This window comes from Mizuhopecten yessoensis, unplaced genomic scaffold (genome assembly GCF_002113885.1).
Source record: "Mizuhopecten yessoensis strain PY_sf001 unplaced genomic scaffold, ASM211388v2 scaffold716347, whole genome shotgun sequence".
Taxonomy (NCBI): domain Eukaryota; kingdom Metazoa; phylum Mollusca; class Bivalvia; order Pectinida; family Pectinidae; genus Mizuhopecten; species Mizuhopecten yessoensis.
The window spans coordinates 883,384-955,472 of NW_018480071.1; the positions used below are offsets into that span (position 1 = coordinate 883,384).

Below are 72,089 nucleotides of genomic sequence, written 5' to 3' on the forward strand. Positions count from 1 at the left end.
CCATCGTCCTAGTCACTCTCGCGTTTGATTCATCCGGGCGCGTTTTGAGCTCCGCGGTTGTTGTTGTTCTTGGTCATGTCGACACTTCCTCTATATTTCTTGGCGCACTCACTGTAACTGGGGTCGTCGCATTTTGGTGTGATACCATCGCTTCACACCGGTATTAAATAAATCTTATCTCACATTAACAGACGACTTCCCGCGGTGGTGAGATAAGTGTAGTTGGCCTAACATACCATTCCCTCCATTCCCTCATAAATAACTGCACATTTCAGGTCATAGCTGGCTGTGTAGCAGTTGTTCGCTGGGTCCGCTCGGGGTTCCTTTATAACTGTGATGGTGACGTCGTTTTCATTTTCCAAATTTGGTTCCCAGGTGTCGTCCTGGTCGCCATTTCTCGTAGGAAAAACAGTTGACAAACTCCATTTCTCTGTATACATTTATTTATTCATTTCCCCGGGCCGACGTATACTGTACAGATATAGTTCAGGATTCAGAAACACAACGGAACCCCTTCAAATACAATTTGCCAACATTACAAATAGACCAATTCATACAAGATACCATTAGTTATTCTTTATAATAATGAATTCGACGCGTTTCGAACGATAAAATATTAAATTGTAAGAACAACTACTGTTACAAGTATTATTTACCTGATACCGTCATGTTGCCACGCAGCAGGAAATATTGGCCCGTCATGTCAAGTAGCGCTGATCCCCGAAGGTGATAGTGTCAAACGCTCTGGCTAGAATGCAACGCCCACCGCTAAAGTAACTCCTTTTATACGACACTCTACACATTCGCGCATTAATTTCACTCACCGACACGCCCATCGACCCACCCTGGTCAAACTGGACAAACGGGTACCATACAGGTAAACACAATTACGTCACATTTTACAGGTTATACATAGACACCGGGGAAACCCCGCACAATACATTGTAAACAAAGACACTCCATGTAACTAGTACCACACATTAAATGTGACACTACGACACAAAGTAAAGCCAAACCAAACAAAATTACAGTGTTTCAATCATGCCCTTTAAAACAAGGACCCTGCAGGTAGGGCGTAAGAATTGTACCTGCTGCCCCCAATTGCATGATCGTAAGAGGCGACTAAATTTGGGACCTTATCTCTTCTCTCCTTTCTAAATAACTTTCTTCTTCCTAATGTCTCCCTTGACAATGCCTCACTTTTGGCCATTTGTTGAGCGTTCGCCCCTGTGAGGAAGGCTTTGGGTTCTGTCCCCTGGCCGAGACATACCAAAGTCTTTAAAAATGGTAGTTTCTACTCCTGCTTAACGCTCAGCAAATTAGGAGTGGGACGACTGGTTCGCCCGTTGTCAGTATAATGTGACCGGGTGGGGCGTCCTGCTGGGTGTCTTCGGCAGTATGTTTCAGTGAGGTAGCACTATAAAGTCGGCATCAGTTCCGCGCTATTACAAGAAGACAAACACGAACATATCGCAGCCTCCCAAAATACACACACATACACTACACGCATGCATCTTGCACACAGGGGAGGCCGTCCTTAAATGACCTTAGCTGTTAATAGGACGTTAAACAAAATCAAACAAACAAAACAAACAAACTTTAAAACAAAAACATGAAAAGTTTTTTTTTCCAAGTTTGGTTTGGTCCGTCCGTTCGTCAACTTATCCTTTGGTACGCTACTAATCCTGAACGGCAGTTATCGATTTTGACTAAATTTGACCTGGAATATTATTGGGCCATAAGGACCAAATCTTGTATAAATGGCGGGTGTGACCCCTCTTGGTGAATGGTTTGGTTTGATTTAATTTTGTTTAATGTCCTGTTCACAGCTTAGGTCATTTAAGGACGTGCCTCCATGTGTTTAGTGTATGCGTGTGTGTATGCAGGAGTCGGGGTATGTTTGAGTGGCGGGGCCCAATAGGGAAACTTGACGTTTAAATCTTCAAAATCCTTCTCCTTCTGTACTTTTGGAGTTATTTTATCCAAATTTGTCCTGGAAAATCCTTGTGCAAAGGGGACTCAATTTTGATTAAACGGAAAGTGTGGAACCTCTGGGTGTAGTGGGAAGGGGCCCAATACGGGGATTTGAGGTTTTAATCTTGTAAATCTTGCAAAATCCTTCTTCCTTTTAACATTAAGAAGTATATTATCCAAATTTGGCCTGGAACAGTCTTTGGTAAAGGGGAACTAATTGTGTATAAAAGGAGGGTGTTGATTTTTTTCCAAATCTTGCTTGGAACACGGTTGGGCAAGAGGGACACAATTTAAACGGGGAATGTGCACCCTCCCCCTAGGGGCGAGGACCAATAGGGAGAACACAGTAATATATGATCAAAATCCTTCTCCTTGAGTATGATTTGATAGATTTTAAACAAATTTTGTGCAGAGCTTCATTGGGCAAAGGGGACTCAGTTTTGTATAAATAGAGGGTTTCTTTAACTCTTTCCGTACCGCAAATCTGGTCCGGATTCCGTACCGGATGTCCTTACTAGACTCGCCCCCGCGCAAATAACAAAATGGCGGAAAATTCATGTTCTTTTTAGACGAGGTATAATTGCTGCAAGAATTATACTAGTAACCGTGAACAGATATTGTTATTTTTTCAAGTTGTTGTTTATAGTCACACACCTCTTCATTTTCGCAGCATTATGACTAACTGGCAGATCATTATAACGTGAGAAATCGACAACAAACGATACGAAACCTTGTTTGCAAAACTGCGTTGTAGTGGAGGATCCTAATAGAGATTGATTATTGTTTACGAATACGAAGTCGTTAACAAAAATTTCTAATTACAAATAGATTTCATTAGGACTTATATTAAAATATTAATATTTACTTCCATAAGTCTAAAAAAATATTTGGTGATGAATTTACGAGTGTTCAAATCGAATTAAGTTGCCGCCATATTGTTTATATTTGAATCACCAAACGCAAACATCTTGCGGCGGATTCGAAAACAATAGGTCACAAAATATAAATTGTGTACTCTGCCTCTATCAAACTATTTCTTTCAAACTGATGGGTGCTGATGTTATCGACAAAAATTGTATCACGCGATTGTCGTGAGCGATTACCAGCTAAACATAAGACAAGTTACACCAAAGTCTGTTGTCGTGTGTACACAACAACGGGGATGAGACGGCCTATTATTTTGTCGTCTGTACACGACAACGGGGACCAGGAGGACATATTGTTGTCGTGTGTACACGACAACGATACGGAAAGAGTTGAGGGGACAGAAAGAAGAGACCTTATGAGGGACGGATGTTGCTGATAAACAGAGCCAATATTTAGAAATAGTTGTTATATGTAATAAAATAATTTACATTGTTGCTTTATTATGCAGCTTAGCAATACAGGCCTTCTGGGCATCTTGTGTTTAACGTCCAATGAACGAGTAAGGTCATTTAAGGACATGCCTCCATGTAAGTGTGCCGTTAAAGTGCTCATCGAAAGTCTAGCTGTTAAAGGACAATGTCAAGCAAAGCACAAAGCTGTTTGAAGCAAAATTTAATATAAGGTACATTTACTGTTGTAATGACTACATGTATCAACAAAATAAAAGATCAAAGTTACATAGAACAAATGAAGATCTTACGACGGTGGTCGTCAAGATCTCTCTGGTACTTCTTGTTACAAGATTCTTCTAGACTAAATAAGAGTCTGAACATGTATTTGACCATGTTTTATTACTTGCAGATGGTGTTGGTGCCTTAGGCTTTCAGGTACTGTCGTTAGTATTTGAATTGATGACGTTCTTTTCATGTCTTCTCATGCTGAGTAGTGGACTGTTTGAAGGCTCCACTCATGAAGAGTGTTACAATGACGGCAACATGTTCTTCATAATTTTTTACGGAGTTACAGGTAAAACATTATGAACATCAGCTTATTACTTACAGTTTGCGATATTTATATTCACGTGCATTCCCGTTAATTGTACACTGTTTCCACGAAACTCATGAAAAAATGTATGCAAAATTAAATAAAAATGTTATATTAACCTAAATCTCCCACCCCTTTTTTTAAATATACTGCATTGTGTAAAATGTTCTGTATGTTTTGAGATTGGTGACACTAAAATGTATTATTTGAACTTTATTTATAAAAGGATGCATGAACCTGAGCACATGTTTTCTGATCAGGTTAGAGTATCAGGTATCCTCTCTGGATGTGTCGTATTACCTTTGCTTGACGGCCGGCTGCTACACTATGTTCCAAGTAAGAATAATACTAACGTTTCTTATACCCTATCGATGAACCTTGAGACAAACAAGTTAAGGACGGCGAAATGCTACGCAATGCGATGATTTACTATAGGTGTCGACTGTGTTTTACCTGGTTGGGTTTTTGGGTTCATTAGCTCACCTGGCCGTAAGGGATAGTGGGCTTTTGCCGTGGTTCGGTGTCCGCCGTCCGGCCATCAACTTTTCAGTTATTTAGTTAAGAACGGCTGAAAGAATTGTGTCAAAATTTTGTCTAAATATCCTTGATAGAAGGTCTAAAGAGACATATTAAGATACACAATATTGCAATGGGTGCAGCAGATTTATTGTTAAAAAGTGTAAAGATGTAAAAAATACATCAATAGCAAACGAATTATTTATAAAATATATTATATCTTATAATAGAGATTAGTTGAATGTTAATAGTCATAGATTGATTGCACAGAAACTGCTCTATCTACTTTTTCATTACCAACCCAAGCCAAGATCAGTTGACAGAAAACTAAAAATCTGTTAATACGGAGGGCAATATTTTGTACGAGATTGTTCTTAAAGTTCCGGATTTTAATACCCGTCCTGCAGGGGTTAAAGGGTTAACTCAACAAACATGAATAGATTAAAAAGGGCAAATGATGTTACAAAAACGGTTCTTCGACAATGCAAGTCATCAAGGCCAAACGACACTGTAAAACAGTCATTCATACAACTAAAACTAGATAGATCACCATATGTAAATAATTGAGAATTACATCAACAGCAAACGAATTGACAGCAATTAAAATAGTTAAGATCAATTGAGTGTAAATAGACATATATTAATTGCACAGAAACTATATTAAATAATTTTTTCATAAACGGTACAATATTGATAAAATCTCTCACGTATTTGTTTGAAATCAGCACATTCAATCATAAAGTGTTTCACTGTAATTGGTTGATAACATGCATGACAATACATCTGGTCTTTCTTATGTTAAATGTTACCATGTGTGATGTAGGTATGGCATATACGCTGTCGAGAGAGGACAATTTCCTCTCTGCGGTCTGTTCTAATACTTTGCTTCATGTCCTTAAACATTTTTGTCTATGTCTGTTTCAATTTCTATAATATTTATACTTAATGATGTATACGCTTTAATTGTAGTATTTCTGCGCAGTTACATACTGGGTCTGCGGTCCCCCTTCGGATAAAAAATATCAGAAACGTCTTCAACTCGTACAAAACAGCACTGAGGGCAGATACACGATAATCCAGGAGGATGTTTTCTGGCTAAAGAGAAGGAGAATTGTGGTAAAGCATTAAATTAGGGTACAGAACAAGTGATTGATGCATCTGAATAACGCAGAACTGTTATGTTTAATTATATATTGTGAACCACAAACTCGGCCTTCTACTTTCAGATAATTTTCTCGCCTGGTATTAATACAAAACCAGTAACCTTCAAAGTGGACAGAACAAAAAAATATTAAATTCGCTTTCCAAGCCAAATATCACCAGCATGGGCCTTTTGGTTATCAAGAAAACAATTTATGTGCAACGGTAGGAGTAGGACCTGCAACGAACATAAAGCGATATTCAACTACACTTTATATTTGCACTTTCAAATAGTATCAAGTTTTTAATAAATATCTTTTTTCTTATTTCTAAACAACTTTCTTCTTCCTAATGTGTTCCTCGACAATGCGTTCGTCCCTGTAAGGAAGGCTTTGGGTTCTGTTTCCTGGCCGACAAATACCAGAGTCTGTCAAAATGGTAATTGCTACTCCTGCTTCACGTCCGTTGTGAGTATAATGTGACCGGGTGAGTTGTCCTGCTGGGTGTCTTCGGCAGTATGTTTCAGTGAGATAGCACATAAAATCGGCATTAGTTCCGCACTATCACAAGGAGGCAAACACGAACATATCGCACCTCCCAAAACACACACAGGGGAGGCCGTCCTTAAATGACCATAGCTGTGTATAGGACGTTAACAATACTAAACCAAACCAAACAAATCAACACGAAGGCCAAAAGTGAGGCGTTGCCAAGCAAGGCGCTAGGAATTAAAAGGTAGTTAGAAGTAGAAAGATGCACAGAGATCCCAATACTGCAATTAGAAAATAAAATAAAGATCCCAAAAATTGCAATGGGTGCAGCAGATTTATCATGGTCGCCTTTGTGTCCCAAAATCGAGTGCACCAAAGCAAAATCCCAATTCTGCAGTAGGTCTAACATTAGCCGCCTCCTACGATACGTGCAGTTGATTCAATTCCGGTTATGATAATACATGTAACACAATGCTTTTAGCTTTGTGGTTATCAATACTGTGGAAATAAATCCTTCAGTCATTACAAAATGTACAAAAAATCCAATAATTATTATATATTACATGAAAAAAATACATTGATTTGGGCAATATTGAAATAGTTTAGCTCACAAAATTAATGCCTAGGTACACCAATATGTCTTTAATCACTCGCATTTATTTTCCGGTTACCATGGCAACAGAATCACAAGTTTTTTTCTCCGGTCGTACCACTTCAAATGTGATACAGAGGAAAGTTGAGAGCGCTGACTTCAGATAGGCTATTGAAATCATAGCTGATGATGTCTACGAACAGCATGTCCTTCTCTGTTCAGGATTTGTGTAATAATCAAAGAATGATCAATACGTATCTCACGTGCTAGTTATTCTTTAAGTATATATGTATATATATGTAACTGCTGGCATTGGTATTTCATTTAAAATCGTTGCTAGAATTACACTCCCTACTTATTGAGATATGTAGTTCCAGGGTTATTAATGAACCTCACAACAGATTAAGTTTATATCTACTACATCATAGTAGGATAACACATAATTCTGCACCTGATTAAATTTCTGTGGTCATATGTCAAGGTTAAAAAGTCAAATGTCTTGTTAGTAAAAGAGTCTAAAAAGGATATGTAGAAGATATTTCATGGTTTGATTTGTTTTTATAGCGTTTAACATCTTGTCAACAGCATAAGCCAGTTAAGGACGTGCTTCCATGTGTGTCATTTGCGATTATATGCTGGAGGAATTTCATGAACCCTTTAATCTAGTTTATATATATATGTATTTTAATCGAGCTGTAAAATGGAGGAAATGGAGGAAATTGTGATAATCGTTGGTGGATACTTTGGTAAAGGGGAACCAATTTTGTATAAACAGTGGCCCCCCTTGGACCTGAGGGATGGGGCCGAAAGGGGAATAGAGGTAAAACCGTTAAAAAACCTTCTTCTACCATAGGAATTAAGGGATTTTATCCTAATTTAGTCTGGAACATCCGTCGGCAAAAGGGACTCGTAACCAATTTAGTATAAACGGTGGGTATGACCCCCTAGGGGCATAGGGATGGGGCTCTGTTTGAAATTTGTTCTCGCTATATCTCAAGTACTGGATGGATCTTTCTGAAATTTCTTATGTACTTACAGCACCTACAATGAAGTGATATATCTTTACTTCATACCAATTATTGTAAACATATTCAGGTGAGCGATACAGACCCTCTAGGCCTCTTGTTAAGTACTTTCGTATGTCCCTGCCATTGCCGTCCTCACCTGGGCGAATGCTCAACATTCAAACCAAAAGAGAGGTGTTGTCAATCAAGGCGCTAGGAAAAAAGGTAGTTAATAGTAGAAAGAAAGTTAAATATCCCAAATATTGCAATGGGCGCAGCAGATTTATTTTGGTCGCTTTTGTGCCGAAAAAATAGAGGACAACAAAGCAAAAATCCTACATATTGATTTATGAACACACACCACCAACATAAAATTATCTATGCCAATACTACAGAAATGGAAAAGCGTTGCAATTTGTTTTGACAATGTTTGGCACATTTAAATGCTTATCAATAATAGAATTTTATTTAAACTAATAATATATAAGAAGGCAGAACGACCGTTGAAACAAAATGTATCACCCCTCAAGACTTTTTTTACACCGCTTTGGACCAACAAAATTATTCCTACAGAAGGATTTTAAAGAATTTGCTCTATTTGCCCTATTGGGCCGCGCCCCTCCCGTCCAATGACATGGATACCTACCATTGATAAAAACTGATTCCTCTTCACCCCAGGACGCTTCAGTCTAAATTTGGAGAGATTCCTGGCATTCCAACAGAAGAAATGGGAATTTGTTTTAAGAATTTGCTACCGCCTGTCGGCCATCCTGTTCGCATAGATATGCAAAGTTAAAACTAGGGACCAACGGGAATCTACAGGTGAAATTTGAGAAAGATCCATGACGAAGTTCAACTATCAAAATTCAAAATGACCACCTGTTGGCCATCTTGAGTTATGATCAGTCCCAAAATTAAACATGCACAACTTGGGACCTACATATGAAATTTTAAAAGGATGATTGATCCAGTGCTTCTCCAGAAATAAGAGATAACACGAATTGTTTAAGGATAGACGGACGCCAGATGCCAGAGGAATAGCGATTTGATTAGATATAAACCACCATAAAATTCATATTTGATTACATATAATTCTTGATTTTAAAATTGTGAACCATACCGACTTCAACTATAGCCAACAAATATTAATTATCATACAGCATCTTGTTGTATGCAGAACCATTTACTGTATTGCCATGAAAATGAAATTACATCTCCCACAGATATGCACTTTTTGACAAATCAATGGCAAGAGGCCCATGGGGCCTGCATCGCCTGGATATTTCAGTGAGTATGGCAAAAAAATCTAGGTTTTATTACAAATACTTTTCCCACTTTGGGATTAGCCTCTCTGAACCATGTATACCATATACCAGTCAACACCTCTCCTTAACTAACTTTTAGCTTTCTGGTTCCAAAGAAGATTTAAATCAAATCAACTTGAAAAGCATTTAACATAAATAACCAATTGACTTCCTTTATTGGGCTCCGTCCCTCTTATTCTTTTTGAAGCTGGCTCTTCATCTAAAATTTGCAAAACAAATTCCTTTTATAACTATCAATTAAGCCAAACTGGATCAATGCCCAATTCCACATAATCTTGAAGATTTGACTATCAATGTTTATTATGGTAAATACCTAAACATTTTCTTTTTTTGTATCATACCAAAACACTTTATTATATTACGCATGTTTTAAAGTTATGTGCAGCAGTTATAACTCATGAATATGTATTCTGCCAAAGTAATCTTTCCTCTGGAGAACTACTTAAGGTTGAGATTGTGTTATAGACAAAGATATGCAATTATATAAAAACAATAAAATAATCTTAATAGTACAACTATTATACACTTTATTATACCCCATGCAACAAAGTTAGGGGGTATACTGGAATCAGCTTGTCTCTCCGTCTGTCTGTCCGTGGAAAAAACGATTGTTTGGACAACTCCTTCTAATGTAAGGGACAAATTTCAGCGAAAGTGACAACCACCTCAAGTTACGCACCCAGGTATTATATTTTCATTCTGAACCTTTTACTTCAAAGTTATGGCCCGTTGTTGAAAAATTCTTGTCCGGACCTGTCCTCCATAGCTAAGGGGTCAATTTCAACGAAACTTTTCAGATATGATAACTTCCACCTGATGGTGTGCATATAGGCATTATTTTTTTCAATCTGACCCTTTTTTACGAAGAAATGGCCCTTTGTTTAAAAATACTTTTCCTGACAACTACTCCAAAACTATGGAGCGAATTGCAGCGAAGGTTTACAGATATGGTAACTGTCCCCTGACATTGTGCATCCAAATAGTATGTTCTCATTCCGAACATTTAAAAAGGAGTTATGGCCTTTTGTAGAAAAAAAAACTTTGTCTGCCTCATTAACTTCTGGTCCGATGTCAATGAATGTGTACAGATATGGTAATTACCCCCTGATATCGTGCATCAGGATAGTGTTTTTTTCATTTCGACCCCTTTTAAGGAGTTATGGTCCTTTGTTAAAAATCTTTGTCTGGACAACTCTTCCTTAACTACTAGGACGACTTCAGCAAAACTGGTTTATCTGGGCTAACCAGATTTGGTATGGAAGTATGTTTTGGCAGTTACAGTTCTGGTATATATAGGAGCGGGGTATGAGGTCAGGCTTACGGCGCTAGGTATTATTTTATTTTGCCTATTGCCCATTCATTAAACAAAATATGGAGGAATATAACATTATTTTATATCGTTAACTCTAGCCAAATAAAGCAAAGAAAGGTATCCTAGTCTGCTCCCCATACAACATTTTTATTTCAGCACATTTGGGGTTTTTCAGTGACCATGAACGAAGGTTACGGTGATCAACGTTTACAAAATTTAAATCCATTCACATTTACAACCGTCTTGCCAAATATCAACACCCGTGGACTTTTGGTCATGAAGACGCACAAATTAAAGGAAAAGTGAAGCTATGTTTATCTTTTTTTGAATCAAAAGTGTTATATACAAATTTACCGGTGGTCAATTTTCTTGAAATGCCTGATGTTGAAAGATATAATTGGCAGCCAACTTTCAAGTAAGTATGAGAAATAGGCTCGTTTTAGAACTATGTAAATTAACGTGTCGAAAATGGAAATTTTCGCATTAGTAATGAAATTTCACATACTTTTCTGGTAAAATCTTATTAAAAAGAACAATTATTTCTTGAAATAGTTTAATATTCGGTATCAAAGTAACAGTTTAATATGTTGCACACGATGATGATATAATTTCATAGTAATTGTGTCATTTAAATGCTCTAGGAGGAATTGTATAACCGCACCTTTAACACCTACACAGGTGTAAGTCAATAATGTCCTATTTATCCTAAAATTAGTTCTGAAACTAACGGTTCCTGATTTACCTTACCTAATGTTAAATCTCCATAGGGGTTGACCCTACCTTTGGTTCCCCCTCACCCAAGTATGCTTCAGTCCAAATATTGACCAAATCCTTTTATTCCAACAGAAGAAGAAGGGTTTTAAAGATTTTGACATGTTTCCCCTATTTGGCCCAAACCCATAGTGACGTTCCATGTCGAATTTGGTCAGAATTGGCCATGTATCTTTGCAGAAGAAGATTAAAATGCATAATACCTAATTACATAACAAGTACACAATATTGACCCCGCCCTACCACTCGACTCCTTGACCCCAGGGCCATACATTTCATAAATTCAAAAGATGACTAGTTGATGATTATAGTTAAATGTGTCATTACTTTCTGCTACTTGTAAGAGTAGAGAAGAATATTTTTAAAGATGACCCTATTTTTATCTATTTGGCCCCATACATTCTGATCCCCATGTCCTAGTGATGTCAAGTTTGGTCAAAATTGGCTCAGTAATTTTGAAGATTAAAATGTAAGTTGACGGACGACAGACAACAGATGCTGCTGTATGCGATGAGCTCACTTGGCCCTTTGGGCCAGGTTAGCTAGGTGAGCTAAAATCAAAATCGTGTTGAAACTAGAACTTTGTAGAAACGCATATCTCCCCTTCATAGCTTGCAACAGAGATAATCTATTAATGATGAAAGTTGTGCTAAGAGGCAAAATTTGTGATACTCCACTTTTCTGAGATATATGTAAGTATGCCAACTTTTATTAGGGGCAATGTTATTGCATGCAACACTCCAACATCACAGGTAATATATTTGTCCTGAAAGGTAATACAATTGAGAACAATGGTCACCTGATTTTTGAAATATTTCAGTCAATTTTGGCCATCAGCCCCTGGTATTCAGCCGGACAGACATAACTCCTCCAAATGCAGTCCGCTGATAGTGGTCATCGCACTCTACCGAGCCCTTAAGGTATGCAACTCTGTGACCAGGTTTAAAAAAAATCGATTAACATTTGTTGTATTTATTGCACGGAAATGAAACGCGGCATATACTGGTCTTCAATTTGGCCAAACCCTTACGGTATGCAACCCTGTGACCAGGTTTGAAGAACATCGGTTAACATTTGTGGTAGTTATTGCACGGAAACGAAACGTGACAGACAGTCAGACAGACAAACCCAAATTAATATCCCCCGTTTCGGTGAAAGCGGGGGATAATACAGTTTAAAGATAACATTAGATAAGTAAAACAGACATTTACGACTAGAAAGATGTCAGTACTACATAAAGCTACTATACGCTGCTGATCAATTCAGTAAACAAAACTCACATTTAACAAACAAAAGAATGTGAAATTCATCACACTAATGATTGATGATCATAAGGCATTGACTAGGGTGAAAAGGTATGGCCCCAATAAGATTTTTCTGTAATGATCTATATTTCCTAAAAACTAGGTCACAGTGAGACACTAGATTCCTATCAGCAAGTGCCACATCAAGTTTAATGGGGAAATGACAAGATATTGCTAACATCAGCCACGACATCCTCAAGAGTTAAAACGCTGCACAGACGAATTGCAGAGGATCAACAAGAATTACACGCAATTATATATGTCTCGCGTGTCCCCGCTTTTCAATATCATCAGGATTAAACAAATATGTTGTATTAATTATACATATTGTTCTTATAGCCACAATTTACTTTCTGAAGTTTTTATAGAAAAAAACAATACATACACAACCGAAATGTTGGGGTGGATGACTGTAGGACAATACCAATGATGCCACCACAACATAAAGACCTCAGTGACGGTACAATTATTAGCCAAAAATAAGTGTGGAGATGGCCATGCATAGTGAAGTATATTCCACGATTGGTTATGACAGCACAGGTACTTAAAAAGTCCAATTAACAGTAAACTATAGGTGCAAATCAGAATCTGAAATGTGTGTTAGGATGATCAAACATAAGTACATTCCAGGCTTGGTTATGACTGCTTAAATACTTTGAGAGAAATAAAGCTCAACACTGAGCTCAACAGAAAACTTTAACATGACTCAATTCATTAACAAAGTCCATTTAGCAGTAAACTGTAGATGAAAATCAGAATCTGAAATGCCTGTTGGGATGATCATACATAGATATAAATATATGCACTTGGAGAAATATTTAGCTCAATGTGGAGCTAAACGGAAAACTTAAATATGGCCTAATTAATTAAAATGTCCAATTGACAGTATATTTGAGTTTAAAATCGGAATCTGAAATGTGTGTTTAGATGATTATTCCAAGTTTCATTATGATAGCTTGTGTACTTGGAGAGTAATTTAGAGTTAAACAGAAATTTTGACTCCGCCGCAATGAGCGTGAAAGAGGCCTTATACAAAATGTTTGTATGTGCAGGATGAGTGGAGGGTCAAGCTAACCAACATGTACTGTGTCATGCTTGATAGTGAAGACATAGTAGATAGAAGAAGCCCTGTCAGCCGTCAACCATTTAGAAGTGGAGAAATTGGCGTCAATTGACTATTCAGTCCTGTTTTCCTTCACACGTGTTACAACATTTAATGGAAGATGAGTGTTTCCGCTCTAAAGACTATGTGAAACAACATTTCAGTGGGAACATTCTGAAGTTTGTGAAAAAAATAAACATTGATAGACAGAGACTCTTTGTTTGATATGTACACTTAAATCAACCACTAAAATGGCAGATGAAAGAACTTATATCGAGAAAATGGACTCTTTCTTTAATTTTGTGTATGCTTTTTACTTGTAATAAGACATTTTATAGAGGAAGTGAACAGGTGGAAATTTCCAAACGAAATGAGAAACGATTTTATTTCAATTGTATATTGCTCAGAATGGAGAAGTAGGGAACTAAAAAAATGCGGCGCAGAAATATATGCACCTGTTAGAAAGTCGCTTACAGTCTGCAAAAACCTGTAAAACGTTCATTTAAGCGCGCACGTGTAGAAGTTGGAGAAGCGTTCGAGCAATATGACATCGATTTATTGAACATGACGTCACTTTCCAAGCAAAACTCTGGAGTGAAGTACTTGTTGATGGTCATCGATGTGTTCAGTCGCTTTCTCCGGGTCGAACCTATGAAAACAAAACCAGCAAAACATGTATTAGAAGCCTTTAAGAAAATAGTCGAGAGTGGTAGAATCCCCAAAATGAACTAAAAAAAGTTCATTTTAATTGATGTAAAGTATACAATATTAATAAATATTGTCTCGATAACGACATTCATTATTTTACTACACAAAACGAAGTTCACGCCCCCATGGTGGAGCGGGTTAATAGAACATTTAAGACCATGATATTTCGTTTACTAAATTTAGAACCTATAAATACATCGACAAATTACAGAAATTTGTAGATTCGTATAATGCTACACCCCTCAATTCATTAACCACTGAACAGAAATAATTCACTAAACACTAAACAGGAATCATGATATCTGAATCTGCTCTCTGTTTTATTCTCATTCTGATGATATGTATACGGAAATATTTGAGGAAAATTGAACACCATACTACACCTGTTTAAATAGAGCATCAATTTAATCTTAAGAAAAAAGAAATCATGCATATTCATGTTTCCACACCCTAAAATCAGACGGCAAGAGTATAAAAATAAAATGAGAATTAAAAAAAAAATGTTTCTATCGGAAAGCTTACAGTGTGTTTGTACTTTGATACACAGAGATTGACATGTCAGGTATTACAACAGATTGTATCTGCCATACTTCATATCAGTTTCGAGCAGATTATTAGTCAATCATTAAATGTGAGGACCGTATAAAAACCTTTAAGGACTGGCCACAACAAGTGCATCAGACTCAAAACAAGCTTGCTCTTAACGAGTTTTTCTATTCAGGACAAAGTGATAAAGTCACCTGTTTCATTTGCGAAGTACATTTAAGCTCATGAACAGCCTAGGATTGTGTAGAAATCGAACATAAAAGGTGGTCGAAAGATAGCGTATACTTACATATGGTGATACCGTTGAGTTCATGCATATTCATTTTTGAATAACCTCATACCATATTAAGAACATTTTAATGACATAGAAGTAGGCCTTCAGCGATGTTTAAGGTACTCACTGTGATTGTTTGCTGTGTAGATATTACAAGGTACACCATTGCGATAATGAGAAGCTGATCGAGAGAGGTTGGTCGTACGACTGGCATCAAATAAAAACACGAACAAATAATCGAATAAGTGAGGATATTAAAAGAGCTTTGGAAAGAAAAACAACTCTTCTATGACGATTCACTGCTTGATTTGTTTATCATGTTTAAAGAGAACATAGACGTTGATATTTCTGGATAATTCACGATGGAAAATCATATCGAGGAGAAAGCCTATGTTTTGCAAAACATTTGTTTTTACAATTCAAAAGTCCAAACACACATCATTTAAAGTTAAAGTTTAAACGTCGAGGGATAACACCAGATTGGAAGGAAATGTCTTTATTTCACAATATGTGGCTTTCATACTAACAGTAGGTGAATTAAAGATAGCGATGACTTACAATGAACTTGTTAGGTATCATAGGTGTCTAAACAGATGTATTGATCAACCATGAAAAAACTAAGTCATGCTCCAAACGAAACAAAAGCTTATGTTATGACAAAATAATAAAATAATATTTGTAAAGGTTCTCGACGGAATGCATGTTAACCAAAATGTTTTAAAGTTATCAAATCTCTTATTGAAATGAAATATATCACATGTTTTCTGTGGGTAAGTGAGCCCAAAAACGTCATAAGTAGAGTATGCTATTTAACTTTCAAACACAAAGTGATATATATTGTGTCGGATTTTATAATATGAAAGTCTCTTATGCACAAAATATCAATTTAGAAATAGTGCTTACCTTCTGGATTCGATTTGGATTTGATATAGATGACGAAGAAAGTTATTGCTAGCAGAAACACTAATGGTGAGATGACAATCACAATCAGAGTGGTATGGGAAAGTCCGTCGCTGGAAGGAGGTACCCCTGAATCTTTGTCCCTGATTGTTATGGTTTGATAGGATTCAGGCGTTGGAGTTGTCTGTTCATTGCCACTGCTAAAGGTATACATCCCATTGTCGGTTGTTGAGTTAGTCTGCTCGATGTCCGTTGTAGGGGTGTATTGTCCGTTATCGGTTGTTAAGGTAGTCTGCTCGATGTCCGTTGTAGGGGTGTATTGTCCGTTGTCGGTTGTTAAGGTAGTCTGCTCAATGTCCGTTGTAGGGGTGTATTGTCCGTTATCGGTTGTAAAGGTAGTCTGCTCGATGTCCGTTGTAGGGGTGTATTGTCCGTTGTCAGTTGTTAAGGTAGTCTGCTCGATGTCCGCCGTAGGGGTGTATTGTCCGTTGTCGGTTGTTAATGTAGTCTGCTCGATGTCCGTTGTAGGGGTGTATTGTCCGTTGTCGGTTGTTAAGGTAGATTAATATGTGTCACTAAACTGGAAATAATGCATCAATTGAAGAGCGATTGATGACAAGCATATGCCACAACATTTAAACATGTTTGTGTGTACTGACTAAAGTATATTTTAATATTACATCAATTACCATCAACGATGTAGGTAATCTGTTCTCCTTTACTTCTATTATCTTTATTGGTTTTCAATTTCAGTTACCTTTAATTATGGAAAATATAGAACATAACAATAAGATGATAGTTACATGTTAATACAAAAATGTTCACATACATATGTGTGACGCAATATGTAAGCGCGGAAATGTATACTTAAAGTACAAAGGGCTACACGTACCTAGCATTGAATCAAATAAACACATTTGCTCATGTGTCCTGGAATATATTGAAAAATCTAGAAGATTTTATCTAGTAACTATACTATACTACAAATTATCTTAATAGAACTCTGTTGTATTTGGGTAGGATGACACTATTGTGACAGTGATTTTTAAGTGCCTCTACCAAACACTAATCTATAGTACTCTGTTGAAATCTATGATATTCAAATTATCATTTTCTGTGAACATGCATTAATTGGTTCTAGTATTCTCCTATTCATTTGAGCATATATTACATCTATAATACTCTTTATCTCTATATGAATGTATGAAATGTGTGTATTTTCTTCGGCAAAAGGGCTTTAATAGGCAATGTCTGAGCCTAATCCAATCGTATGTTCGATGCAATTAAATTGAATTGAAATGAAATATTAATATTGACGCTTTTATCAGGCCCAATCTCTAGGGACTTGCATTTTGGTTATAGCTTTAAAACTGTTGTGATCCTTTGACCATTACTATATATACATTTGTGAAGCATAAAGAGACTTTATTCTTGGGTTATAACTTTGAAAGGGTTGAGATCCCCACCAAGTAACCATATATACCATTGCTGGGCATTTCGAGATGAACACAATCATATTAGTATTGACTCTTATGTCTGGCCCTTCTATTATCTCTAGACCTTATTTCTGGGCCATAACATTACATTGGTTGAGATCCGAGCCATAGATACCATTGCAAGGCATGAAGATCCAGGTGAGCGAAACAGACCCTCTTGGCCTCTTGTATAATAAATCAAAATCTTACTCATGTTCATTTAATATTGAATTTATTAAACTATTTTTTTAATTTCATATGAAATTCGTTAAATGAACAGCGCGGAGCCGCTCTATCACACGAAGGCAATTACACGAACATACTCAAATTGACGTTTATTTTTTACCTGAAGTTTGCTTGATGTTTTTATTTGTGTATACCATTTTTCTGCCCTTATGTCCTATCCTGTGTTTATGGTCCATTAAGCATTGCATGATGATAATTATAACACGCATGCATACTTTCAAATCACATATCGAGGCACTTCCTCAAATGACCTAAGCTGTTAAAAGGACGTTAAACAAGAAAAACCCAAACCATCCATAATTGTGCATGTTCACTTTTGATATAGCTCGGATAAACAAAATGGCTGTCAGGAGGCAATCTTGGATATTTACTTTGAAGGTTTGTCAATATTTTTTCTCAGGCACTTGAGTTCAAAGTGTATATGTAGGCTCTTCCTCATCTCTTATTGAGCATGTTAAATTTTGAGACGGCTCGGATAAACAAAATGGCCGAAAGGCGTCAACGTAAGATATTGACATTGATGTTTTTTTATAGCTCCGGAAATACTAACATATTCTGTCTCCTGGATACACACACGCAAGCACGCATACATTTTACTCAAGGAGGCACCTCCTTAAATTACCTTAGCTGTTAATAGGACGTTAATCAAAATTAAACAAAACCAAACTGGAAATACTGGAAGGATCGGATCTTTCTGAAACATTACATGTAAGTTCCTCTTGGTCCTGAACTGGACATAAACAAAATGACCGACAGAAGGCCATCATGAAGTACCCCTTGGTCGTTTGTTACAGCGTGTGTTGTTGAGATCCCTCTAGGATCTCTTGGTCCTAGCCCTAAGATGCTTTTTTTTCCTTTTCGCGGCAGATCAGAAAGAATAGTCGACAGGCAGCCCTTTTGGATTTCGACAGTTCCAGGTGTACTCAAATTTTAAGGCGTTATCGAGATCTTCTTATATTCTTTCATGCCTGTATCCAGCAGAAAATATTAAGATAATGGGCGCCAAAATACCTCTAGAAAGAAAAGTATTGAGTATTTAAACATAATTGACCCTTTGTCTTTGATCATCGGGTCATTCGTTGTTATAAACTTTATTTAATTTACAACAATTATGAAACAAGTTATTTCAACTTATATTAATCACTCTTGTTGGCCCGGATATTAGCGCACGGGGGTCGTTATGCTGGAGGAAACCGGAGTACTCAGAAAAAACCCACGTGATCGGGCAGGTTACCCCATACTTTTTTAACGTCCGGTCGGGGAATCGAACCCCGGCGGCCTTGGTGAAAGGCAAGTGCGCTTTCCACTTGGCCACCCGACCACTTCATTCGTTGTTCTATTTGTGTATGTTGATTCATAGCCAATCGACAATTTATGTCAATTAGTACCGCAAACACAGGTTCAGTTTGTAGCACACATTCCAGCATGCGATTGGCAAAATATCATTTTTGTTTACTTTAAATTTTGATTTCTCAGACCCTGAAGAAAACACTAGAACACTGAGTTGTATTTCAATGATTATTTAATAAAAAATACACATATTTAGATATATTACAATGTTTTTAATTATTTTGATTACATAATAACATATAAATAATTTCTTTTCACGGTAAGGCCTAATTTTATCTATATCTCATTAAAAAATAAATATATCAATATACCTTCCGATTTAATCAATTGAATTACATAGTATGTACATTAACAATAGCGATTCAAAACTGCTCTCTACTACCACTATCGATGGGATTTTGAATGCAATATTAAATATGATAATAATAGCTCACAATATATTATATCATAAACTTAGTTGATATACAAAAAATACATGTGATACAACTGGCTCGAACATTACACAATATTGGTAATAGTAATTCGTGATATAAAAACACTTGAATTATGGATTTGTTTATGATAATAATAAGCATGATCATACGTTACTCATGACTGCTTGTATAATTCATAAGGATAATCGCTGGCAGGTTTGTGTTAAAAACAAATTATATATGCAATCCTCCGCTTTCGGCCATTGAATTACAAAATACAAAATGTTCGATCAAATAACAATTTAATTATGAGACGTCATAAAGTAATTTTGATAATATAAGCGTGAATTTTCGATGATCATTTAACAATTAAGTTCAATGTTTCAAACTATCGTTCGAAACCTCAGTTGATTCCGACCTCCAACGCCCATTACCTGTATAGTAGTGGAGGGAACCAAGATCCTTGTCGCTGAAGGACAACCTGTTCAAGTATTGGTTGGAGTCCGCCGTTCGATTTGACCGTATGCTTCCAGGGAACGATATTCGCGGCTGGCTTCCAACTTCGGAGTACAAGTTGGACGGCTTAACATTTAAACTACCTTGCTGATTGGTCACAGACAGTTGGTTAGATTTGTTTGTAGAGTTCATACGTGTTGACGATTGGAATGAAAACTCCTTTGTTTTGTTCGAATTATTTCTTCCGTCACCGAAACTTCCAGCTAGGTTTTTCATTAAAAACTCTGAAAGTAAAAGAAAAACAAATCACACCTATTTTTCTCTTAAATGTAAGAGTACAAGTTCTGTATATGGACATAATTATGCTCGCGGTTTGCAATATGATCGAGGGTGTTGATATAAAATATGTTACTAATTTAATTACTTCACGTACTTTTATCAGTAACGTAATATCTGCTAACCTAATTGCAAGACATTAGAATCTTGTCATTCATGTCCTACCTTTTTCCTTATTTTCGGTTATATTTCCACAGGAACATGTGTTCAGCAAAATTAAGGAGTTTGCGAAGACGTAAAGTTAACCCAAAAAGTAAAAGTCATGATTTTATTTTATAGATTTATTGATCAACCGTGAAAATTATAAATCGGGGTCCAAACGAAACAAAAGGTTACAAAATATTTTATGTTATGGCTTTACCGTAGAATATATATACAAGATGTTCTTCAGAAAATTCATTCAAACATTTTGTTTTTAAAACACTTCGGTGTGTTGTTGTTATTTAGCAAATTTTGAAATCAAATGAAAGTGTTTCTTGGGTGCCGTCGCCATGGTATTTTTGTGACGTAGCACTTTAAAATCTGCATTAAATCCGCGCTATATAAAAACCGTTCTCTAACCGTCCAACAAGATATATTTTACTGGTTTGTGAAAGCTGTTGGTCGTTTTAATAAAATAAGAGTCACCATAGTCAATTGTAATATTCAAATTGACGTTGTCTTTTCCCGCGTTACTTAATTTTACATTTATACATTTATGTTTTGTCGACCATTTGTTTGCTCTAATGACCTATCATAATGACCTTTTCTGTTTTGATGGGCGTAAAGCAAATACACATAGTATTTGTAAAGGTTCTCTACGGAAGACATGTTATCCAAAATGTTTTGAAGTTATCAAATCTTATTGAAATGAAATATATCACAAATGTTTTCTGTGAGTAAGTGAGCCCAAAAACGTCCTAAGTAGAGTATGCTATTTAGCTTACAAACACAAAGTGATATATATGGTGTCGGATTTTATAATGTTAAAGTGTCTTACACATTATGCACAAAATTTAAATTCAGAAATAGTGCTTACCTCCTGGATTCGGGTTAACCGCTCTTTTGGATTTGATATAGATGACGAAGAAAATTATTGCTAGCAGAAACACCAATGGTGTGATGACAATCACAATCAGCGTTGTATGGGAAAGTCCGTCGCTGGAAGGAGGTACCCCTGAATCTTTGTCCCTGATTGTTGTGGTAGACAGCCCATTGTCGGTTGTTGAATTAGTCTGCTCAATGTCCGTTGTAGGGGTGTTTTGTCCATTGTCGGTTGATAAGGTAGATTGTCGGATGATTGGTGTTGTCTGCAATGAGGTAATACAATACGTTTGCTTCAGTGATATTAATATATGTCACCAATACTTGAAATAATAATCAATTGTAGTGCGATTGATAACAAACATATGTTTGTTTGTACTGACTAAGTATCTTACAATTAACGTTATAGGTGATATATTTTCCTTTACTTCTATTATCTATATTGGTTTTCAATTTAAGTTAAATTTAATTTGAAAAATATAGAACATAACAATAAGATGATAGTTACAGGATACATAGATGTTCCATTTAGTAGCAGTTGTTCTGCCACTTGCATATTGAAGCCGTTGAAGGTGAAGTTCAAGCCAGACGCAACATCTTCAGCAAGGGACAATATTGTGGTGTTGGTGGTAATCGGATGTCCGTGCAATACACAGGTAACGATTATACTCCCTGTTTAGATATATAAAATAAAAACAGAAACGTGTTTAAAACAGTTTGATTTTCAGGATACTTCATAATTTTGACGGTATATCTTTGACGTTATTTAAATATAAACAACTAACTATATTTCATTCAAATAAAGGAAAGGATAGCAAAAGAGCCAAGAATGACAATAAACGCAAGGGAGCAAAAAATACATTTTACATGTACTATGATGCGAGTCTTTTTTCCTTCCACCTCCATATTTGCTGGGCTAACAGAAATGTAAATACCGGTGCATAACTCATTTGTTAGCTTTGATTTGTTTTATTTCACCTTAAATGCCTCCCCCATCAAGAGCCAGGGTTAAAGTCAGAACTGAACATTTGATCAGTCAGGAACAAAATTTGAGGACAGACAGAGTGATTACTATAGGGCAACCTTATCTTTTATACGGGGACCTAATGAACAAAGCAGGAACACTGGACTTTCCTTCTTGTAAACCAAGCAAGATTAATTAAAATCTCATGTTCTCATTAACATACAATCTGCAAAGTAATATGTTTTTATATTTTATATTAAGACCGACCTTAAACTTTGAGCCAATGAGCTTCAGCTTTGGTCAGTTAATACTTTGTTTGATTATGACCAACTTTGATTAATAATGTCAACATAGCATGTTAAGCAGTTGAAAGATATAAAATCTGACCTTGACCTTTGATCCGATGACCTTGACCTTGACCTTCGATCAGTGAACTTCTTGTTGTATTTGCTTCATAATGTCATAAGAAAATGTTTACCAGTTAAGAGCAAAATGTTTTAATGTTAAAATCCAAGATGGCTGATTATTCGATAAATTACCTAGCAGAAATAGGATGCATGGGAAAATCATATTGTAAAATTTTAAAATCATACTCCATTTACTTCCATTAATATTGTGCAAAAGTAAAAAAAACGGACAGACAGACGGACGGACAACTGATTACCCAACAAAGACGTCAAGTTGATATCTGAATATAACCATTGCATACCTTCTGTCACCGTCACTGCATCGAATAATACATCCGGGTATTTCTTAGTGAGAAAATCGACCACCATTTCTCCGAATTGATCGCTGCTGTTTCCTACCACTGCGCTGTAGTTTTCTTTGAACACCATTGTCACATTAGTTACAATAGCTTTACTATCGTTCAATAAGTTAAATTGATTGTTATGGAGCATTTGAACCTTCACATTCCCGTAGATGTCATACTCCTCTGGTGATGACGTCACATGAACTGTCAAATAGTAGATACCTATCTGATCAAAGCCCAAAGAATCGAACACACCTTCACCAGTTGTAGGATCAATCTGCACTTCTCTTGAACCTGCTATGACATCTTCGGTGCCTGTTTTATTATTTACATCAACCGTAGCTTTCCATTTATGACCCTGCAATGATATTTGATCAAACAATAATGGATGAACAAGCTTCATTTGATAGTCAATAAATCAATTAGGAGACAATACCATGGGTAATTTCAACATTTGACTAACAAAACAAAAGAAAAACATAGTTACCCTCCAAGATATGTTGCTGATTCGTTCTCCTGTTAAATCGTCTACGAGGTAAACGTGTATTGCTGTGTCGTTTTCGATAAAAAATGCACCTGTAGATACATTAATTACACTTCTTACAGTTAATTTTGCAACAGAAAATAAACTGGATTGAGCTGTCATTGGTTTTTTGCCGACAGGATATGTGTTTTTAAAAGCAATAGAAAACTTTGTGCCGTAGTGCGAAATCCGGAGACCAGTGAAGTTTGCCCAGCCCCCTACTATTTCCGTAGTCGTTCCTCCATAGAGATGAGCTTTAGGCTGGGAGCGTCTTGGTGACAAAGTAGCTGTAACTTTCCAAGGGTCAGCGATTGAGCCAAGTTTTTCTATTTCGTTATCCTGTTGAATGAAAAAAGGTCAAGTGAATAATTTAATATTGTAGAGGGATTTTTTTTCAAATAATTTCACCGCTACTTCACCTTGGTTATAATTGAAATACGACTATCAGGTCAACATACATAAAACAATGGCTAAAACACTCTTAAATAATACCGCAAATGTTGCATTGGGTGTAGAAATTTTGTGTTGCATGCTGTTATGTTCTCAAGAAGAGTGCAATGGTCTATGCAGGTATGGATAGTAGAAGGATTTCCATTTGCAAATTTTATCTATGCATGGTTTACTTTGATTATCTTACCCTCGGAAACCTTACGTACATCAGTCTCAGCATCGACATTATCAATTCAATTACACTATCTTAAAAGTTCATAATTTTTGAAATATGTAATATAAAATTTTACTATGTACAACCTTAATCATTAAACAACGAACAAATACTCTAATTGTACGTATTAAACGTGGTAACGTTTCAAGACCGACTGATCTTTTTATCAAGGTATGACCCATACATATGGAGCTTGACTCAGGGACCAGTCGGTCTTGAAACGTTGCGACGGACACGTTTCTTACATACATTGTTTGTGAATAAAGGAACCTTTATATTCGTCAACATTGTTGATTTTGTTTTATTACGGTACTATCGGTTTTCGATTTAATTAAAACTGTTAAATGACTTCAAAATTTGGATTATTTTCATTTATTCAAAATAATTATATAAGCTGGCGTTACATATACCTGTTCGTCGTAGAACCTTAAGCACGGTTGTGTCGCAAACAGTGCTGTTTCGTGTGTCGGTACCGGTTCTATCACCAATTTCATCGCTTTAGGAACCCTAAGCATGCCTTTTGAGTTTTTTGGAGAATCCTTTACTTCTAGTGGTGTTTCATCGCTAAGATCGGGAATCGGTTCATTTATGGCAATGCTTTTAAGAGTGATGTTAAGTGTTTCGCTCATATCTCCTCCACCTTGTACCTCATTGATAAACTTCGCCGACATATTCATGAGAGCATCTGTTGACATCGTTTCGTTGACCGTTGCGTTTGCAGCTGTTGAATTTAAAAACACTTGTCTTATAATGTGTCACACTATATAACTATGACGGATTTTATAAATTCACTCGGGCCTATGGAAAAATGGTTCTCCGAGTCCCTGCATGTAGGGTGTAAGAATTGTACCTGCTGCCCCCATTAAATAATCGTAAGAGGCGACTAAATTTGCGATCTTATCTTTCTCTTCATTCTAATCAACTTTCTTCTTCCTACCGTCTCCCTTGACACTGTCTCTCTTTTGGCCTTTAGTTGAGCGTTCGCCCCTGTGAGGAAGGGCTTTGGGCTCTGTCCCCTGGCCGAGACATACCAGAGTCTGTAAAATGACAGTTTCTACTCCTGCATATAGCTTAGTAATTAAGGAGTATGACGACTGGTTCGCACGTTGTCAGTATAATGTGACCGGGTAGGGTAACCTGCTTGGTGTCTTTTTCAGTATATTTCAGTGAGGTTGCACTATAAAATCGGGATCAGTTCTGCACTTTCACAAGGAGACAAACACGAACATATCGCAGCCTCCCAAAACACACACACATACGCTACACGCATGCATCTTGCACAAAGGGGAGACTGTCCGTAAATGTATATAGCTGTTGATATGACGTTAAACAATACTTAACCAAACAAAACCAATCCAAATGGATTTAAAGTGGCCCTCAATTGTGTGTGACAATAATTAACATCCTCCAGGTTCGGATAAATAATGAATCTGCTGTTTCCTGCTAATCTTAGAAAGAGACTTTCTAGCAGTTCAACTCCCCTTTTGCCAAATCGAGGATTGATTTGTCAACAAGTAATCTTAAACTCAATAGAGATATTCCTTGTTTGAAAATTATATATTGACAAAAGCAATAAATAACTTTAATAGGCAACACATGTCGTAACCCTGCAATCCTGTTGGGTTGTTTTTATTTATTTAATTCACTTTTATGTCTTTCTGTCCTATCTACTCAATTTTCCTAGGAATCCATTTGCTTATAACCTTTGCTGTTGCAGTAGGCTTTAAGATATAAAGGCCGTAATGTTTAAGATCTGAGGTCGTTTAAAGACGTGCCAGTATGCATTTAATAAATGCGTGCATGTTTGTTTGGGGTTTAACGTCCTCGCAACAGCCAGGGTCATTTAAGGACGGGTGCCTAGGGAGACACCACTTGAAACGGAAATTATATAGAAAAGAAAGAAGACAGGTTAGATAGGAAACACGTGTTGTGTGTATGTGTCCTGGATGCGGTATACAGTGTATATGCCTCCTTGTCATATCGCGAATCCGATGCCGAAAATTATTCCTACACATCATTCGACCCGAACACATGCTGAAAACAGTTCACCAAATGTTGCGTTTGCCCTTAATGCCGAACATTTAGCAGAGTAGCAACTAAATTACCCGATGCCAGTATAATGTGACGGTGTGCAATGCTGTGTTATGTCTTTAGCATAGTATTATTAGTGAGGAAGGACTTGAGAGACGGCATTATATCCACGCTATCGCAAGAATTCTTTCATTCATTTCTGGAACCAATCACAAGCAAAACTGTCAGCTTTCTAATCTGTCATGAATAATTCCAAATCCAAGAAAAAATGTAAGTATCGGAAGTGGAACTCTTTGTTTTCAAATAAGCGAAGAATTAGATTTCTAAATTATCAGGATTTTAATTAAATTTTACAAAATCCAAAAAAAACAATATGGATAAACTAAATATTTTATTAACGCTTCTTACTTGTAGCTGGAGGGTCGCTGATTTCTATTTGTATCGTAATATCTTCAGACGCAGCACGTTTCCGTCTTGTAGTCTCCCTGACAATGTTGACCACTCTGATCTTCTCCGGAGGCACGTCGAAGAACGCAGCTAAATTACGTATCAATGATTCCCCATAAAACTCCTCTGGTGTTAATGCAGGGATTTGAAAAGACACTATAAAACTAGGATTTGTAACAATCTTTACTGGGTTGCTTCCTCTGACTAAAACATATAATATGTTTAAATCTCTGTCAAAATAATTTGTTCCTGTAGCATCAGTAGAATTTGATACGGGAACAAATTCTCCTACAAAACTTGGAGGGTTAACTATATACTTTCCATTTACTATCTTAGCGTTTTGTGCTAGTACAAGATCATCACCAGTGTATACGTCTCGGCGGTTAGACTGCGAGTACCAAATACCAAGAGTCACAGCCTCGTCTTCATTTGAATTTAACAGGAAAAGTCGGAGCTCCTGCGGGCTTGTGCTGCTAAAGTGTACTAAATATTGTCTTCCTAAAAAAACAATATGACCTGTATAGTATGTTGAAATTCAGAAGCTTATATAATTGAACCCGCGTTAAATGTTGTAATCGTAAACGTTATAACATGCATTTCATTTCTAACTTATTTGTAATAGTTTTGGATATTCTATGAATGAGAAAACCATACTAATCATTTCACCTGAAGTAGGGATAATACGGGTTTTGATGTAGAGCATAAGGTGTGTACGATCACAATTAGGCAGCAATTTGGTTTTATCTTAATCATAAACAACATATAAGCATGTAAAAAAACTTACATTTGTTGAAAAACAAACTGTGACGGACAATTGACGTCGCAAAATAATAAAACGGTGCGTTACAACAGAATAAAATGGCACTAGAATTATCGGAATTCAATCTTTTTTCGTTCGATGTTTTAAATAATGAGGCATTCTGACTTAATAGATAATAAAACGGTATGCTATTTAGTATGAAGTATTTGCAATTGTATAACGTCGCATAAGAACTGAGGATTCATCAGGTATGCGATAACTATACATGAACATTCATAATGATTCGGCTCATATGTTTTACTTGCTAAACATAGCTTATAATAATAACACTGATTCATTTGTTTGTGTTTTGCGTTCTAGGTTCTTTGTTTTATCAATGCAGCATTAAAAGCTAGCACGTGTACTGTCTTGTAATACTTACCTATAGCGACAATAGCCATAAATGTAGAGAGTCTTTTCCGACATGCCATATGTTTACAACTGCTGTGGTCTTGGGGTCCGTTAATAAGATCCAAATACTTGTCTCCAAGTATTCCGACTGGAGACAGACGCCGAGTCTCTGTATCGGGGTCCATACTCTCTATTATCAGCATATGATAGTCAAGGTCGTGACACTCGTAGGCTTGCCAGGCAGTTCGGTATTGGCACTGATCATTTCGTACAATTCCTGTATCAATACATTACACTTTTAATATCCAAACCGAAAAACGAGGGAGCATATAGTCGTTGCCCTGTTCATTAGTTTGATATGCTGATGATGTAAGAGTCAATATGTCAAAGGTCGAGATTTTAGTGGCTATATCAGATAAAATTGGGGGAACCGTTAATTTTCGAATATTATCTTTTACATGATATAATCCTGTACATCTAAACCAATTTGAATGGATGATGCCCCATTATAAAAGGGATAGAGAGAGTTCCCTATTGACATTTGAATTACAAGGTCAGATGTCAAATTCACTAGCATTTGACTGAATTTCTTCTGTAAAGTTTGTATACGGATGCCATAATTAGGGCAAGACGAGCTTTCACATTATATTTAGCCTTGTGTGATGCCTAGGCAATCACTTCTTTTCTTTAAGGCTGATATTCGTTCAATAATTTTTCTTTTAGGGATTGTTTTTTTGATCTTGTGATTTTGCATTTTCAGTGCTACCGAAATGACAATGCTTAATATACATGTAAGCTACCTTTGTGCGGTGCGATGCTACTGACATTGACACGTATACCCTCCAATGTAGTAAGCATTTCTCTGGGTATTTTGTAGTCCCCTAGTCCTCTTCGCGAATCACCGTTCCACTCCCATTCCGACTGGGATATGACAGCACCCTTTGTTCCAAGAAAGGACCCATCTTGATCTTTTATAAGCGCCTTTTTCAATCCATCACAGTCCATATCAACACAGTCACTCGGGTTTATTTTTCTGTTCCGAACACAAAATGTATGTAATCTATATTTTCAAAGCATTTTCATATTGTTTTTATAAAACGGCATATAATGGATTACGTATAACTACTTTCCCAATTCTAATTTGTTTTTAATTTCTGTTTAATATTTTTGTTCATAATCAAATTACATATCTGTATGCATATTTGCTTATTTCACAAAAATCAAAGTCGATGTGTTAACAACAATATATTGACATAATTCCTCATAAAAATACGTTCGTTCGATCCTTGATATTTTTTGGACAATTGTACTGTTTTTGCTATAAGAAAACAAAATACTAAGGAGAAATAACTACATGGAAGTTTTGTACTCGTAATTTTAACATATTTGATATAGAATATTATTAACTCACTCAATATTTGGCCGATCAATGAAGAAAAAATTGTGATTGTCCGACTGATAGACTATGATTCTTTTAGTAATCACTGGGTGTTGTCCGTCATCGTTAGCCTTGTTCGTTGTAATCATGATATCCTTAATACCACATACCGTGTTAAAATGTGCGAAAGTAACGCCTGCATATGGAAACAAAGTGATTAGTACTTTGCATGTAACGAGATGAAATACTCATAAAACACATACAGTTGGTGCGTAATTAAATAGTATATGCATTAAGAAGCATTTAAAATGGATAAAAGCATGAGGAGCGTGCCGGGAATCATATTCATTATTAAAATTCATATTTGTATCAAATCAAATATAAGCGCTATCGCTTGGAAACAAATACATCAACATACCGCCTTCTTCTCTAACGAATTCATTACACTACTGCAATGCACGTCCTTTTATTACCTTGACTAGTAATGATACGCTTTAGCCTATACATTTAAACGAAGTCTGGCGTAGTTTAGAAATAAGTAAAGTAAAGATAATCGGGAAACAAGATACAAATCTTTTGTAGGAAACAGAAGTAAATCAATTCCTTTTGCTGCAAATAAACAGTTAGTACATTACTAGATTTATCAAATGTTATTTGATAATACCCACCATCGACATTAGTCGCCCCCATGATTGCAGGATAGGTCTTGATTCCAACCAGAGAGGAACTAGGAGCACCATTAGTTCCTTGCATAAATGAAGTGAAATCCATACCAACGTGCCCGGCTCTATACTGTGTAGAAATACCAGTGGAGTTGATTCGGTCAGATGTACAATCAAACGACGAGGTTGCGCCGATGATAAGAGTGTGAGTTATGTTGCAATATTTAGTGGCATACTCGTGATTAACAGCGTTAGGTCCAATAACTGAGTGATACAGTCCCAGCGTATTTTCTATCAGAACATTGTTCCGTGTAACCACAGACAGTCGGTTGTTGTAGTATATTCCGATATCACGACATTTCCAGATAAAATAGTTTGATATTTGGTAGCACGAGCTTTGAACTAAATCATCGTCAGGGTACACGGCGACACCTATTGCAGAACTGTGTGCCTCGTTTCCTACTCCACCGGCTGTGGCGCCACATTCAACACCGGGGACGTGAAAAGCGACTCCATATGTTCCGGTGACGACATTGTCCTTGATTTTCATGTGTCGTCCTTGAAGTCCATGTATTGCTCCGAAAGTAAGTCTACTGTCAGTTACCAATACAATTAGATTTCGCTGAATCGTTGTATTAAATGATTGGCTTTTAATTGCTGAAATATAATCGTATTTCATAAGAAAACTTCAAATCTAGAAAACCATGCAGTTAATAAAATATGTTTTGGCTATATCGAATCTGAAATGTATTCTTATTGTATCATGTTCGTAATATTCATACAACCTCTGCGTTATTTGCATTTAAGCTCATATTTTTCCTTGATAAATCAAGGGTATCACACATCAGATAAATATACAATTTGTTTGCTGGAGGGATCTTTATCAAATTACACTTGCAAGTTTCCTGTTATCCCTAGCTACACATATCGTACTTTATAATAGATCGAAAAAACAAGATGTCTACCGAACAGTCCTATGTAATTTTGTTATCACTTTTATATATATGTCCCCTTTGGTCCCATTGTTGAAAATGCACCTGGCCCTTATGTAAATTCATACGTCATTGATAGCACTTCTAGTAATGTAAGAATTACAACTGTTTAGCTTTTGCATATAGTTATGTAATTTCAATACAATAATGTTGGTCACAGTGGCAAATAGTAATTGTAACATATTCCAATTAAGATTTTCCAAATGGTATTTGGAAATAATACCTGTGAGTAAAGTAAAGAGCAAAGAAAGTAAAAGATCATCGTTTGAAGATCTGATAAAGATTTGATAAATATTACGCAACAACCCTTCTAGGACCGCCTATGATTTGATTTGGTTTAGTATTGTTAAACGTCCTATCAACAGCTATGGTCATTTAAGGACGGCCTCCCCTGTGTGCAAGATGGATGCGTGCAAATGATGTGGTGGCTGCCTTCTTCATGGATTTTCAGTCAGGTAGAACTATATGTCAAAGATTATACAAGAATTTGATATTTAAATAATTACAGGCATCTGATCGTTTCGCTGTGTACTTATGTATGCAGTTGTTAACATGTTGTTTCAATTTAGTTTTCTTTATGTATGTAAGGTTGTTAAATGTCCCTCATCGTATCGATATGATTTTAATCGTTGGGCAGCTAACACAGATATTAACTTTTAAAACGTGTTAAGCTTTGGTGTTACCTTGCATCGACGAGTGATGAATGACGTTGTCTATCAGAACGAGGTCGTTTGATTCATACACTCCAATAGCTGGTGAAAAACCGTCGTGGAAAACACACTTAGTCACAGATGACGATGTGTTTTCAGTGACTTTCGCGGCGTTCCTATACAGCAAGGAAAACTGCCTATGAATAACGTGAGTGTACTCTTTCTGGCCTGTGAGATGGAACTCGACGTTGCTGAGACTTGCGTAACCTATAAATGGCAAGATACATATATTAACTCTATACATCTCAAACACATTCATTTCGCTATAACATTGAAGTAAAAATTTAATAATTAAGTGATTGAATATTTTTTTTAAACTATCATTTGACAAGGGTTTATCTTCATTCCTTACTATTTTGCCTTTTTTTGTCTATTTGTTTTTTAATTTTTACAGAACCACTACTGAGAATTTTCAATTAAAATAGACTTCGTAGTACCTTCTCATTTGCACTGTTAGTTTGATTAAACAATGCAAAATAATTGGAATTTCCTGACCGTATTTTTTAGCAAACTCTGTCAATAAAAAGCAGCGGTCATTCAAATCGTTGATGCTTTTAATATTAGTTTAGTACCTTGGAATGTTTAGACGTACGAGTTACCATACTTACAAACTTGTATTTTACCTTTATAGATACTACCGTTAGCCTCCGCCGTTCCGACTATCACTTTTCCACCGTACATGTCGGCACTGTTTACCTCCCCTTGAAGTCGAATATTTCTGGTCAGAAGTCCCACTTCAGATGCCATTATAATATGTTTACCATTGATCATTTCTTCGTGAGCTGTACAAAGAAGGCACAAGATTGAATTACAAACATGTATATATAACCACATTGTAATACAACGCACCATAATATAATATTAACAAACTAATTGAAACTTTTATAATGACAGAGTCACTCAATGATAAATGCTTTTTTAAATATTCAATCTACGAGACATAATGTTTTGGCTGAAATATGTTCAGCAACGGGGAGCAAAAACAAAACTTCAGAAAAAATGTATCAGATTGATTGAGTATGCAGGAAATCAGACCGCAGAGAGGATATATCATTTTTTTTTAATCTCAAAACTTAACCTACACATAACGGGATACTAAATGATCACCCAATGTTTATGATCATTTGTACTTTTCTTTTCAGATACATTTGTAATTTGAAAAGTCGTTTGGCAGGTAAAGTATTGTCATTAGCTTGATAGTTGACTAGCTATAGCAACGTAACGTGTCCTGGTACACTCAGTGGATGTTAAATTCAAATATACTTCATTGTATATGTAGATTAAATCGACTCGGTGGTTTTTTAGTGTAAAAGCTTCGGTTTACTGGTTGGAAATGAGCAAATTTATACATGTTGGCCATATATGTTGGGCGTTAGGTAACTACATATCAATGATATAATATCATTTCTTTCCAAAATGATTACTTTAAGATTAGTGGTTCATATGAATCTAGTTGAATTTATTTTACGGTTCAATAATAACTCATTGCGACATATTAGAAAGCAGCGTGCTGTTATTTAAACATTAAAGTGCGTTCTTTGGAAAGTTATTGTCCTATAATCCTGTGAGAATTATAGGAAAATAACTGTCCAAAGAAGGCAATTTAATACTTAAATTTCCGTTTTTAATTTTAGTTTTTCTTATAATTCAAACCTGTTTTCGCATTTCAAAGTCAAATTTCGCGCTGTCTGTCAACGGGACCTTTTATTGTGACGTGACGATTACACGCGACCGTTCCCGGCAAAAAATAAAGTTGATGGAAATAAACCCAAAATCATCAATTACATTTCAAGAATTTAATCAAGAAATTCCACCGTGAGGATATTCACCTTTTATACAACAGAACTACATAAATTGTTGCAAGTTACATTGTTTAATCCGGTAGTACGGATCAGTTACCACGAGGAATACGTATTGTTATTGTTTCGTGACGTCAATAATACACTTAATATAGTGACGTCGGTCAAAACGACATCATTTAGTCACGACGTCACGAACATGGTCTTTATATCGCTAGACCAATGGGAATGAAATGAGAATTATGATCTGAAATCTTTCTATTTTGTTTGATAAGGTTATATAGTGACAATGCAGAGCAAATGGAAATATATATATATATGAATTTTATGTGAATAAACGCATAACAGACCCTTCCCGTTTGAGTAGCTTGTGCTGGTACATCACGAACTATGAATAGCCTGATACAAGGCAGGATATAGTATCTAAATCAAAAGTTACCAATAAAATAAGAAATATTAACGGAAGATTTTGCTTAAATCCAAAGATGCTTTACATATTTACCTATGTGTCGGAATCGTAGGGAATCGTTCAATGATAAAGTGAAGCCGTCGTCAGAAATGTTATTGATAGTGAATGTTTCCGTTTCCCATATGTCATAACTGGTCGGGGCGATGACAATTTCATCCCCGATCTCCCAGGTCACGTTTTGTACAAGTGTCACCTCACTTTCACCGGGATTTGCTGTTCTGTTTAGTCTTGTCCATGTTATACCAGTGCCCTTGCCATGTAGATCGAGACCGCCATAAACACCTGTTTACACGGATAATAATGGAAAAGACTTTCAATGCATTTTGGTGTTGGCGTGAATAAGTACGGAAATTTATAGCTGAATTTATAGAGAATTGTAAACCAACAAAATAAATTCTTCTTTCAATGTTCTGATAACGAGTGTGTCTACATTGCATTGATGTTAAGAAATGTAAGTAAAGAATGTATTTACCGAGACATTTGGCATTTATCGGTATATTGGTATGCTCCAGTCGTGTCTCTGAGTTGTGTCTCTGGCCTCGCAATATAATGTCTATATGACCGAGGAAGGGGTCAGCTGGTAAACCGATTATGAGTTTCCCCCCTATTATTATGATGTCCCTTGCACTGAAAGTGAATATGCGGTAAGAACCATTTTCTGGACCATGGTCGAACTCCAAGACGCCATATATAACGACAAGGTTAAGCGTTGGTATCACCGTGTCGGCTTTCATCCATATTCCTTGTAAAACGAAAATATAGCTTTAAAGGTAAAATTACAACTTTGTCCATAACCTTATTACATAAATATTTGTTACAAGCTATAGTACAGAATAGTAGAAGTAATGAAAACATGCAGTAAAACAATCTTAACAAAATTCCCATACCCGAAATAAACACGTTGTTTTTAGTTTATGTATGAAGTGATCGGATCATTGTTTATGCTGTGTGTTAATAATAATCAATACATGCGTTTCTTTCCACGTCAGTATTTAACAATTTCCAACCAGGTACAAGTCGAGATCATTGTCAGGTACTTAATACAGATCGCCGTAAACATCACGGTTTCCACTCGGGTCATTTCATTTAATATATCACACGATTTGCAAACAGTGCAACATTAATATCGAACTTGAATTTAGCCTAGTGCAAATATACTGGAAACAGCCAATTCCATTTAATACTGTACCAAACATTCGTGCATCTGAATATTTCTAATATTTTACTTTCAAATAAAGTTACCAAAAAATACATGCATAGTGCCGTCGCGGCAAAATTTGCACAAAAATGCGTTATTTTGTTAAGTTTTCGTTAAAATTATAAAGATGCCCCAATATATTTACATTGTTAGTCTTCTTTTTATGCACAACATTGTTCTTTTATTTCCTAATATGTTACAAGAGTGCGCTGAAAGGACATTACTAAGGTATTATATTAAGTAATAAAAATATATAAAATCAATAATTTGTAGTGTTTCACCACTTATACGTTTGATAGTTATCCAAAACATTTGCAGTTCCGCCTGGGTCTATACCCGAAACTGTCACATTTAAAAAACAAACCGGGTGTTCCGCATTTTTAAATAAACAAAACAATATTGCATTACCCTTTGTGATATTCACGTTATCTCCAGTAACGGGAAGTGTGTCGTTGGGCCATGACGTAGGAGATGACCAGTTCGTATGTAACGTTGACGCTGGCGCTGGTGTCGTTGTAGGTGGTGATGTAGGGTAGATGCATCCACGGTATAAACACTTGGTTATTTGTAGTGAAACATATATATCCCTTGGTCCCTCATCAATAATGCGTCCACGCTGTCTATATGACACTGAAATATAAATACATTTCTAAATGATTGAATTGATGTGTGACAACGTCATTATACTGTATGATACTGGATTACATACTTATGATGACATTTATTCGTTTCATTGAATACACCTTCCTGTAAGCATTAATTGAAAAATCAAAGACTACACAGTTACTAAATCTTTAACTGCGTTATCAAAACGTCGGTTAATAATACAAAATGCGCACGTCAACGTCAATGCCGTTTATAGCTACGAGTTCAAATATGACAGCATGCACATTTGTTATTTGTCAACTTATATTGAAGTCCTGTAGTTAATGTAAAATAGCATGTTGATTAATAAATAATCAAATAATATTAAAAAATAAGCAGTCAATCTATAAGCAAATCAAACGTTTTTAGTTGTTGACATAGTTATTGTATACGATCAATCTTAAACGTTTGGTGGAGCTAAAACAGTTAGTGTATTTATTTAAGCGGACACAAATGTTTGCTATTATCGATTTTTTACAGCTTAGCACTTTGATGTATTCGCAACTTTTGCAACAAAAAGTCATATACATTAACTTAAAATCATAAATTAGCGCTTTGTTTGAAGCGCTTAAATTAGAAAAACACTAAAATATGAACGTTCACAGTAGCACACATTATTGGTATACGGTTGTTGTTTTTTCACAAAAAGAACCATAGAGGTAAACATGTCAAATATGCTATATTTACATACGATGTCAAGCTTTATGATGTGTCGTTCGACGATATACTAACCAAGAATTGTTATATTGCCCGTTGTTTCGTTGTACTGCCAGTCACCATGATAATGTGTCGCCGGGTCTAATGTTTCATTCACAGGATTACGTTCATTATTATTTATAAAAAACCTGTCTGGTTCACCTCGCAACGTCTGTGTTATCATTACATGATCTCCATACTGAAATGCAATATGGCAATACGGCCGCAAGCACCATTAGCAAGAACTAATAACAATGCATATATTCAATACAACCAATTATGCTGAACGTCATTTCTTATTAAAATGTATATTATTCAACATACTGGTATATATGAATTTACCTTAAAAAAAATGTTAAGAAAATTCAACCTGAGATCAGCAATATGGGTTAGCCATTAGCATTTAACAGAAGCGTATACGGTAATATGACTCAGTATTAAAATTCAATAAGTACCGTTTTAGAAAAACGCTTTAAACACTAATCTTAACAATACCAATGTAGTTTAATGTAAGTTCATAAGGTTAAAGATTTTCCTATATTAGTTACCTGCATTTTATAGAAATATCCATCCCAAGACACATTTGTCATTTTCGCCGGATAAGAAAGATGCCAAAAGTAGGGTTCCTCTGACACCAAATATGACATCCAACCCGATGATGGTAATATGGCTTTTGAACGGTAATTGCTTACAGTTGTTCCAAAATTATTGGTTAAAAAGAGAGTAGGATATCTGTTATATCCATCGACAACAAACCTAACAACAGCAACTCTGATAAGTGTGACGTCTGACGGACAGACACATAGAGAAATTGTCGATGAGTTTGAAAACACGGTACAATTAGGGGGTAATGTTCCACTACAAGATACAACCTTACATGACTTATATCCACAAAGACTTCCATCGGCGTCTTCGAAGACAGATTCCCAAATCCAGTCGTTCTTTATGCGATTTTCTACATTTAGGAATGTTAGATTCTGAGTTTTGTATAAAAACCCACCACAGTTTCCGGAACATCTGTCAGGTGTCTTAGTAACTGTCAATGCTGCACAATCAGGTTGGTCAAAGTTGACAAAGGTGACATTACGAATCGTGAAGCCATATCTGTAGGGAGATGCAACGCCACCTTTGGTACATCCTAGTGTCGGAAGACTAGAAACGTGACCGGCGATTAATGAGTCTTCTATCAGAGGTCCGTCGTCGGCATATTCGTTTCCGTCTACTATTAGATCCCCTGTAAATCCAGCTTCAACATTATTAACGGCGACTAACCCTTTGACCTGTATGGCCCCTATATCAGTGAGAACAAGTCCTTTTTCACAATTCCATATAAAAGTGTCTTCTAATAATACAGCTTTTGGCGATGACGAATATGAGTTTATTCCAAACATCACACGTGGAATGTACTTCGGATATATTGTCAAACCATCCCATCCGAACGAATGTGCAGTATTATTGTAAAATTCAGCAAAAGGTGTCATCTGTGGATAATGAGTACCAGATACGGAATCCAAATTGAACCAATATCCATAGTGTGTTCCACCAGCTGCAGTATTATGACGCACAGTGTTGTTAGGGTTTGTAATCCAGAATGTTGCTGGTGTAATGTCATTCACCAATAACTTAACAGTGGATTTGGCAAGCAAAGCTAAATTGTACTGAATTATATTTCCTGTCTCAGATCCTTCTTCCAAAACTATAGCTCCACCATTGATGTCGTAAATCACATTACTGTCAACGAGAAGGTTTTGTGTATCTACAATGTTGATAGCACGATTAAATGATCGGTGAATACTACATCCACGAACGTAAGATTCCAACATATCGCCTGTTGCATGGAAGTTTATCGGATAGCGACCAATTCGGAAAGCTTGTCCAACGTGATAGAACTCGACATACTCAATACGGCTTGTGGTCAGCTGTTTTGCTGGGTCTGTAGTGTGAATCATAACCTGAGCTCCGAATTGGTCACTCCCCATCTCTTCTCCACTTCGACCCTGATAGCATGTTTGTGTTGCAAAGAAATCTGTAAAAGACCAATGACAGAATATCTTTAAAAGTATGAATATGCATTATGATATTAATAATGGTAAATCATATTTTTGAAAAATACGTGATCGAAAGATTTATCATTGTTTTTCATGTAGGCAGGGTAGGAAGCGATATTTGATACCGAGAGCAATTGAATATTATCGTCAAGATCATTAACATTTGAATATAATAAAATGATAAAACACATATATCTATGTCTTGACAAAAAATGTGTATATGAAATATAAAAACATACTTTCATTAAACCCATCGGATCATTCCTTGACCTTCTTCGTCCACTGCGGGTCGCTGTGTCCCCTAATAACCACATTACGAGAAAGTAATCCAACCTCGGCGCTGAAATCAGCATCCCGTCCTGCCAACAATTCGGACACTCCTAGATGTGTGCTTGTCAAGTTTTTGTTAAGCGTAATAGTCCTATTGTCGTCCGCTATCATAACTATTGTGAAAACCTCGCTTTCTGAATAGGAACTCGTTCCACCTGTTGTTGCTATAACGATCTGATCCTCTTTCTGCCACGTGACTGTATGCCGCAATTTAATTTTCGTTTCACCCATGTTGGCAGTCTCACCAAGTTTTGTCCAGGTAATAGGAACATGCCTTCCTGAATAATTAAAGAGCATCAAAAACGTTTTGCTACTAAAAGCATTGCTTTTAGCTTTTAAGATAATGCGTACATCCTGTTCAGTACTAAGTTTAAAACCTATCAGGAACTATTAGCAAACGTATGTTGTTAAATATGTTTTTCGTTATCTTCCTTGTTATTTTAATTCATCTCTAAATCGAATACAAAAAAATCATAACTTATAGATACAAGTTAATCCTGAGAGTCGTGTGCGTCGTACTTTTAGATTCTTGTTTAACGTGTATTTCTAACTTTGGATAATGGTTCGATGTGCAATACTAAAGCCTGGATGCTAAATTACCGTGTAAGTCTAGTGTTCCCTCACGGACAGCAAGTGACTTTGTTCCGTATATTGGAAGTTCCTTTGATCGATAGTGTCCATGTAGTGTGATAAAGGCGTTGTGCTGGAATGGTTTCTCTTCTGTGCCTACCTGTTTAGAACGAAGAAACATCAATGTTGCGATCAACTATTTGATATCTGTAACGTAGGGTCTGTAACAATGCGTGCATCAAGCGTCGCTGCCGATATATGTTTTGAAATAGGAATAAAGCATAGGCTCAGATGCGTACCACTTTGCTGTCTCGAGGTTTTCGTGATGAAATACAATCAGCTTATCATTGGAATTAATATAAGCCAAAATATCGATTGTAAGCCTTATTCAAGAAAATAGTTGCTTTTAAAACCAGCCCGAGATAATTGGAATATCTTGGAGTACATTGTTGCCTTGCTTGGTGACATCACGTTTTTGACTATTATGCTGAACGAGGTGGTCAATGGATTCTGATCCAGAGCAGTGACATACCAATACCTGAAAACGATAGTTATTTCCTGCTTAACGTTAGCAATAAGGGAAATAGACACAACGAGTGCATATTTTGTCCGTATAATATGACAAAGCGAAATGCTATGATGAATGCCTTCGGCATGGTATTGAAGATAGTACTTTAAAGTTGGCATCAGATCCGCGCTATTACAAGGAGGTAGCTTTACCAACATGCCCTGCCTTCTGCAGACATATACACTTGCACGCATAAACTACAAACATTAAGGCATTCTCAAGAATCTTAGCTATTGATAGGACGTTAAACCCTATAAAACCAAACCAGACGGTAACAAAACAAAACCATGTAATCAAAATGTATGTTCTAAATAAGTTTTGAGAATAGACCAAACCTGAAAAAAGTATGATTAATAACATTTAAACAAGATAAGGATCGTTCGGGCAGTTTAAACAATAACATGAGGAATGTAACTATTCTGTACTCAATTTTTACGATGTGTACCATCATCTTAATGGCCGAACAATTGAAGGAGAAGATTTCATGTTAAAAACAAATTCGAAAGTAGGACAGCATTTGAAATTGGTAGGCTTCGAAATTTCTTGCTAAAAACGTATACTGCGGCTTATAAATTGCTTTAGAGTCACTCGCATTTATTTGGAATATACCAATAACTTTGTATGTACCTGTAGGAGTCCCCCATCTGTTATTAATATATTTTCTGCCTGGAGTTCCACATTTTGGTCGTCAAATATCAGTTCTCCACCTTAAACGAATGTATTCGTGCATTAATCACATAAATAAATACATTTATAACGAATAATGTATCCAGTAACGATGCAATTTTGACCACTCTAACAAATATTTTACATTTATTGTCGCGGATTTCTGTTTAGTTGCAAAATGACCGGAAGATAGAAGGTACATAAATGAGTTATTGATATACAAACATACCTGATCATATTTGTAGAACCTACCAGCAAATAACAAAAAAGTTAAAATTCCGTTGAGTGGACAATTAAAAATGGCGCACATTCTTGTTGTCAACCGTGACGTCATTAGAGCCGGGAGTCAACTTTAATGCTACCAATTCCCGCATATTTTATTCGCCTGACATTGAATACCATAAATGTATCACTCGTATGGCAGACAAAACTACATTACCAGTCGATTATTGAATTTATTAATTCGAATTTTAAATTTTAAATTCTAGTTATTAGATCCGAAAAGGTCATTGTTTTGTAGAAGAAATATATCCTTACCTTGGATGACCACCATTTTGAGAATTGGCGTGTTTACATCGAGTACGATTGTTTGTCCTTTTTGAATGACCACGATGTCTCCAGCCGCGGGCAGACCAAGTGCCGCCCCACCCCACGTAAACACAGATGACCACATATCAACAAAATGGAATTTAGCATTAATCTGAAATGTGATAATCAATAACATGTAAAGAGCTTTTTAGTGTTGATAAGGCGATGATTCCTATTTGAAGATAAAATTAAATCAGATTAAATTCGAGTTAATGAAATTGTTTACTGTTGGAAATTTTTATTTTCACTATCGTTTTCCAATCATAACAATTGTTCGTGTCACACTTGTTACAGTCTACGTTGTATATTCTAACGGGACATCACTCTGTATCTCAAATCTAGTTTAACAATAATAATATACTAGTAAACCTTAAAGATAACAGTAAAATCAAATATTTTATTTTTAGAGCGCGACTTCGTATGCTCATTTTATTACCAAGATACTTGCTTCTGAATGATATTATTCAATGTCACGTTCTCGATATGACTATTTCTAAGGGCCTTACGTTATAGGAATATACACACATTATTCATTTTAAAAAATCCGATTCAATACAACAGCTGATTATATTACGTTTACTCGACTTACTCTTTAAAGCTTACCTCTTTAGCTTTTCCGTTACACCCATTTTTTAGTTTCACAAATCCTTTTTCCGATTTCGAGTGAGCTTCGATGACACAAACAACACGAGTATTCGACCAAAAAATGATGTTGCAAAGTGTTCCACTGACCGTAACTGAAGAAACACATTCTCCAGCTGTATCTTGAATTCTGTTCAACATATTTAATTATTTAACATTAGCCTATTCGGACGTTACTATGCTCTTTTTAAGAAAGTAAGGTATACGAGACCGAGACATATAAACATTAACTTATACCGCAAAAGAGCATTTAAATACCAACATTAAATACGCATTTTATTATATGCACAGTTAGACATTATATATTATCTAAAAATAACTGTGACGTAAGATAGCAATTGCCAATAAGGGAGATGAAGCTGTGTAATTGAATATCAACGAGATCAGTGTAACTTTTTTCCTGAAATGATATAAAAGACTAAATGTTGATCTATCTCCATGTAAGCATTCCTTTTCTGAGAACAATTGTTTACCTTAATTGCTGGTTTTTTTTATTACGTATAGGTATGAAACGATCGTACCCGAAATTGGATCCTGAAATAGTAATTCTAGTTCCTCCCTTAGTGCCTCCCCTTGCTGGAGTAACGTCACTTATAACTGGAGTAACAGCCTCGTCGTACATATACGCACTTGGTAGTGTTTCATTTGCATTGTTGATACTAACGCACACAGTGCAGTTATAAGGATGAAAACCTGTTGGGACAAGAAACGCAATTACATTTGATTATTGAAACATAAGTAAGTTCCAGTTTCGGAGAAGTCACATCTGGACTGGTGAAATGTGATATAACTTCTTTAGGTATTACATGTAACTTTGACCAGGAAGCAAATTCTGGCCACGCCAGGTTAAAAAAAAAAAATTTGCCATAGAACACCCAATAATTTCATTCAAAATTATGCTCCCTACCCGTTTCTTTAACCATGACAGACTTGTTAGGGAAGAGGAACTGAATCCTATTCCTTTCATTCCAGAGATTATCAGCTTAGCTGATCCGAACAACCGAAGTTACCGAAGACTGATGTTTTGCTTCAGACTAAAAGTATACGTACCAACATGCCTGAAGAATTTGAAACGCCATTTTTACCTTTACTTCTGCGTTCCCTGCTTACACTTTCATGTCTACCGATGGCTAAAATGATTGGGATACATGTGTTGCCTTTCTGATGGTGCTTCAGTTTCCACAGCCGAAGCTTATTTTTTATTTCGTATTTATAACAAGGGGAATTCCAAGAGCAATTTAATGCTATGATTTCCTTTAAAGTCTTAAACAGTGTTATTTCAGAAAAAATTCAAAATTTGCTTATTTGACCTAGAAATATGTTATATCCGGGTAACAGATTATGTTGGAATCGATGGAAACTATTATCAAGTTAACATGATCAGATTTCAAATCGCATATATTGATTTCTTTAAAACGAAGATATTAAACAGACAAATGTTAACGCTGTCTCCGTCACCAGAACAGTTGGGGAGGGACTAGTAAATTGTAAGAACTTGTGTTCAATCCCTTTGACGGATTAATGCCAATTCAATGTTTGAACGAAAAGTAGGAAAGAAGAATCAGTCTTGGTTCGAGCTAGAATGTAGCATACAATCTTTACTCATGCATACTTGCATAAGGGTGAATATTAACCTTATTGATTCGCTTGTGATACTACATTCAGAGTTTATAATTTTATGATCACGTGTAATTGATCTAAAACGTGGTAAACATTTTAATGTACAATTTCTAAAACAAGTTCCCATGAAAACATTATTATTAAGTACACACAAGAAATAGGCATATTTAATAAAATATAGTGTTCGAGCTTGCACTACCATACAGTTATTAACATTTTTCAACTTTTAACATTATTGTTCCTATTGGTAAGTGGAGCAAATTTTTGAGTCCTTTTTAATGTTTAACCCGATGATAAAATGACTACCGATGGACCAATCAGCCTTTATTTTATTATTACAAAAACCCCGTTTCACTATTAAAGCTATTTGCAACAGCTGTTATTGTTTGTTACGTCGACAAATTGAAATAACCAAGACCGTAAAACTTGGATGAGGTTCGAACCATGTTAAGAATAAAATTAACGTTTGTACCTGGTGCAGACGGCGTATCACATATGTAGTGCGATGATGACACTGACGGATGGTCCTTTGAAAGATTGCAAGGCTGACCACAGATGGTAACCACCATGTCATCGTCAAACCCAGCTCCTTTTATAGTTACTTGTTGGTCACCAGCTAAACTACCTAAATTTTGAAACAAATAAAACATTTGTTATCCAATAAACATGGCATTTTCACTTTTGCACATTTACAAATACTACTGGCACAAGTTAATAGAATTCAAATCATGTTCAACATTACTTTATCAATACAGTGTATAAATAGAAATTTTTCTGCGCCAATATGTATGGTACATTATTATGAAACATGTATAAAATATAGAAAAATTCACATGCGTGTTTTATTCCACATGCCGCATTTATTACACACGTTATGGCACGTCATTAAATTTCTTAAGCTGTTTATAAAATGTTAACCCTAATAAATCAAATGAAAAATAACTTGCCTGCACTTGGTGAAATTGACGTTACAGTCATGTCGAATGAAAATACAAAATCATCGTTGGATCGCCCTGTGCCGTCAACATTGACGAAAACATTATACGTCCCTGCTCGGTAATTGCCGAGAGTACATTCTACTTCAGTTTCCGACAGATGAGTTATGTCACATAAACCTTCGCCTATGGTAAAAGTCGTTTTATTCAACGTAATTCCAAAGTTAGATCCACTTATGGTAATATTTTGACCGTTGGTACCAGACGCCGGATATATATCACGTATTGAAGGAGTTGCTGCTAGCGTGTAGAGAAATGTGTTTGATGGATAGTCAACATTATTAGATCGAACTGTCAACGTTACGTCTCCGGCTGAACAAGCGGGTGTAGTACACACAACTGACGATATTGTCCTAGATTTCACTGCACAGACTGACTGATCAAGGTGGATTGTAACGTCAGACAAAAATCCATTTCCAGTAATCGTGAGGTCAAGGCCTCCGTAGATACTCCCTTGCGTTGGTGAGACGGATGAAATGACTGGTGGACTTTCCAGTGTAACCTTTCTGTATTTCTGAATAGCTCTTCCCTTGTCAACAACGTCGACATCAATTGTATTGATTCCAACCGGTAAATAAGTAATTTGACATATGATTTGCGAATCCGATACATTTTTTACCGCACACGAATTTTGCTGGGACGATGATATGATTACAATTATATTGTCTAGAATTTCCCCAAAACCGGTCCCAGTAATTGTAACCATCGTTGCATTTTCACCTGTAATAGAAGTAGGGCTGATGTCGACTACCGTTGCTGTCACCGCATCGTCGTAGGAAAACTGGCATGACCCGTCACAAACAGCGGCAATCATCATACTGCCAAAACCGGGAACATGCACTGACACGTCGCGTTGAACATTTACGGCAGAACTAGGCGATACACAAACGATCTCGGTATAAAGACTCGAAACGACAGCACAAGGATAACCTCCCATTGTTACAGTATTCTTATTGGTCATGTTTCCCTCCGCAAAGCCCGATCCTTTTATCGTTACTTTTGTGTGCCCGCCTCGGGAACCATTTTTAGGAGAAATGGAGCGAATGATAGGGTAAAGGGCAAATGTTTTATACGTGGCCGTATCTATATTTATATGAGCAAACCCTACCTTATAAACCAGAAAATCTACGTACTGCGGTCGCCCTATTGCTGGTTTGTTTTCAGGATCAATTGTGCATGTAACAGACGATTTGGTACTTGACGTTATCTTACACCTATAATCACCAAACGTTACGTGGCTTCCACACATAGCGTCAGAGAACCCACTTCCCGATATTGTTATCGCGTCATCTATGGTACCATTTTGTCGACTAATTCTATCAACTGAAGGTGATTTGCATGTCGAGAAAGCAAACTGAAAACGGCTGTCATTTGTGGACTCAACAGGCAGATGGTCAACACATCCGTTTCTTACAGCAGCAGTCTCCATACACGTCAAGTTACCTGAAATATAAAAGGAAATTTATAACGATTGATAAAATAGTTTGTGTGGTCCCTTTCCCATAATGAAACTAACAACACATGAAGCGGGAAGTGAACAATAAGAATTCAATACGCTTTATATCGTTCACTTTGTGGCGTAATTCTGTCGAATCTCCACCTAAGGATGTAAATTGACAGTAAACATCATTTTCATAGTTTGTGTCATGATGTCATTATAATAAATTGTACTCTTATTCAATTCTATATATGTGTTGAGTTTTATGTGGAGTAGGCATAAATGCAAATTATATACATAGCTGATTTTATGTCGCGACACATAAACCCTCCATTAGACTGTTTGACAAGTATTGTTAAAAGGTTGCTACGAACATCGCCCCCTTAGGGTGCCGCTCCCATCTTCTTGGTGCCTCCATCGTTTTGAGGTTTTTGATTGGATAATATCCCACGCTACAATCTGATTGGCTGTAGGCCTCTTTCTTCATCTTTAAGAAAATTTTCAACGGCGCCATTTTGTGGCAGCATATTTTTATAAATTTATACCAAATTTGCCTTATTGGAAAAACCACCCTTACATGCCACCCTTTTTAATATTGTTTGTTTTGTGATTTATATATATATGTATGTGGCGTAATTCTGTCGAATCTCCACCTAAGGATGTAAATTGACAGTAAACATCATTTTCATAGTTTGTGTCATGATGTCATTATAATAAATTGTCATCTTATGATGGCCTTATTCAATTCTATATATGTGTTGAGTTTTATGTGGAGTAGGCATAAATATTAATAAAGAAGTCTCTAAAGAAAATGACAACTAAATATATATGCGCAGCATAAGGTTCTTCCTCCTACGGACATGTTTACCTAATAAGCAGAACAGGTGGAAATTAGAAAACGAGAAAGACGGGCAAATCGTTGTTATAGATGTTGTCTATTGCAATACCTGATATTAAGCCAAGGTTATCAAAACTTACCAGGCACAGTTACTTCTGTAAGGTTATAGGTTGCCTCGATCTCTCCTACTGTAACACTGATATGAGCTAGGTATGATTTGCGCTCTACGACCTCCACGGATCCATGAAACCACGTTGTGCGATAGCTATCCAGATAACCGCTCCAGAAATAGAATGTTCCGGCTTTATTGAACTCGTGCAAATATGATCCTGTTTTTACACAACAATCACATTGAATATTTTGGTATATGTTATGCGTGTGCTATTAGAACACTAATTAAACTGCGACCATTTGTCAATAAAAAAATGCCGTTATATAGGCTTCGAGGTCAATGTAGTTCTAGACAATTAGAGTGATAAAAGGACTTTGGAAATTTAAAGAGGGGCATGATATCAAGGTTTTACTATATATGATGTCATGTGTTTAACATATTGTAACTAATACAATTAAAGACTATTAATGTTCAAAAGTTAGCAAGATCTTAAAAAATTTCATAAGATCTTTGTTATCTAAAATCCACAACGATTGAATCGCACCCATTTCTGACAGTCACAATAGTCACTTTCAATATTCAAATTGACATTTGATTTATCTTTTTGTTTCTTTTTTGGCTTGACTTTTGTATTTGTTTTTTACCGACCAATTGTAGGTCCTAATGACCTCTCCTGTGTGCCGTAAAGCATGTAATGATAATACAAACAATCTCAATGATAAAATAATATTTGTAATGACATGTATTGTTTAGTAGCTATGCCAATCCGTAAAAGATATTTGAGCAAACTTGTCATTACCTGCTGTCGTTCCAACACCGCCGCTTGAAAATCCCCCCGGCTTGCCGTATTTTGTAGTCATGTTGTAAGTCTCCTCGACCTTTGGTTTCATCGTAGTGATGTAGAATGGAAAGTCCCAATCCCAGCGTACGATGTCACCTACCAGGACCTTAACATACTTTGGACTCCAGTTATAGTACTTTCCAAAGTCTGAAAGTTAAACATAAGATATCTAATATATCGTCTATAGAGATTGTATGTGTCTCTATCTATATCAAGCACATATTTCCTGTTTATCCATTTGAATAATATTAATTTTGCCAGACTTTATTGTTGGGTCGGCCAACGTAGATGTAGTATTAGAAGTAATATATTAAGTTATAAGCAAAGTGGGGTGTGTGACCTTGCTTGGTTAGTCCCGCGTAATTATTCAATATTTTATACCACACCTAGTGTAAGCAGGGGATAGTAACAAATATGTACGCTCTAAAACGGTTCATTCATATGGGGATTAACAAACCACACTTTACAACAAGTAAGAACAAGCACCAAAGTAGATATAAAATCGACTCACTTGGATGGATCCCGTGATTATTTACTTCATGAATTGTTCGTGTTTTTTTTATCATACAGACAATCAAATCATCAGAACTGTCTGTGACGACACAGTCATAGGTTCCAACCTTGACTTCAATCTTTGGTGTGAAACCATGTCCTGTCAAGGTAAGGCTGGTGCCACCGTACAGGGATCCACTAGACGGATGTACACTTGTCACCTCTAGGACACATTCAATCGATGGCAGTTCATTTCTCCTTAAAACAACAAAAACATATGATTGACTGTGTCGCGGTTCTTCTATACCTAGGTACCTTAGTATTGCAAGGCATCCAATTCTTCCTCACTGGTAATGATTTAATTTATTTAGCGCAATGTAAACCTATCTCAGGATATACCTCATAGTCAAATTCTTCTTGTACTCCACACTCCGCCAGCCAGACATACTTTTATACAAATTCTTGTTAATCCAAGGGTTATTATAAAGAAGATATGCCAATGACACTTTTCTGTTTAACAAAAAGAAAGGTGAAAGGTTAAACAAAACCACAGTGAACTACTTTTTGTACTTGTCAGTCAGCCATCCCAGGATGCACTTGAATACAAAATATAGTTACTCTAGGCGAAAAGTATAGAAGATTTTCCCCGAATAAAATTTTGGGACGGACAGAAATACAAACATGTAGTCTCCGTTTCCGGGACACCCCTACAGGTCGGGGAATAAGACAAAATGCACTTGCTGTTAGCCATCGCACTTATCATAAGAGGCGACTAATTTCGGAACCCCTACGTTATTTGGGATTTGCTTTTGTGACCTCTATGTGTGGACACAGATGCGACCATAATAAATCTGCTGCATCCATCGCAATACTTCTATCTACATTTTTATTTCTTTGCGCCTTAATTGGCAATACCTCACTTTTGGCTTTAATGTTGGGCGTTCGCTCTGGTGAGAGAGGCAGTTGTTTTTTGTCCCCAGATCGGGACATACCAGAGACATTAAAAATAATAGTTGTCAAGAAGTAAAGAAAACCAGACCCCCTCCGGGATCACTTAGGGGACTAATAAACAGAGCCAAAAGGAAAACGTGTACGGGTAAATTGATAACGTTTAGTTTGGATTTATTTTGTTTAACGTCCTATCAACATCTAAGGTAGTATTTATTCTCATCAAAATATAAATTTACATTATGAAGGAGACATTTTCAATAACATTTGTTGAGTATTTTTTTTTTTTTAAATAACCCTACAATTTCAGAAATTTCAAAGACACATTTTCAAACACGTTTATTTTTAAATACTTAAAACGCCGCAGGCTACCGAATATAAACATTTTTTTTAAACTCACTCTGACTGTGTCAAGTGGCAGCATTCCTATACATTTCTTTGTATGGTTAGTAGCTAGCAATTATGTCCAAATATTTTCAGCGACATTGACTTTTTAGAGAGGTGTTGAACGAAATATCCTATATTTATCACTCAAAGTTTGACCTTTTCTGTCATGTTCAGCTATGGGTTTTTTTGTTCCTGTTTCGAAATGTTAATCGCGTCAGGACTAAAGTTCATCAACCAATCACGTACAAATTATTGCTTTAACAAGGGAAAATGCTTTAAATTATAAAACTGTTTAGACATACATGGTAAGAGCAGCTCCGTCGTTTCCAAATATTATTTTCACTTGATGGTGTCCTGGGTAACAGGGAGGTAACTCTGCTATTATTTGGCTTTCATTATAACTGGTTATGTTACACTCTGTTTGCCCCATTAAAAGTGTTATCTCTTGCTTAGAATGAAATCCATATCCACGAATGATGATACTACTGCCACCTGTTATCAAAACGGGATAAATACATTAGTATTGACCACGAGTCGAATAACAAAATATAGGAAAATGACAACAAATAGAAATTAGATGTGTTGCAAATAGGAATGTTGCATAGTTGATCCGACATATTAATAAATTTTAGCTATGTTGTATTCAATAGGTTAAAATTTCAAAAAGATATCTTCACTTAACAAAATACAACGAAATAAACACTGATGGCTTAACCTGTAACAAGAACTGTATCAGGTGATATACTAAGAACTCGAGGTGTTGCTGTCAAGTCGTAAGTAAACTGTAGTGCAGCAGTCACGGTTGGTTGTTGAGGCTGGTCAATTATTACTGAAACATTTCCGCCGGATTTCTAACAGGAAATCAAGGAAACATACAAAAGATATATTTACCATTAAAATGCAAATGAAATTTCAATGCAGAATATTGTTTATTGTCAGATTATTCATTCGACTTCCACATCCATTCAAACATCTGGTAGCGTTAATGAAAGATATTTTCGACCAAAACTTCTATTCGTCATCAACTAAATACAAAACAGAAACTTAAATAAGGACCATATTAAGGTTAATCCGGTTAAAGCAGACAAGAATTGAAATATGTACATGTAACGCCACGTAATGTGCCATATTCTTCATTATAGCCGCCCCGTCCCCTTAAATAGTCCCATATCCAGGAAAGGGTGTATAAAACGTAGATCACATATAGTTAATTCAATCAAGGTAATTACCACTATAATTTGATTGCATGCATCTACTAGTACTAGAACATTCTCTATGAAAGTAACTGCATCATATTCAATAGAAATGTTTTACCGTCGGTGGTATCTGACACACAATCTTGTTTGTTGTCACAGACTGTAAATCGCAGGTGTGTGCCCCCAATATCACTGTCAAGTCTTCATTGAAGCCGTCACCAAGAATCGCCAGATTCACCAAACCTTAAAATTGAGTTTGAAAAAACAATCCTGAAATGGTGTTTTTTTCCCTGTATTTGAACATTTGTACGATTGTTCACGCAATACGTTTCCAGTGCAATTTTGTTTTTGTTATTACAAAGTGTTTTCACTTATCTTAAAATTTAATCGAAACCGTACTCTTTCTCACATAAATAAGATTACGTACCTCCCAATCCGCTACTTGTTGGATGTAAACCATGAATGCGAGAACTGTTAGATACTGTGAAATGGCCAATATCATTGCGGGCTATCCCCATTCCCGTGACATCCACTATGACTTCTTGCTCTCCGCTAGGTGCACTACCACTGGTGAACGTGAATGATGTAGAGGTTGCCTCGGTAATGTTACATGCCACGCCTCCTATTGTAATAGTGTTGTGACTGATGATATCGCTGAATCCTGTTCCAACCACCTTAAATGTGTTGTTTTGCAAACCTACGTTTACAAAATATAAATACAGTTATGTTAATGAATTATCTATTATTTTTAAATCATTATCGTCCTGCGGATTTAATGAAAAAAATAAAATAAAAAAAGTAAATTATCTCTACAGTTTGATTTTCAGCTGCAATCAAATTGAAAAAATAGTTTATCGAAAATGTAAATAACTTTTCGATCAAAATGAGAACCTTATTGTGACAAAATGTCCTATCAAATTCATATTTACTCTGTCGGTATATTCAGCGTAACTTAACTCTCATAGCTTTACCAATCCAATAATACGTATACATTTTACGGTTTTGCGCATACACACTTACATTTGTCTTTTGGCTTCCGGTTGACCCAATTTTCAAAATTATGTTTGCTGGTTAAATGGTTAAAAAAAACCATCACTCAAATATAGCCACCTATATGTCCTTCAAAACACGCTTTCGTAGTATAATTCGACGTATCACTGATATTCAATTTTATAGCACTAACGTTACACATACATGACATTGGAGGCATCGTATATGAAGCTATTCATAACAAGCCGAACTGTAAAAACTGTTGTTTGTTTTCATAAAATGAGAGTGTTTTAATGTTATACATCAAAATGAACATACATGTTTGTTGAATATGTTTACGCACATTCGTAGAAATGACGTTTATGTGCAGAAAATTACGATTCGTCGAACATTATGACATGGCGTTCAACTCACCTTTCAATTGAGTAATATTTGTAATTACGGGTGTGCTGCTAGCAAGCCATTCAAAGGTACAATCTGTGGTGCATTTTGTAGGAATGTCGTTTATATCAACTGTAACCTAAAACACAATTTATTTCTACTGATATTTCAATCAATAATAATATATTTGTTCATGTTAATTTGATAATTGCAACAATTTTTATTTTATTTTTTTGGTGTTTTTTTGTAATTGTTTTATTTTTCCAAATAAATCATCAGTATTAAAGCAATCAACACCATCATACACTTCCAATATCATAATAAACATCATCTTCATCTTCATCATTAGCATCTATATATATATCTATTCATATTTCTCATCATAAAACCATCGCCATCAGTCATCATCATTCTCATTATCATCAATGTCATATCACCTTCATCATTCACCTCAATATCAATCAGCATCTATATATATATCTGTTCATATTTCTCATCATAAAACCATCGCCATCAGTCATAATCATCATCATCATCAATGTCATATAACCTTCAGCATTCACATCAATATCAATCATTAATCACATCATAATAATCCTCAATCAACTTTCAACATTCATCATCATCATCATCATCATCAACAAGTTTTCTCATCAACTTTTTATATCCCTATCATTCACGTCAATCAAGCAATGATTACATCATAAATTTCAACAATTAACCTTCAGCATTCCCAATCATTAAACTATCATCATCATCATCATACATGTAATTCATTCATCTACGCCATTATCATTATAACCAATCCTTGTCAACAATAATACATCATCATCCTCATCAATTATAAAAATCATCATTAATATTATCATTGCTGACCTAAATTTCATGATCACCTACAACATCCTCAGTTTTTATCAATAATATCCTCATTTGATAATTGCAACGTTATAAATTTTATTTTTATCCGTCTGCACACAAATGCCTCAGCGGAATCCTGAAGAAAATGATTATAATTATATTATAAATTCAATATGATATATCAGACTTAAATAAGTTAGCACTTTACCCAGAGACCCTTACAGTACAGTATACTAACTGTTGAATTACCCATATATATGTAGATATAATTTCTACACGAGACATTCTGACAACATAAAACATATCATTTATTTAACACAACACCTATCAATTCAGTCGTATACACCTCTAAATTATTTCGCTGAAAACAGTTATTCAAATTGATTAATGCAATTACCTGAGGCTTGTTATGGACCGTATGCAACATCTCACCGTACAGAGGGTCTATCATGTAATGTCCATCTGTGACTGTGACGACGTAGGCTCTTGGATTATCACCCGATGCGAAACTGGCATTGATCTAGAATGCGAAAGATATGACACAGTAAAATGTTAAAAAGAATTAACACCGTCAACACATACATGGTATGACGATATCAGAATTAAAATATGCTTCAGAAGAAACCAAGATCCGAGACGAAATTAAATCAAAAGAAAGCACGTGACATGCCGGTTGGCTTAGCGTTGCCCACACTCCATACGATAAAAGTATGGTAGAAACTGAGTATTTTTCAACGTTAAGTTAAGCTGCTCATTTTTGACTAATTGCTACCTATATTGTTAATTAACATACATGCCATATCCCTTCAGAAAATCCTTACACACAAGCGACTTTGTTTTTTTCAGAATCAAATGTGATACTTTGAGACCATAATTTTCATTCAATTTCAAAGGAAAAATAATTTCAATAGTCAATGATTAAAAATATAGACATATCACTGTCGTAGGGATACATACAAAATTAACGTTATTAAGTATGAACATTTATATTGCATCATATGTTATAGCTGGAACCTAATTTGACTTCTAGAAGGTTTAACTCTCTACAACCAAACCAAACCAATAATCCCACTTCATGCCATGCCGATAAATTCACCGGGAAATAATCATCTCATAATATTCTGATATAGGTAGGAAATTAAGCGGGATTTTACACAATAGACAAATTCAAAATCTATGATAGGGTCTTATCAAAAAATGTATTTATTGATGGATATTATTCCAAGTAGAAAACAGCAAACCGGGGTACTTCAAGGGGTTACTTTATTTTATTTTTAACACGTAGAAATACATGTAGGTAAACAGTATTGCAGATTAAATGTCAATATATAGACAATGTGTAATAATGTGTACAATCGTATGTCTTTTGACCGAACATAGTATACACAGGTCTGTTAGAGTTATAACTTTTGATGTAACCAAATATACTCTGCAAGTAACTGATATACTGTATAATATTAAATTGAATCACTTGAATAAACATAGCAGGACACATTATACAAATGTATAAATAATAATGTTCAAACATGGTTGCATCATGGTATTAAATTAAACTCATTGATATATAAGGAATGAATCCGTTATATGGAGCATGTTAAGCATTATTTTACATGTCGAATCAAGAAATATTGTATTTGCATCATTGCATCAGGACTGATCCTTGATATCGATTTCAACATTTTAGTATACAGAAAATTGGGATACCTCATCGTTGCCCGCTTATCCGGTTTAATGCAAAACGGTAAAAAAGTAAGAGTGGCAAGATATCAGTATTTTTTACGAGCGTAGAGCACGAATGATATAACTGTGAAATACAGTTCATATATTCATGTAGAAATGCCAGGCTGACGTAGATATAGCATGCTAATTCTGCCATACCGCCAAAGATATATTCCGGTACATATACACACATTTACGCTTACACAACACACATGGAGTCACGTCTTTAAATGACCATACATTGTAGCTGTCAATATGACGTTAGTCACAAGAAAAACAAATTATTGAATATAATTCGTGTAGGGAGTAATGATCAACATATTGATAGATGAATATAAAATCGAACTATGACGATAAGGGTCTGTGTGCCCCGTGTATACCGGGTTTTTATGACCCAAGTGTGCCATGACATCGATCAAAGATCATAATGCCAATTTGCAATCGTGGAAAATTGACATTTTGAAAGTGCGTCAGGCCATCAATAAAACCTTAACATGGATCTGTATTACAGTTCATAGGATTGCTTCTTGGACCTACGGTTTAGCCATGACCATGACCAAAGTTCATAAAATAATTTAAAATGTATAATTTTAATTGGTAAGAAATCACGATTTTTTTTCTATGAATTTTTATAATGAATGAGAAAGAATTTCAATAAGTTGATGTCTTTTATCTTATTGTTGCAGAGATCGAACATCCATAAAATTACACAATAAAATACCAAAAGACATTTCGTCGATTGGTTTGTTATATGAAATATCGCTACAAGACGATCGGCTTTCGCTCAAACAATTGATTTGATCTAACAATGTCAAAAAAAAGTTGTTTAACAACACTCACTTGCAATTGTTCCAAATCGCCTGCATATGTGTCAAAAACGAAATCCCAATAAATAGCAAAAAGGTCAGGATTATTTCCATTGGGTCTTACTATACCGATGTTATCGAATGTCTCTATTTTCGCTGCCAGATCCAAACTGCCAATTCTCATCGGTATATCTATTTTGTAAACAAAAAAATCAATCTTAGTTTAATTAATAACAAGAAGAAAAGTAATACAATGAATTATTTTCCATATTTTATTTAAAACAAATATGTTGAACATACAAAGAATTCATAGTTCTCTATTGTTCACACTTTGAAGTTGCTGATAGCAAAGTCAGATTTAGTTGAAAGCCACTGTGTTCAAGGTGATAAAAAGGATAAAAACGTCTTTGTTTATAAATAATAAACGGCAAAATAAGATAATTTCTGTATCAAAATCCAACTTACTCCTGAACGATTGTACAGATTGATATCGTGTTTCGTCTGAAACAGATTGTGCATCCCTTTTGGCAAGAGACGGGACCTAAATAAATTTACAGACAGTTTTTGCTTCATATCCTGAACAGGATGGACTGTTCGAAACGTATCCATATTTGATTTAACAAATAGCAACGGTATGCTTATACTATTTCATATAAATGACCATGGCGCGGCACCCTATGGCCGGAGGGATTGGGATCCGACCTAGGACTTCTGTGGTGCTAAGCTGTACTATCTTAAATGATGATAACCCCCAACTTATAACCATACATATAATTGCAGAAGAAGAAGGGTTGATTGGTTATATAAGTTAACATTATACTGACAACGGTTGAACGTTGAGCAGGGAATAACAAACTTCCAATTTTAAGGACTTTAATATGTTCCGACATTGGCTCTAAAATCCAAAAGTGAGGTATTGCTAAGCAAGGCGCTAGGAAACAAAAGTTAGTTAAATGGTAGAGAAAAATTCAAAAATCAGCTGGTGTGCTTTGGTCCAATGTGTAGAGGGCACAAATGCAAATACCCGATTTTGCAGGAGTTACCATAATGATTGTATCGTACGAGTAATCAAACCAAACTAAAATTTCATCATCCATCGTACATACTCTTTGGGTTACATTTTTCGAGAACCCCATTCAAGAATCGTATATTCAATTTTAACTTGTACTACCAGGATTGACCCGAGGTCAAGCCTCTACCTAAGAAACATGGGTAATAACACGAAAACATGTAAGATCCCTACTCTATAGCCATTTATAAAATTGCTGACATTTCCTCCTAGCAACAACTTCAATATTTTAAAAACGTTTTCAACATGTTCCTAATTGGAAAATACAACTTCAGGTGAGCTATTTAGACCTCAAGTCATCTGTTTTTTCCTTGTATCTAAAGCTGTATGGCACATTTTATTCTCACCTGTTATTTTTTGCCCTCGAAATGTTAAGTTGAAAACGCCAGATACGGGTGATGAAGCTGTCCTTCTTCGAATCACGGTTATGTTTGTATCCGGTGGAACCTGCAAAAAGAAAAATATTACCGTTACTATCGATAATTTATTGACAGCTACACCAGGAAATATGAAACTGCCATTGACGAATGTTAATTTCCGTAAGCAATTGATTTTACTTAATTATGTATTGATTTATTCATTTTCCTTCTTTTTCTTAATAATAAACGGTTATTTTTTCTTCCGACAACAGGTTCCCGGACGTTTTCCTAAAACATAATGGCCGGATCGTTATGACACTTCACATCGGTAGGCTTGCGTAGATATGCATAACTGCATAACGTATTGCAGTATCCTTTCGATTATCAAACATGTCGCCGCTGCCTCTGACTTGCGAAATTATTTCATGCTATAACTTCTCGTTTCCTTTGATTGATTGATACATTAGTTGGTGTACGACAAAGTAATGTCAGTAGTCCAAATCTATGATTGATTTGACGCCAAAGTAATGTAAACGGATCCAGTATATAATTATGACGCAACTATATTAAGTCTGTGTATTGTTGCATTGCATACTCTTTCTAGTGCATCATTTGCCAAGACAGGAACATGCTGTTTTATTATGTTGTCACTAACCTGGTGGGGATCTACAGCAAATAACGGAAACCCATGTCCTCCAGGAATTGGTGTGAGAGTTACATCGTAAGTATTCCCCGTCTTAGTGACAGTTACATCAGTAATCTTGTAACCATTTGGTTCGCACACTAGACGTCGTATGTGAGCATCATCTAGTCAATGAAAAAACAAAATTGAAGGAGAAGGTAAATGCACAACAATTTAAATGGTCAGTATAAAAGGACAGTATCTTTGTACAATCGTATGTTTCAACAACTGCTTAACATAAAAGGTATTTAGTTTTTTGAATTTTCTATCTATTTATCAAAGCATATTGATTTACTTAAGAAGTAGTCAGCGTATGTGCGAGTTTAATGGTGGATATTTGTATCAAGTTTGAGAAAGTGTTGGACAATTTTCGAATAAAAAGTTATTTTTCACCACAATTATACAAATTTATGTTGATTATATTTATTCTACTTTGTCGTGTCAACCTTAGTGTCCATATGCATATGATAAATAAGGTGACGTAGTTCTGTTTTCATTTTCAGCCGACGTTTGGTCGACTTACGATAATAATTAAACCGACGTCATACTTTAAACAAGAGTTTTATTTCAGACAATAAAATCCAACAAACTTTTGAATTTGCTTGTCATCATGTAAAATAAGCATTTGACAGATTTATTTTCACTACTTAAAGTAAACTTCGCGGTAAGTTTAGTGGACCCTTCTGACCGCAAAGTGTGAAGGGTTACCTAGATCAAAAGGTTCACTAGAATAGTTTTTGTTTGTCCGTTAGGAAATTTTCAAATGCATGCAGAATGAAATGCGTGTACTCTCATTTGTCACAGAAAACCAGTCCCAACACCTTACTTTTGGCTTAATGTTGGGCGTTCGCCAAAGTGAGGAAGGCAATGGGTCCTGTCCACAGGCCGGGACATATCAACCTCTTTAAAATGGTAGTTATTATTTTTAATAAGATTCATCAGTTTGGAAATATTTGATATCAAAGTTTTACTTTCTACACAAACAATGTACGTACTAAACGTGTCGCAACGTTACAAGACTGACTGGTCCACTTGTCAAGCTATGACTTAGTGAGCGATTAATAGCTGTTTATATAACGTTAACCAACCAAACCAAACCTTTCTGTTCGTTTGTGTACATTTTAGGGGGAGGATTTTTGGCGAAGCTTTGGTCTGTTGATACATAGCAAACGTGGAAGAATTTAAAGTATACGCTTCCAGATGCCACTAACAACATAAAGTGTACATGTGAGGAAGAAACCAACGGCACAATGCCCTTCCCAGACACTCTACTTGTAAAGAAAGAAGGCGGAACCGGGAAGGTATTGGTCTTTAGAAAAAAGACTCATACGGACCAATACCTGAACTTCAAATCTCACCATCCTTTACACCAGAGGTTAGGCGTCATACGCACATTGCTCAACAGATGTAATACAATAGTCACAGAACAACAGCACAAAACACAAGAGCAGAATCACATCGCTAGGCAATGAGAACATGTTCATATCCGGAATGGGCCCTAAAATGGGTAAAAAAAACAGTGTCATAGTAAGGAGAAGAACAAGAAAAGGCCAATCAAGGATAAGAACAAAACCAAAGATCAAGTGGTTATCCCGTATATAAAGGGTATATCCGAAACCATCCAGAGGATATATCGCGGTCATGACATAGCAACAGCCATGAAGCCCCACAGGATGCTTTGCAATATCCTAGTACACCCTAAGGATAAAACACCTAAAGAAAACGTCGCAGAATGCGTATACAAAATCGGATGCAAAAACTGCGACGCGTTGTATATTTGAGAGACTGGAAGGCGATTTGGGGTCCGCCTTGGTGAACACCGGAAAAATACTGAAACCCAAGAAGGTAGGAAATTCACCAGATCTGAAAGAAAACAGTCGGAGTCCAAGATAAATAAATCGGCAATCACAGACCATGCCACACAGAAAAACCATATACTTTACTGGGATAACACCAAAATTTTGGACAGAGAGAGCAATCTGTTCAAGCGGCAGATAAAGGAAGCCATCTGGATACGCCACAGTGGGCCAGTTCTAAATCGAGACGAGGGGGCTCAAAGACTCTATGACAAAGTGTTAACAAAGCGTAGCTGAATTGAGTCATTTCGGTACATATATACCAACTATTGTCCATACGTTTCCAGCGTAGCCGAAATCGACATCGATGTTATTGACAACTCGTACACATTTTACACCTTTGTGTGCATACGCTTCATTGGTCATTTGTCTGATGAAGGTGACAGTGTACATACCGTACTAGTCATCGAAACGTCACATAGAAAATTGCATTGGTTATGTAAAAAGAACTTATCATAATCCATACTTACCAACCTGAAGAAAATGTTTAGAAATATACACTTCCAGTTGAAGAACATTTGTAAGCAGTAACCGTTGATTAAGTTTTTGTTAGGATAATAATATACACTTATGAGCAGCACTCACCTGTATCTAACGTTGTAGCTTGTTCCCCGAAGTAAATTTCATCGATTAGAATATCCGAAGAACGATACAAATGAAGTCGACGAAGCAGTATATCTGTTGCCTCTGGAAGTGTTGCCTTTACTTGTTCATGCAAATTGAAACATTCATAGTTCCAGCTGCAAATAACAAACATTTAAATATTAATTGGTCAAAGATAAATATGAGGATTCCCCTTAACTATCTATCTTTCATGTGAATTCGTCTTCCATGTAAGAGTATAATCCAAAATCAAGTGTACAAAAAGTATAACGGATTGTTCTGCTTATTAGTGAGAGTTTTCGACAGTAGGAATGAAGTGATTCAGAATGACAGGAAACATCATCTAGATGGTGTATATGATCAAGGATCCCTGTCATTCTGCATGTAAGACACTATAGAATGTCACTCTATTTCTTCCTTTCATGCAATTACCTATCCTTAATGTTGTTTTGGAAATAGCTTTAGACGTTTAAGGCTAAGGAACTATCACTAATTAGGTTACCAAGTTTGTCAGAACGACTATATTTTAATCGGAGTTTATAGCGAGTGCAGCAAGCGCTTTTTATATCGTACGCGTGGTATACATATAGGTCAAGCAAAAAGATATATTTAGTTACACAAAACGAAACTACAATACTATGCGATCTGTTTTCTAACATCGTGGAGAACGGACTTTAAAACCGATGGATTATTGATAGGTCAAAAGCTAAAAAATCTTCGTTTTAAACATCTCTGTGGGAATAAAAAATATGTTTCACATCGTAACTTATTTACGTGAACTTTGCAAACGTATTCGTTATGGTTTGAAGTGTTTTTTCATTAAAACTGGTTTGAAATTTTCAGTTTTCAGGTTAAGCAATACAAATATTTGCGATTTAAGAACCGCAAGCTCCAATACTTTCGTGACATTCTGATTGGTTGAAAAAGACCGGAACAGAACACTTCGCCGGGAAGCCTGCAATACCGAACACGAGTCGATAAAGGTGTTTTCGATATCAAATGATCAACAAGAGTACTATGGAGTAAATTTTACCAGTTTTGACCTCCTCACAAACAGGTATTATGTTTGATTCAAACGTCTACCCATTTCAACATGTGCATGTTACTCAACAAGAACAACGATCGTCAGCTTTACGAAAGTGAGGCCTGTGCAAGTCTATTCGCTTTTAGTGCAAAGGAGAATACGTCAGATGCAGAGTTTCGTTTTTTATCATCGACAATGCTGATAAACCGCCTGATATATGTACGCGCATATATGTGTACTTTTATGTGGATTAAAAGTAGGGCTTCGCCTACTTTGTCACTTCGTGTCGGTGTCACAATATGCACCCCCGCCCCCGGTACGATTTGCTTCGGCCAGTCGTGATCGGTTCCAGCACTCAATGAGGAAAGAGGTCGAAGGGTTTCGAGATTCATTTAGGCGACAGGCCTATTGCTGTGCTGGTAGTTGGTCGTAAGGAAAATACATTGCCATGATGCACACACTGTTTTTTTACTACTACTAATATCCTCTTCGTCCCCGGTGGGACATAAGGCCATAACAAACTGCCTGCACTTCTGTCTATCCTTTGCCATAGATTGTGCTTATCCCCATTGTGCTTATTGCAGTTCTGATGTTACTGTTCTTCGCCAAGTGTTGCGTGGTCTGCCAGCAGGCTTTCTCTTTCCTGGTGGTGTCCAATGCAAAGCTGTCTTTACAATGCGGTCGTGTGGCATTCGCAATACATGGCCTAGCCATCCTAATCGTCTTTGTTTGATCTCTGTTGTTATTTTCTTTGTTTTGCTTATTTTGAGTAGCTCTTCGTTTGTGATTTTTTTTGGCCAAAATATCTTGTGTATTCTTCTCAGACAGCTGTTGTGAAAAGCGTCAACGTTTTGTAGAACAGTAACTACTATTCTCCAGCATTCAGAACCGTACTGAAGAACAGATTTGACATTGCTGTTATAGATTCTTAGTTTGGTCTTTAGACTGTATTTGCTAGACTTCCATATGTGCTGAAGTCGTGCAAAAGTGCCTCGTGCTTTTGCAAGTCTGACTTTGATATCCTTTCCAGCTCCATTGTCCTTACTGATTACACTGCCAAGGTAGATGAAATCCTCAGAATTCTCAATTGGTGTATTGTTGATAAGAATGAGTGTTTGGTTGTTGGAGTTCTTGGTCATGACTTTTGTCTTCTTAGCATTTATGTTTAAGCCGACCTGTTTTGCATAGTTATTTAGTGTGGTGGTTTTTCCTTGAATGTGGTTAGATGTAGTTGATAATTCGGCAATATCATCAGGAAAGTCCAGATCTTCCAGTTGATTAAACATGGTCCACTAGATACCCCACCTCAACCTGCTGTTGTCAGTGGTTGTATCCAGTCGATGGCCAAAAAAAACAGTATGGGCGACAAGATGCGTCCTTCCCTTACACCTGATATTACTTCAAAGGAGTTGTAGATGGAATTCCCATGGATGATGCTGCATTCAAAGTTGTTGTAGAAGGCTTTTATCATGTTCAATATTTTCTCTTGAACACCATACGATTTGACTATTTTCCAAAGTGTGTCTCTGTGTATGTGTATACAAACTGTGGGTATGTGTATACAAACTGTATTTAGATGTGTTTAAAGTTTCCAAATCAGGTTTGTTTCTTCTATTCAATTAAAAACAACAAAACCTACAAAAGATGACAAACACCATAAACATTCCATGAACTCCCCTTTTCCTGTAGTATTTCTTTTATCATTATTATTTCTAATATGTGTTCTACCCTTTAATTGTATCTATTTAATGAAAGTGTTAATTGCACTTGCTTTTTATAAACAAATAATGTTTAAAACAATAAAGTGCAATTAACACATTCATTGAATAGATACAATTAAAAGGTAGAAAAATAAGTGGTAAATATGGCACTGTGTGTAGTGTCAGTGACTTTGAAGAGCCCTAATCAAACACCTGTTAAAATCGATATTCCAATTAAACTGCTAATCGGTATGTACATGTGTATATTAAATTGAAAAGTGGCTGATTTGTTCGGCCTACACTATTTAACTAAACTTATCATATTACATCTTCAATATACAAGCATCTTTCTTTTAAATGTATGCATTTAAATAGGGAAAGAGCTTTTAAAGGCAATATCTGTGCCCAATCCAATTGTTAATTGAAACTATAAGATAATTTTGGAATGAATGAAATCATTTGTAGAGAGATCCTTAAATGGGACAGGGCCGATGTGAATGCGTGTTGAAGGGTTTGTAGTTATATTATTTTACCTACCGGTCAGTCTGATATTGGTTGACATTTCCGTTGAATGCATATTCATGATTCGTAACTCTGCCGCCATGTCCATCAGTGTAGTCTATATAGATCTGAATTCTGCCTGTAAAGCCTCCATGATATGCCGTACAAAACTGTTAAATAAAAATTGCCATCATTACCAATAATACATATAAAGTTATCGTCGGTAGCAAAAGATGCCGCAATCAAGTACACTTTACTTTCTTCAAAGGTCATTGAAAATCGCATATTTCACAATAATAAGATATGATATATTTTATAAACAAATCGTTTGCTATTGACATAGTTTTACATCTTTACGCATTTTAACGTTTTGTTTCTTGTTTTTATGTGTTTTTTTGTGAATATTTATTTTAACACTGTTGTTTGGCCCTAAATGACTCAAATTGTCGATGGGCCGTAAAACAATACAAAATACAAATATGCATTCTTGCAACATTTGGATATTATATTTTCTGTCATTTCCTTTTCAATTTTGTTATTGAATACCTTTCTTCCCAATATCTCAAATTTGTCCTTAGTGTTCGCCGACGTAGGAAAAAGGGGATTGGTTCTGTCCCACGTTCGGAACATACAGTAGTATTCAATAAAAGGCTGACAAGATATTCAACATTTGGGTTATCACAATAACTGCTTAACACGTTGTCGGTATCATGTGGAATACTTTGTTTGGTGCCTTGATGGTTCAGTGAATCGGCATCAGATCTTCGATACCACAAGGGGGTAAATTCACCAACATGCCGCTCCAAGTGCATAAAATGAACTGATATGTTCATGGGACGATAATCGCCCCACCACACACACATCTAAAAGCATACACACCACAACCACAAGAAACCCCAGATAGTATGTCAATATTCTCTCTGATGATGTCAACAAAATAAAATTGATGTTGACATATCAAGACCTACAATGCGTTGATATTTTTTCAATTTAATGGTACGTTTCTGAATAATTTCCAATATATATCAATATACACAGCAGAAATTGCTATAATTTTATCAATACAAACGTAGCATCTTAATTTATACTTTTCATTATTTATTATTTAAATTTACACTTGTAAAAAGCAAAATGCGTCTAAATATTATATTCGTAATAATTGTATTTAATCATGATTATTTTTTACAATTTTTTATTGCAAAAACAAATTACCATTGGATTGACAGTCAAGTGAATTCGATGCACATCTTCTAATATATAACTTGGATTCCGTAGCGCTCCATCTCCACAAAACGCCTGGTAAGATTTTGTCCAATAATACCGCAAATATGACGGCAGGGAGTTATAATCCTCCATGTTATAATGAATGGCCTTTCGTTTGGGATCCGTCAAAGAGGTAGGACATCTAGCTGTGAACAGTTTTTTGATGGCATCTGAAACCTAATAACCATATGTTTTCGGTATTAGTTTAGTTTTACACTACCAAATATCAGCTTTTAAAAACCAATATTTCCTACTCAAGTTGGACTCAATGCAACTACCAAATGTAACCTGTTTAATTTGCCAATGAATTTGACCACATTAACATTGCCTGTGCGTATGATTTTGCGAAGGGAGATAACTATTGACATGCTTGAGCAAAGAAGATACCATGCACTTGATGAGATAGAAATTGTTCAATCAACCAAAAAATTATCAATCAGCAAAATATTATCAGCTCACGGTTGCTAGCGGTAGTGACAAGCCATGTAATGCCCTAGAAATTCTCCTTCCAGCTACCCATTCTGCCCCTTGTGTCAGTATCATTCCCTGGTACTAATCAAAATAACGTAGATCCACGTGGACCCGTCTTACATGAAATGCCGATAAGCATCCAACTGCCATATCAAAGTATTTCGTCCGTTCAAGCCACGTCTGGTTTCCTGTCTAATTCGTCATTTAGTTAATGTAGCTTCACATTTCAGAAGATGTAGAACCTTAAAATTTAGCGGCTCTCCACTTCGAGCTAGTAAAAAGATGGTTGCCGTAGACTCGCAGCGGAACAGGCGCACCCGCGTCTAGAGATTATTCTTCCGCGATGACGCGTTAGAATTTTTTTATATCTGATGAATTCATCAACAAAACTTAAATATGACATAAAAAATATAGTTTTATGTTTTGTTTCTAAATAATTTGGTTGTATTAACTATTAACGTACACCATCATGGTGTATGATGGTCCTTCAATGACGGACTATACTTTTTAGCTCACCTGGTCCGAAAGACCATGGTGAGATTATGCCATACCGCAGCGTGCGTCCGTCCGTCCGTCCGTCAACTTTTCCTTAAAACGCTACTTGTCCTGAACGACTGAGGATTTTGACTAAATTTGGTCTGGAGCAACCTTAGGCCAAGGGGACTCAATTTTGTATAAACGGTGGGTGTGCCCCCCTCCCCTGGGGGCAGAGGGGCGGGGCCCAATAGGGGAAATAGAGGTGAAACATTTAAAATCATTCTTCTTCTGTAGGAATAAAATGATTTGTTTCATAATTAGTCTGAGGCATCCTTGGGTGAAGGGGAACCAATTTTGTACAAACCGTTGGTCTGGCCAGCCAGGGGCCTGAGGGACGGGACCCAATAGGGGAAACATAGCAAATTATTCTTTAAAATCCTTCTTCTGTAGGAATGGTCCATATTTTGGTGTGGAGCATCCTTGGTTGAGGGGGGAACCAATTTTGTATAAACGGTCTATCTAACCCAACTAGAGGCAGAGAGGCGGGGCCTTATAGGGGAAATAGAGGTAAAACCTTTAAAATCCTTCTATCATAGGAATTAAGGGATTTTATCCTTGTTTAGTCAGGAGCATCCTTGGGCCAAAGGGTCTCAATTTTGTTTGAAGTTTGTTCTCGCTATATCTCAAGTACTGGATGGATCTTTCTGAAACTACAGCACCTACCATAGAGTCCTATACCTTTTCTTCATACCAATTATCTTAAACATATTCAGGTGAGCGATACAGGCCCTCTGGGCCTCTTGTTTACGTCAATACGTAGACTTGCACAAGCTCCAGAACGTAGGGCAAGCTATCAGAATGGAATTCAAAAGTTCCAATTATTGAGAGAAATTACACGTTGATTGAAATATAAGGTTTGAATCTGCTTTGGTCGATTTCATGGGGTGATGAATTGTGTTGGTATTGAAACAAATTCCACATGAACTGCTTTGCCATTTATTAAATTTGTGTCAAGACCATTTCAATTCATGAAATCGACCAAATCAAGATTCAATCCTTAAATAAAGCAAACACCAAAAGGATATGTGTGTATAAAATATAAGATTATACGTTTCAACCAATGTAGATTGAACACATGTCAGGTATGGCAAATATTCACAGACCGATAATAAACTACGTACCCGAGACTTTGAAGTGTTGCTATCGATAAGTGGAGCAGGAATACCAGCCATCATGATTCCTAATTGCTTTCCACTTGGAACCCCGTCTCTTATAGCATTGACTGTGATGTTAAAAGAACCAGTGCTTTTTCGGAGCTGAAGGAGTGGAAAGTTACCTGAGGAAGAAAAAAGTGTGTTATACAGTAGTAATAGTCGTGATCGTCAGTGATGACCAATCAGTGGTCGTAAAACTAAATTGTTTGTATAGTTAGCTTCCAAGTTGATGTCAAAGCCAGAAAACCAGTTTTTGTTCCATTTTTGACATCTTCGAAAATTACATGAAAGTTCATATTTAGATATTTCAGCAACTCATATGACAATGTACCTGACATTCTTGCAAGGACCTTTTGGCAACCTGATTTAAAGTTAGTTTTGCGTATAGAAAATTATTGGTAAACAACCCTCTTCTTGCCCTTTACCTAGTCATGTCTTTAGCTGATGCTATTCATCAATTTGGATAAAATTGAAAGAAATTAAATGTAAAGAGCAATGATCTGTTCTGGCTCGTTGTCGATATTAAAACGTATTAAAAATAGGTACTAACAATTTCATACATGTCATTATCTTAGAACTTTAATGAACTGGTAATGTCGGTTTTTAAACTGACCTACGTTATTCTTTACATTCCAAAGTAAATGTTACTAAACCAGATTACTTAACCGAATTCGCAATACTAATGGTATGAATAAATAAATAATGAGTTATTTTCAAGTCAACCTACTGTGATTTATCATTCAATAAGTAAAGCATACTGCAAAGAGGAAGTTGTCCTCTTACGGCAACGCATGACATACCTATTTTACATATCCTTGTATTATACGAAATGAAGATTAACCTTATTTTTATGTTTAACGCAACTATTTACAGTGACAATGGTCGAATGCGCGATAAATACGAGAAAAAGATTCATTTGAAACAAGCATGAAAAACATGTTTGAAAAAAGTTTGATACGGTTTATATAATTATTTCCGTTAATAATCTGTATGTAAGGTATGATAGCGCATTAAATAGTGAATTCGAAATTGCACAAACACCCAAGTGTGGTACAAGGACACGTACATGGAAAGCCATGTAGGTGTGAGCAAAACAATAATTCAAACAAAAGAAAGCAATGAAGTTAAGGCTTGATATAGAATTAAAAAAAAATATTAAAAAATCGAAGCGCTTATAAAATGGCAAAGTGATAAAATAATGCAAGTTAATTTGTAAAGTATGCTCATATGTTAGGCAATTCAAAGCATTTATTTCTAAAATATTGAAACATGATGCACATTCAGCCAAGCCATGAGCGATGATTGTATAATTAATTCCATGATGTAAAGGTAAAATCGTTATCGAAAGACAATTTACTGTTATTGCGTCAGAAATATTCAGAAGATGTTACCTCTTTCTGAAAGGAAAGTTACGGCGAATTTGACATCTTGTCCAATACTTGATCTGTTTACCAATATTGTTTCTGATACTTCAAAAACTGGAAGATCATTTAAAGCATTTTCCATGTCAACCTCCGATGCTCCAATGTAGATGTTTTCTGAAAGACATGACTTGCGTTACTCACAAAAGAAAGGAACGGCATTTTTTTCTAGTTCATGATGGTATGATAGCAAATCAGTTGCATGGATATTTTAGTTTAATTTTGCGTTTATACCGGTATGAACATTAAAAAATGCCCTCCTATCTTTATAGTTGCGGTCTAATATGTTGTTATTATTGACTTAAATACAGATGTTCCCTTATATTTTTGTTATTGAAGCGACTGGAAGACCATAACGTCATTAACATGTTTGCTTCTAACGGTTATTTCATACTATTCGAGGCGGGAGGACGAAACATCAAAAATACGCTGATCAAATTGCGTTAATAGCTCTATGGACGACTATTTTCTCTCGAAATGCTAAGGGGGGAACTTGCAATGGAAAATGTAAATATAACACCATGTTACACTTTCGTGGTCAATGTTGCTATTACTAAAACTAAAACATCGGCTTTGAGGTAGGAGTCTTGAACAAATAATTATAACGTTCTTGCATTTTCGACAAAATATCTTTATATGGCAATGAAAAGGGGGCATAATTCTGCAGAATAGCGTTTGAATGTCACGATTTAAGAACTCATTCAAAGCATTCCGATAATGAAACAACCAAGCAGTTTAATAAAAATCGATGAACAATTGTTTGAGTTATCGTGTAAACAAGCAAAAGTTAATGGCAAAAACGTTGAACAACGTTGCTATATCAAGTGTGATATGCCAAACGCGGAAAATTGAAACTCGACAAAAGAAACCTAATACATGTTGAACATTATTGTTTTTAACATTACCGTGCACATTTTCAAAGAGATTGATTAAAAAATAAAAAGTTCTTGCATTTACTACACAATGCCCTTATTTGACAATAAAAGGGGCATTTCTCCACCAAAAATGCACGTAAACTTTTGAAATGCAAACTCGTTAAAGCTATATTGGTATGCAATATGTGTACCAAGTGTTTTCAAGATATGTTCATGAATGAAGGCAGGAGAGGGATGACAAGGAAAAGTTAACTGACGGACAGACGGACAACGCAGCCCATACCATAATACGATCCGGCGGACGACGGGCGTATAAAAACTATTGAAACGAAAGAAAATAATATTTCTTAAATACGTACCTGTAAAGACCGAATATAGTCCAATACGAAATAAACCACCTCCATTAGAATCGTCGTAATGATGAATAATGATTTCTTGCTGTTCGTAAACAACAGTCTGATTGGTAAAGTCTGGAATGGTAATAGCCTGTTGCTCTTTGATAATAGTAGATGTGATTTGTATTCGCTGTCTCTCCTGTTTTGAGTTCCCTGTTACGTAGTGGTTAACTTTGGTATTGAAATATTTCGCTGCTACGTTTACGGCGTTTGAAGTACGACTTTGTCTGTAAAACACCTCCATATAGTAACTGAAATAACGGTAGAAATGCATAAGAAAATTGGAAAATACCTAAATATAAGTGGGATCACATCAATACTAGAAGAAAAAAACTACCGCCAAATGAAGTGTCCCTAATACAGAGGAAATTTAATAATGTTTTACTTTTAATGGTACCATAAATATTGCATCACACTTGACATACAACTATACTACGTCAACTGAGATGGAATATGGCGAATTCTTATAGCGGTGAGCAAGTGATGCTAAAGATATGGTTAGCATTAATTATATGTTTTCTTAAAAAATGGAACTTGCCGTAAATATATGACAGAAAAGGCGAAATAAACGCAAATCTCTTAATACGAATTAAACTGTTCTGAATATATCTTCCGAAATATTATTGTTAGAAATATCGTCAGTACAATACAAATGTCGTTGTTTTTGCTTTAATTCAATTCGGAAACAGCCTTAGATGTCAAGGTGATAAAATACATTCCTGATATTTGCTTATTACATTCCTGATATTCGCTCTATAAGCAAAGATATCACTATCACTCGAAAAGTCTAAAAAAAAAAATAGCCCGTTGCGCTATGGACATGGAATGATGACTTTAACCCTATTTCATCCATTCTTGAATGTTTTACTTAATGCTTTTAAATTTACGTTTAGTATGTGCCGTCCACCAGCAACATTTGGCTGATTTTAGTGTTATCTAGTTTCTGTATCAACAGTCGCCAAAAAAACCGATAACATGAACATGCAATATATAGCACACATACATATGTTTTGCCATTACTACAATATGATGTGTGTAACTGTTTATTGCTATAAGGATAGGGCGCTCATAGGTTTGCCTGTTGCCCAATTCATTTGTTTCTAAGATCTAAACAATGTAAATATGTTTTGATCAACTTAGGAGTGTAAGACCATGGTCACGGTAATGATACAAAAGAAATTGAATACGGAAATGATGTTTGACTTCTTACTTTGTACTCACTATCGCAGGATCACACATCTAGCGCAGGTATACTTTACAAAATCTATACTAGATTTAGCTATCCCCTTATACCAAAACAACTTTCCTTCATAATCATTACTCGTTATTCATTAAGTAATAACCTCCAAAATCGTATATCGTCAATGTAGATATACAATAATATGTCCATTGGTGGGTTTTTCCGTTTCCAATTATGAAACAATGATCAATTATACTAATAATTCATATTTCTGTAGCCTTGGAACATTCTCATCAGAAGGGTTGGATATTTTTAAGTCTTCTAGCTAACTTTTAATAAAGTATTTAATATTATAAATGAAATCATCATTCGCATACCTTTCTCCCTTGCATGCAGGTTGATGTAAGCCTTTTTCAAATAAGATAATTGCTGAATAATATAAGGTTAACAAAAATGTTGACGATTTGACCCTTAAACCTGTTTTATTGAACATAAGAAAAATGTCAATATTTTTAAAATCTTTCTCTTTATTGGATTATTAACGTCATGAAGTTTTCTTCATGAGAACATCGTAACGTCCTATAACTTGTTTAATTAAATGAATTAATTTTACAAAAAAAGGTGAATATTTCATTAAGTCAATCTATTACTATAGGGTTATCAAGTATAACAAACCTTTTTTTACTCAGTCTTTCGAAATATATCAAAAGTTTTTTCTTACAATATTTATGAAGTCTTATAATTTGATATGACCGGTATATGAATACGTACCTGTCATTAGACACTAATGTCATTTTGCCGGAAGATTGATGACCAGCGTAGGAATGTTCGTTCGTTAGCAATTGCTGTAAGAACATATATATATTACATTTAAGATATAATAAAACCACATGGCTCGGTATAATAAATATATATTGATATATAGATATATATTGACTATACTAATGAAACACAGAATGTTTCTGACTCGATTTCAAAGCATTATTAAGATTGGAACCTTAAATATTGTGATGATTATTCTCCATTATGGAATAGATTTCTCTTTAAAAGCAATTGTATGATGTGGATTAAGAATTACTTTAATTTCTTTGATATCATAAAGTATATCTTTACACATCTTTGTTTACCATATTTGCTGGGTCAGCATCTGTACTAATGTAGAGAATGGCTCCTCCCGTAGCGGACGTGATATCGAACTGGTATTCACCATCAAAAGGGGGTACAAAAAAAGCCTTTAGTCTGTTGACAAAGTTGCTATTATATCTGAAGCCAGGTATTCTTGAAGTATCAGAGGTATTAACTTGATAACCGGGCGAGCTCTCATTTAAAAGATTTATTTCGTGCAAATGTGGATATCCCATGAGTATTTTGGTCCATGACTCCACAACAGTTCCTCTATTGCCTGGACAATAAACAAAATGTATAATCACAGTAATTAAACACTATTTTTGCTAATGAAATAGAAGTATTTAATGAACGTAACGAATGTAATTCTCTTGTAAAACTCTTTCCAAGCAATCAAAAGTGACCTAATAAAGGCTTATTTTTTTTAACACAAACAGGATTTGAAAACTGATATTGCGAGCTTTGTTTCCTTTGTCAAGGAAACAGACGTTTTCGAAAGCTGGCAAAATAAGTTTTCAATACCTGTGTGTGATAAAAACAAATTAAGCCTGTATTATACTGTTTATTTATAAACTTTATTTATTTAACAACAA

The 72,089-nt window shown here is 35.8% G+C and overlaps 3 protein-coding genes across 4 annotated transcripts in view; 1 reads left to right on the forward strand and 2 right to left on the reverse strand.

Annotated features, from left to right (window-relative positions):
- The window catches only part of LOC110443482, a 12,834-nt gene extending 7,018 nt beyond the window's left edge, over positions 1 to 5,816 (forward strand). For both annotated transcript variants that reach the window (XM_021487712.1, XM_021487713.1), the window contains exons 2-4: positions 3,703 to 3,867; positions 4,112 to 4,221; positions 5,371 to 5,816. In XM_021487712.1, the coding sequence (XP_021343387.1) occupies positions 3,703 to 3,867; positions 4,112 to 4,221; positions 5,371 to 5,529 (434 nt within the window). In that variant the 3' untranslated portion in view covers positions 5,530 to 5,816. The remainder of the gene's footprint in view (positions 1 to 3,702; positions 3,868 to 4,111; positions 4,222 to 5,370) is intronic.
- Positions 5,817 to 19,729: 13,913 nt separating this feature from the next.
- LOC110443468 (fibrocystin-L-like) lies at positions 19,730 to 38,227 on the reverse strand. Its single transcript, XM_021487695.1, has 18 exons — positions 36,797 to 38,227; positions 36,285 to 36,447; positions 35,316 to 35,537; positions 34,182 to 34,451; positions 33,743 to 33,991; positions 32,065 to 32,223; positions 31,415 to 31,648; positions 29,746 to 30,396; positions 29,111 to 29,273; positions 28,500 to 28,732; positions 27,731 to 27,976; positions 26,511 to 27,047; positions 24,482 to 24,792; positions 23,489 to 23,746; positions 22,843 to 23,242; positions 21,678 to 21,841; positions 21,165 to 21,435; positions 19,730 to 20,094 (listed from the first exon to the last, which is right to left on the reverse strand). Exons 1-18 carry the CDS (start codon positions 38,225 to 38,227, stop codon positions 19,730 to 19,732), a joined length of 6,327 nt encoding a protein of 2,108 aa, XP_021343370.1.
- LOC110443471 (fibrocystin-L-like) lies at positions 38,183 to 42,248 on the reverse strand. Its single transcript, XM_021487697.1, has 7 exons — positions 42,182 to 42,248; positions 41,622 to 41,790; positions 40,968 to 41,130; positions 40,392 to 40,471; positions 39,227 to 39,356; positions 38,536 to 38,904; positions 38,183 to 38,274 (listed from the first exon to the last, which is right to left on the reverse strand). Exons 3-6 carry the CDS (start codon positions 41,101 to 41,103, stop codon positions 38,555 to 38,557), a joined length of 696 nt encoding a protein of 231 aa, XP_021343372.1. The 5' UTR covers positions 41,104 to 41,130; positions 41,622 to 41,790; positions 42,182 to 42,248; the 3' UTR covers positions 38,183 to 38,274; positions 38,536 to 38,554.
- Between the last annotated feature and the right edge of the window lie 29,841 nt (positions 42,249 to 72,089).

What these genes read in the sequence shown, in the direction of transcription:
- LOC110443468 (XM_021487695.1), bottom strand. Translation starts at nt 38,227, where the DNA reads ATGGGGAGTGACCAATTCGGAGCTCAGGTTATGATTCACACTACAGAC. An exon ending in GATAAATGCCAAATGTCTCG is followed by an intron (nt 33,992 to 34,181) that starts GTAAATACATTC and finishes CCGTGTAAACAG; the next exon opens with GTGTTTATGGCGGTCTCGAT. An exon ending in GGGGGCGACTAATGTCGATG is followed by an intron (nt 29,274 to 29,745) that starts GTGGGTATTATC and finishes TTCCATATGCAG; the next exon opens with GCGTTACTTTCGCACATTTT.
- LOC110443471 (XM_021487697.1), bottom strand. Translation starts at nt 41,103, where the DNA reads ATGTGGTCATCTGTGTTTACGTGGGGTGGGGCGGCACTTGGTCTGCCC. An exon ending in CAAAATGGTGGTCATCCAAG is followed by an intron (nt 40,472 to 40,967) that starts GTAAGGATATAT and finishes CATTCGTTTAAG; the next exon opens with GTGGAGAACTGATATTTGAC. An exon ending in GGGAACACTAGACTTACACG is followed by an intron (nt 38,905 to 39,226) that starts GTAATTTAGCAT and finishes TTAATTATTCAG; the next exon opens with GAAGGCATGTTCCTATTACC.